This window comes from Aquarana catesbeiana, linkage group LG11 (genome assembly GCF_042186555.1).
Source record: "Aquarana catesbeiana isolate 2022-GZ linkage group LG11, ASM4218655v1, whole genome shotgun sequence".
In the NCBI taxonomy this organism is placed as follows: Eukaryota; Metazoa; Chordata; class Amphibia; order Anura; family Ranidae; genus Aquarana; species Aquarana catesbeiana.
In genome coordinates this window covers 135641607-135713695 of record NC_133334.1, presented here as the reverse complement: position 1 = coordinate 135713695, position 72089 = coordinate 135641607, and positions in this window count along the sequence as shown.

The following is a 72089-nucleotide window of genomic DNA, read 5'->3' as shown; positions in this document are numbered from 1 at the left end:
GTGCATGCACCATTTAGGAGCAGCCATTGGCATGGGGAAAAAAAGCTAAGCCGGCCTGAGCCTGTTGTTGTGCCATACTCACACAGGTACTTGTTGATCGCCCTCTGCTGCATGTGAAGCCACTGCAGCATTGTTAAAGTCAAGTTCCACCTTGTGGGCATGTCACAAATCAGGCGGTTCACGGGTAGGTGGAATTTCAGCCACCCGAGCACTGGCAGTGTATGACCGCCTGAAATGGCTACAGACTCTTCTGCTCTGCTTTAGCAGATCTTCCAACCCTGGGTAACTATTTAGGAAATGCTGCATCATCAAATTGAGGACATGTGCCAGTCGTGGCACATGTGTCAACTTTCTCTGTCTAAGGGCAGACAGGAGGTCTGTGCCATTATCGCACACCACCATTCCTGGCTCCAGCTGGCATGGGTTGAACCACCTCTGGGCCTGCCCCTGCAGAGTTTCAAGAATCTCTGCTCTAGTGGGCTTCCTGTCCCCTAGACACGCCAGCTGAAGCACTGCATGACACCTTTTAGCCTAACTCATTGAATAGCCCCTTGAATGCTTAGGGGGTACTTGTGGTTCATAGGACAATTCATCAGTGGAGGGCATGGGTTAGGAGGAGGGGGTAGAGCTGTCAAATCTCACATGATCACCACTAGCTGTATGGAGACGTGGGGGCACAACAAGCTGCAGCACTGAGCCCTGTCCTGCATCCTTTTGAGTTGCAATCAGAGATACCCAATGTGCTGTGAACTAAATATATTGTCCCTGACCATGCTTGCTTGACCACGTGTCAGCAGTAACGTGGACTTTGCGGCTGACTGCCTTGCCCAATGATGCCACAACATTACCTTCCATGTGATGGTACAGAGCTGGAATGGCCTTACGTGAAATGAAATAGCGACTGGGAACCTGCCATTGTGGTACAGCACATTCTGCAAATTCACGGAAGGTGGCGGAATCCACCAGACAGAAAGGCAGAAGTTGTAGAGCCAGCAGTTTTGACAAGCTTGCATATAGACTCTGGGCATGTGGGTGGCAGTGACTGCATTTTGTTTTTTGCTGCAGCAGGTGGGGCAAAGAAATTTGCCAGCTATAGTCTACAACTGGTGGTGTGTTACTGGCAGATGTGCTGCAAGGGCCTGGGACAACCTGCGCTATACCATCATCTCTGTCAGTGGAGACTGTTGAGAGGTCATGAGGTATAGCGGGGGCAGACTGAGGTGAGTAAGGAGGAGGAACAGAATTGCGCCCTTTTGTGTGGCTTTCAAGTGCTCTTGCCAACGGGCTGAGTGGTGGGAGGTTAAATGCCTTGTCCAGCATGTGGTACCCAAATGGCTGGTGTTTTTGCCACACTTGATGTGCTTGAGACAAAGTTTGCAAACGGCAACAGTGCGATCGGCTGCACATGTACTAAAAAAGGCCTAGACAGCTTAGCTGTGGGAAGTGGGCCAAGAGATAACAGCTCCACAATGTAATGGAATAGGGTGGCTGCTCTCTACTCTTCCATGATGGCTGCCTCGTTGGGGTTGTGTCTCACCCTCACTTTCCTCCTCTGCTCTATCCGGCACCCAAGTCACGTCAGTGACCTCATCATCATCCTCTCCTCCATCCTTATTACCACTGGAGACAACTTGGCAATATGCTGTGGCTGGGGGAACATGACTGCTAATTTGTGTACCAGTGTTCTGTAGTAATGGCTGTGCATCGTCAAGGAGAAGTGGCTGACTCCTCCATGTCTGATGCTGGGGCTATGGCAGGAATAGCTGTGGTAAAGGAGTCAGCTTTAGCCACTCTCGCAGCTGCAGTGGACGGCGCACTAGTCTCTGCTTGGGTGACGGAGGATGAGGAGGATGAGGAGGATGAGGATGGTTTAGAAAGCCAGTCCACCACCTCCTCTGCGGGCTATGGCTGGATAGCATGGACAAAATCACTAAACAGAGAAAATGATGCCCTGCCTGAGGACTGACCACCTCCACCTTTACCTGTGGACACATACGCTGCTGGTCCCCTCACAGTGCCATGGGAACGTCTGCCTCTCCTTGTTGTCCTCCCAGACATGATGGGGTGGGGGTACTTATTAACAAAATGTAATAAAGTTGTGGAAATGTGTATGTGGATGCACTTTAATCAATGGAAAGTGGTGTTTGGTGCACTTTAACTTGAGTACTAACTACACAGACACACTCGACTGATACACTATAATATGCTGCAGTAAAACTGGACTGATGCACTGAAATATACGGCGTTAAACGGCACGTAACACACTGAAATATACAGTGTTAAACTTGTAGTAACGCACTGAACTATACTGCATTAAATGGAAGGTGATGCACTGAAATATACGGCGTTAAACTTGCAGTAATGCACTAAAATATACTGCGTTAAATGTGTACTAATGCACTAAACTATACTGCGTAAAACGGCATGTTATGCACTGAAATATACAGCGTTAAACATGCAGTAACGCACTGAACTATACAGCGTTAAACGGTACATAATGCACTGAAATATATGGCATTAAATGTACATTAATGCATTCAAATATATATGCCGTTAAACTTGCAATAACACACTAAAATATATGGCATTAAACTTGCAGCAATGCACTGAAATATACTGCGTTAAATGGCACGTAACGCACTGAAATATATGGGGGTTAAACTTGCAGTAACACACTGAAATATTCTGTGTTAAATGTGCACTAACGAACAGAATTATATGGCATTAAATGGCACGTAACGCACTGAAAAATACAGCGTTAAACTTGTAGTAACGCACAAAAATATACTGCGTTAAATGTGCACTAATGCACTGAAATATATGGCATTAAACTTGCAGTAACACACTAAAATATACGGAGTTAAACTTGCAGTAATGCACTGATATATACTGCGTTAACCGCTTCTGGACCAGCCGCCGCAGTTTTACTGAGGCAGGTTGGCTCCCCTACGCAAAACCACGTAACTGTACGTGGGCTTGCGGGGTCCGGATAGCAGGCGCCCGCGCACGCCGGCTGCACAGCGGGGGTGCTGATGCTTGTGGCCGACGGTCGTGATGACCGTCGGCCACGAGCGACCTTGAGCTGGAGACAAAGAACAGGGACGAGTGTGTGTAAACACCCACTTTCCTGTTCTGTTCTGACAGGAGTGACAGATTGTGTGTTCCTATTAGCTGGGAACCACGATCCATCACTTCCTGTAGTTAGTCCCTCCCCTTTAGTTAGAATCACCTCCCAGGGAACACAGTTAACCCCTTCACTGCCAGTGACATTTTTACAGTAATCACTGCATTTTTAATTGCACTGATCGCTGTATTAATGCCAATGGTTCCAAAAACGTGTCAAAATTGTCCGATGTGTCCGCCATAAAATCGCAGATCGCCGTCATTACTAGTAAAAAAAATAATTAAAAAAAGCTATAAATCTATCCCCTATTTTGTAGACGCTATAACTTTTGCACAAACCAATCAATATATGCTTATTGCGATTTTTTTTTTACCAAAAATATGTAGAAGAATACATATCGGCCTGAACCGAGGAAAAAAAAATGTTTTTTTATATAATTTTTGGGGGATAAAGGACATCAATTTTGTTTGGGTACAACATTGCACGACCGCGCAATTGTCAGTTAAAGCAATGCAGTGCTGAATCGCAAAAAGTGCTCTGGTCAGGAAGGGGGTAAATTCTTCTGGGGCTAAAGTGGTTAAACGTGCACTAACACATAGAATTATACGGTGTTAAATGGCACATAACGCACTGAAAAATACAGCGTTAAACTTGCAGTAACGCACAAAAATATACTGCTTTAAACGTGCACTAACGCACAAAAATATACTGCATTAAATGGCACGTAACGCACTGAAATATACAGCGATAAACTTGCAGTAACGCACAAAAATATACTGCGTTGAACGTGCACTAACGCACAAAAATATACTGCGTTAAATGGCATGTAACACACTGAAATATACAGAGTTAAACTTGCAGTAATGCACTGAAATATACTGTGTTAAATGGTCACTACAATCACACAGACTGAACAATCACTAGATTCACACTAAAGTGACACTAAAGTAAAAATAAATGGTCACTCACTACACTCACACTGACTGAACTATCACTAGATTCACACTAATGTAAAGATGAATGGTGGTCACTACACTCACACTGACTGAACTATCACTAGATTCACACTAAACTGACTTTCTACACTGACAATAGAATCAGAATAGCACACTATAGCACACTAATAGGGATGAGCCCAATATTCTAGTTGAACGTAAGTTCGACTCGAACATCGGATGTTCACCTGTTCGCCGAATAGCGAACAATTTGGGGTGTTCGCGGCAAATTCGAAAGCCGGGGAACACCCTTTAAAAGTCTATGGGAGAAATCAAAAGTGCTAATTTTAAAGGCTTATATGCTTGGTATTGTCATAAAATGTGTTTGGGGACCCGGGTCCCGCCTTTAAATACGTCAGTTTTTTCGGGACCAGTGATTTTAATAATTATTAAAGTGAAACAATAAAAGTGAAATATTCCTTTAAATTTCGTACCTGGGGGGCGTCTATAGTATGCCTGTAAAGTGGCGCATGTTTCCTGTGTTTAGAACAGTCCCTGCACAAAATGACATTTCTAAAGGAAAAAAGTAATTTAAAAGTACTCTTGGCTGTAATGAATTGTCGGGTCCTGCAATACAGATAAAAGTCACTGAAAAAAATGGCATGGGATCCCCCCCAGTTCATTACCAGGCCCTTTGGGTCTGGTATGAATATTAAGGGGAACCCTGAACCAAAATAAAAAAAAAAAATTGCATGGGGTTCCCCCCAAATTCCATACCAGGCCCTTCAGGTCTGGTATGGATATTAAGGGGAACCCTGCGCCAAATTTAAAAAAAAATGGTGTAGGGGTCCCCCTCAAATTCCATACCAGACCCCTCAGGTCTGGTATGGATTTTAAGGGGGAAACCCGCGCCAAATTTTTTTTAAAAAATGGCGTGGGTGTCACCCCAAAAATCCATACCAGACCCTTATCCGAGCAACACAACCTGGCAGGCCACAGGAAAAGAGGGGGGATGAAAGAGTGCCCAATCCTGAACTGTACCAGTCCACATGCCCTCAACATGGGGAGGGTGCTTTGGGGTAGCCCCCCAATGCACCTTGTCCCCATGTTGATGGGGACAAGGGCCTCATCCCCACAACCCTTGCCCGGTGGTTGTGGGGGTCTGTGGGCAGGGGGCTTATCAGAATCTGGAAGCCCCCTTTAACAAGGGGACCCCCAGATCCCGGCCTCCCCCTCATTGTGAAATGGTAAAGGGGTACAAATGTACCCCTACCATTTCACAAAAAAAGTGTCAAAATGGTACAAAAGACAAGACACAACTTGGGACAAGTCCTTTATTAAACAATAAAAAAATAAAAATGTCCCACGAAGTCTTCTCTCGCTCCGTTGATGGACCGAAAAAGAAAAAAAAAACAAAGCCGCGACCGACCCGTCTCCATGGGAGACACCCGCCGTATGACACATCCTCGTAGGTGACAGTTCTTTTATAGCTGAGGGCGGGGCCACACGGTGACATTCCCAGGTGACCCCGCCCCCCTCTGATGCACGGGGACTTACCTATGGCTTTCCCAGGGTGTCAGAGAAGGGGGAGCGAGGCCACCCCGTTCAGTAAACAGGTAGCCCCGCCCGTTTACATGCAAAGTGCACTTGAAACTGCACTTGAAACTGCACTGAAAGTGCACTGAAAGTGCACTTGTAGTGCAAAGTGGATTTGCCTTTAGTAAATAACCCCCATTTCAGTGTAAACACCAACTTGAAATGAAATTAAATTAACCAAAATGATATTGAGCATTGAAAGAAGAAGCCACACATTGTTGAGTAGAAAACTTTTTACTCTGTGCACATTCACATGTTCGTTAGAAAAGGGTTTTTGAACAAACCAACATATTTTAGTAATAACATTTTTATTCTTGACAGTACAAATAGCCTTTTTTGTGTTAAAACAGGCATGTTTAAAACCAAAAAACAATACACAACTCAGGAACTTACAAAGTTCAACTTTGACAAAGTGAAGGCAATATCAGACATTAGTATGTCCAAACTGTGTTGATATTGCCTTCATCAGATGGGGTGATGTCACTCTTGTGAAAGCTAAATTTTGAAGATGCACACAAATTGAGAGTCAAAATGGGGATTTCCCTCCTGATCCCATGCCTAATGTCAACATCTGCTAGCTCCCATCATGGGGGATCAATGGACGTGTTTCGGGGGTGCTATCCCTTCCTCCCACCTTCCTCCTTGCACCCCCAAAATGCATACCTTGATAACCCTTGATGACAGATAGCACATGTTGACACACTGTGTGCATCTTCAAAATTTGGCTTTCTAAAAAATATTTAAAATGTGTGAAAATAATAAAAATACAAACAAACTACAAGAATTTTGGGGTGTTTTAGATTCTACCTTAAACATCAATGATGTTTTTGAGTCTTTTTTCCACATCATTGATGTCTTCCTTGATCTTCTGTAAATCACGATTGCACACCATGATCTCCCCAATGAGGACATGTGCACTTGCACTTGTGAAATGTGTTTCTTCTTCCACAACATCCACATCACCAAAAAAAAAAAAAAACACACCATGTATTATAAATATGCAGGCATCCATCTATTACCTGAAGTTGTGGTCTCAGACACTCACCTGTTGTGGTCACTATTTCGCCCACTTCATAAACCTCTCCTTACCCTACATCTTCTGGTTGTGGTGTGGGGATTTGCTTTTCTTTAGGAGGTGGGGGGTCCCTGGTGTCCTCAGATGTCCCAAGTCTTTTCTCCCCTATGTGAAAAAAGTATACTTCGCACACAGAAATTTGAGGCCAGAAATAGCAATATGAAACATTGCTTGGAAGTGTTGTACAATTTTCTTTTTTGGCAGAGTTACAAGCTGAAGACATTATTTTTAGACATGTGCAGGATGAAAAAATTTGTTTAGTTTAGTTTCGTTTCGATTCGTTATTTAACTTAATTCGTTTAGTTAAATTTGTTGCATTCATTACATTCGTTTTCGGAATTCGTTTAGTTTCGTATTCGAATTCGAAAAAATTCGACCGCATTCGAAAAAATTCGACCGCATTCGAAAAAAACTATCAAATTCGAAAAAATTCTAACACATTCGAAAAAAACTGTCAAATTCGAAAAAATTCTACCACATTCGAAAAAACTATCAAATTCGAAAAAATTCTACCACATTCGAAAAAAACTGTCAAATTCGAAAAAATTCTACCACATTCGAAAAAAACTGTCAAATTCGAAAAATTTCTACCACATTCGAAAAAAACTATCAAATTCAAAAAAAATGTTACTACATTTGAAAAAAATATTAAATTCGAAAAAATTCTACCACATTCGAAAAAAACTGTCAAATTCGAAAAATTTCTACCACATTCGAAAAAAACTATCAAATTCAAAAAAAATGTTACTACATTTGAAAAAAATATTAAATTCGAAAAAATTCTATCACATTCGAAAAAAACTGTCAAATTCGAAAAATTTCTACCACATTCGAAAAAAACTATAAAATTCGAAAAAAACAATAACTGAATTTGAAAAAGTAAACTATATATAACCATTTTGCGAAATTTGAAATTCATATAGAATGAAATCGAATTCCAATAGAAAAGATTAGGATAGAATAGAAAGTATAAAAGAATAGCATAGAAAAACAATAGATCAGAATAGAAAAAAATATAATATATTGTATTCTAAGCTTTTCTATTTGAATTCGAATTCATTCTGTACCAAATTCCAATTTTGGAAGATGGTTAAATATATATATTATATTTTTTTTCTATTCTGTTCCATTGTTTTTCTATGCTATTCTTTTCTATTCTATTCTAAACTTTTCTATTCGAATTTGAATTAATTCTATGCAAAATTCGAATTTCGGAAGATGGCTTCTAAAATTAGAATTTCGTATAGAATGAATTCGAATTTGAATAGAAAAGATTAGAATAGAAATAGAATAGACTAGAAAAACAATAGAACAGAAGAGAATAAAATATAATATATATATTTTTTTCTATTCTGTTTCATTGTTTTTCTATGCTATTCTTTTTTATTCTATTCTAAACATTTCTATTCGAATTTGAATTCATTCTATACGAAATTCGAATTTCGGAAGATGGCTTCTGAAATTCGAATTTCGTATAGAATGAATTTGAATTTGAATAGAAAAGAATAGACTAGAAAAACAATAGAACAGAACAGAATAAAATATAATATATATATTATATCTTATTCTATTCTGTTCTATTGTTTTTCTAGTCTATTCTTTCTACTCTATTTTAATCTTTTCTATTCAAATTAATTTTATACGAAATTCGAATTTTGGAAGATGGTTTTATATTTATATATATATATATATATATATATATATATATATATATATATATATATATATATATATATTTTTTCTATTCTGTTCTATTGTTTTTCTATTATTTTCTATTATATTCTGATCTTTTCTATTTGAATTCAAATTCATTCTATACAAAATTCGAATTTCAGAAAATAGTTATATAGAAATAGAATGAAATCAAATTCTAATAGAAAAGAATAGAATAGAAAAACAATAGAACAGAATAGAAAGAAATATTTTATATATATATAAAAATAAATAAAACCATCTTCCGAAATTGGAATTTGGTACAGAATGAATTCGAATAGAAAAGATTAGAACAGAATATTTTATATTTTTTTCTATTCTGTTCTATTGTTTTTCTATGCTATTCTTTTATATTTTTTTCTGTTCTATTCTAATCTTTTCTATTTGAATTCATTCTGTACCAAATTCCAATTTCGGTAGATGTGTGTGTATATATATATATATATATATATATATATATATATTTTTTTTTTTCTATTCTGTTCTATTGTTTTTCTGTTCTAGTCTTTTCTATTAGAATTCGATTTCATTCTATTTCATTCTGTTTCTGTATAACCATTTTCGGAAATTCAAATTTCGTATAGAATGATTTCGCATTCAAATAGAAAAGATTAGAATAAAATAGAAAAGAATAGAAAAGAATAGAAAAACAATAGACCAGCATAGAAAAAAAATAAAAATAAAAAAAATATATATAAATATATATACCGTATTTATCGGCATATAACACGCACTTTTTTCCCCTTAAAATCAGGGGAAAATCATGGGTGCGTGTTATACGCCGATCCCTTGCGATCCTGAGCTAACAGATCTTCAAAATCGCCGACCGCGATTTGAAAATGGCGCCGAAATACACAGAGCCGGTCCTCGGCTCTTCTCGGCCACTTTCGGCTTCACTCAAGTGCCGCCCGAACCTAGCCGAGTGTACTCGGCTAGGTTCGGATAGCTCCGCTCACAGTCACGCCCATCCCGGGCGGGACTACGAGTGGAGCCGAAAGTGAACAAGAGCCGCCGAGAAGAGCCGAGGACCGGCTCTGTGTATTTTGGCGCCGGCGGCACCATTTTCAAATCGCGGTCGGCGATTTTGAAGCTCAGGATCGCAGGGGATCACAGGATTTTCAAACTGCGAGCTGCAAGGCTGCACTGGGGCAAGGCTGCACTGGGGCAAGGCTGCACTGGGATAAGGCTGCAATGGACACTGGGAAGGCTGCACTGACAAGGCTGCACTGGGGCAAGGCTGCACTGGGATAAGGCTGCAATGGACACTGGGAAGGCTGCACTGACATGGCTGCACTGGGGCAAGGCTGCACTGAGAAGGCTGCAATGATGGGCATTTAAATGTAAGTTTTTTTCCCTTAAACTTCCCTCCTAAAAGTTTTTTTTCCTTAAAATTCCCTCCTAAACTTGGGGTGCGTGTTATACGCCAGTGCGTGTTATACGCCGATAAATACGGTAATTTTTTGTATTATTCTCTTCTATTGTTTTTTTATGCTTTTCTTTTCTATTATTTTATGTTCTATAATAGTCTTTTCAATTCAAATTCATTGTATACGAAATTCGAATTTCGGAACATGGCTTCTGAAGTTTGAATTTCTTATAGAATGAATTCGAATTAGAACAGAAAATAATAGAAAAGAATAGACTAGAAAAACAATAGAACAGAATAGAAGAAAATATAATATATATATATATTATATATTATATTTTCTTCTATTCTGTTCTATTGTTTTTCTAGTCTATTCTTTTCTATTATTTTCTATTCTATTCTAATCTTTTATATTCAAATTTGATTTCGGTCTATATGAAATTCGAATTTTGGAAGATGTTTTATATATATATATATATATATATATATATATATATATATAAAATTTTCTATTCTGTTTCATTGTTTTTCTATGCTATTCTTTTCTATTCTATTCTAAACTTTTCTATTCGAATTTGAATTCATTCTATACGAAATTCGAATTTCAGAAGATGGCTTCTGAAAGTGGAATTTCGTATAGAATGAATTCGAATTTGAATAGAAAAGATTAGAATAGAAAATAATAGACTAGACAAACAATAGAACAGAATAAAATATAATATATATAATTTTTTGTATTCTGCTCTATTGTTTTTCTAGTCTTTTCTCTTCTACTCTGTTCTAATCTTTTCTATTCAAATTCGAATTCCTTTTATAAGAAATTCAAATTTCGGAAGATGGTTTTATATATATATATATATATATATATATATATATATATATATATATATATATATATATATATATATATATATATATATATATATATATATATTATACATATACACACACACACATATATATATATATATATATATATTTATATATATATATATATATATATATATATATATATATATATATATATATATATATATATATTTATGGTTGGAGCCCTATGTCCGATATGGACATAGATAACATTTATAATTAAGATAAGACTTACCATCGGAAATAGACCTGGAAGTGTGGACTTACCATATGAAATGGACCTGAAAGTGTGCCTTGGTCTAATGGCCGGTATGCCAAAATAAGGGGGCATACCCTGGTTTAAGAAATGATTATTCTGTAAAGAGAAATGAATAGTTGAGAAATGCTGTGAAATGGGGATGGGAGGGTGGGTATCGCGCACAGGAAACCGACAAGCACCACAGGTGAGCGGGCTGCTTAAATACCCCCCGGGCTCCCCCCATAAATTCAGGCCACCATACTGGCCTTCCTACTTATGGTTGGAGCCCTATGTCCGATATGGACATAGATAACATTTATAATTAAGATAAGACTTACCATCGGAAATAGACCTGGAAGTGTGGACTTACCATATGAAATGGACCTGAAAGTGTGCCTTGGTCTAATGGCCGGTATGCCAAAATAAGGGGGCAAAAACATTCAGGTAGGGGTATAATATTTTATTGGTTTTCAGTTATTCATTGAGCCAATTTGGAGAATGCCTGTGCCATCTCTACTTGAGGATTGGGGATATACCGGGCGAAGCAGGCTGATTTCCACCTGCCTAGTCTTTTGATGACGTGGTCTGGAACCCCATGGCGGGATGCTGCGGAGGCTGCTCCGATGCGAAAGGAGTGTCCGGAGTACTGACTGGGGTTAAGGTGAAGATTGCGGAGAAGTATCCTTATGTGTTTTACAAACTGACAGGCGCTTAAGGGTTTAACTGGGAATGGTAGAAGAGGACTGGTGTCCGGTTGTTCAGGCAGGAGTGACAGGAGACGGTTGATTACGGTGACTGGACACCAGCTGTTATTGGTTTTGTACAGGTGAATGTCCACTCCAGAGCCTGTTTGCTGGGTTTTAGAGACCTCGAGGTGAAGGATGAAATGGTCTTGGTAGCGAAGCAAGTGCCGTCTGCATAGTACTTGGTCTGTGGGGTTGTTATAGTTGAATTCGCCAGGTCGCAAGAACCCGTAGTAAGCCAAATATATGGCTGCTTGTAGGACCGTGCTGGGGAGCAGACCGAATGGTGAAGTAGCCAGAATAGTCGACATATCCCTGAAGATGGGCCTCGTAATGGATAAGCGCTTGGAGCTGGTCACTGGTTGTTGTTTCTGAATGCCCCTTAGGATGGCTCGTATGGCGTGTGATGAGAACAGTGAAGGTTTTGTGGGGTCTTGAAGCGTCAAGAAATGTTGTATGCCGGCTAGGTATAGCCGAATGGTATTGTAAGATAAGGCCAGCTGAGTGTGGCAGTATGAAGTGAAGGCCAGTACCTGTTTGACTTCTGTTGGTCCTTTACGGCAGGATGTGAGAAATTTATTGAACGCCTTCCAAGCTGTCTGGTAGGCTTTGAGTGTATTATGAGAGAGTGAGTGATTGATGAGCTGCGTTGCTCCTTGTAAATGTTGAACTAGTCCAGGGTCAGTTGTGACCAGACAGGGATAGGGGCCGACACTGGTTCGGCTCCGGGAACCTGTTTGAAAAAGGAGGTGTAGTTAAAACGTGACAGTGCGTCAGCAGCTAAATTGTATCTGCCGGGAATAAATGCACAGTGTATGTTAAACTGATGTTGTAAAGACAGTTGTACCAATCTGCGCAGGAAGGACATGACTGCTAGGGACTTGGACCTGCCTTTGTTAATGATGTCTGCCGTGGCCTGATTATCGGTGGTGAAGACCGGTCTGCCCTGGTTTGCCCTGTCCAATGGTGACCCCAGAGTTGTGCAGCTGCCACTATGGGATAGAGTTCGAAGAGGGAAGATGTTCGAATAAAGCCGGGTATCAACAGTATCTGTTGAGGCCAGGGTCCTGAAAACCATTGGTGGCCAAAAATTGCAGCGAAACCTGTGGAGGCTGCAGCGTCTGTCACCACCTGGGGTGACTGGGCCGAAACCATGGGTATAAATAGGGATATGCCATTCCAGGTGGACAGGAATTCCTCCCACATAGATAGGTCCGCTATTGCTGCGGAGTCTAGATTTAGGATCTGGTCGGGGTCTTGTGTTTCTGACAGGAATCTCAGCAGGCGTGACACGAAGGTGCGGCCTTGTGGAATAATTCGCATGGCGAAATTAAGCATTCCCAGGAGAGATTGCAACTGCTTTTTGGTGCACCCCTTGGTGTGGGTGAATTTGTGAACGACCGCCCTAATGCGGGTTAGTTTGTCGAGGGGGAGACTGGCTTGCATAGCGCAGGTGTCTAAGTTGACCCCGAGAAAGGTGATGTTGTGTGCTGGGCCGTCGACTTTGTGCTCGGCGATGGGAACATTGAGATTTCCGAATATCGCTCTGAGTTTGTTGAGGTCTTCTGGGGGCTTGCTGGGAGGTTCTATTAGTAGGAAGTCGTCCAGGTAATGGATGACTTCTTGGCACTGAGCCTTGTGTAACAGTATCCAAGCAAGGGCCTGAGCGAATGTGTCGAAGAGCCAAGGACTACTCTTCAAACCGAACGTCAGTTTTGTGGCAAAATAATATGCCTCCTTCCACTTGATGCCATGCCAGCACCAAAGGGATGGGTGGATAGGCAGGAGCTTGAAGGCATCCGAGATGTCAGCTTTGGAAAGCCAGGCACCTGTACCTGCTTTGATGATTGCTTGTATCGCCATGTCCACGGAGGAATATTTTAGGGAGAATTCTTCGGAGGGGATCAGGGAATTGAGACTGGGGATGTGGGAAGAATGAGGCGCAGACAGGTCGTACACCAAACGTAATTTATTTGTGAATTTGCCCTTGACAAGCCCAATAGGGCTGACTCTCCAAGTGCTGAAAGGGGGCTGAGTGAAAGGGCCTATAACGTACTCTCGGTCTACTTCTGCTTGTAGGAGCCGATCTATGGCTTGTTCGTCAATGGCTGCTGAACGAAGATTCCCACATTCGTAAGTACTGTGGGGTAGTGAAATGAGGCCGGTGTGAAAGCCTACTGTGAAGCCCTGGATAAGGTAGGTGGCCAGGGAGGGGGTGGGATGTGAGGTGAGGTAGAGTCCTAGCCATAAGACGTTGATCCGGCTTAGTCATGCCCTCTTCTGTTGTTTGACTTCGCACAAGTTTCTTGGGTGCGCTCTTTGGCATAAGGTGCAGATGTGGAGTAGGCGGCACTGACTGAAGTTGCAGGACCCGTAATTGTAATTATTGCAGATGGCTGCCCCTCCCACGGTTCGGACTGGGCGTCCGAATTTGTCCACCTGAGGCGTTTGTTCAGGGGCCGACTGACCCTGAAGAGCACCGGAGGTAGAGGGAAATTCGAAGGGACGTCTGGTTGTCGCATTGGTGCACCAGGTGGCAGTGTGGGTGGAGGACTGGCAAATCGCGCACAGGGGTGAGCGTAAGCCGGCAAAATGGCGGCAGAACAGCTCTGTGTCCATGAGACTCCAATTTGTTGTTGTTTGGAACTGTGTGAGTCTGGCAGCAGCCTTTGCGGAAAAGGAACGGTGGTAGTCGTAAAAGGAAAATCCTCCATACTTGTAGCCCAAGTCTACTACCGTATGGAGGTACAAGTCCAGCTCTTCCCTTCTGCTGGGGGCGGCAGAGCATAGGACGTCTCTGAGCATGCCAAAGGCCAGGGTGAATTCTGGGACGCATAACTTGCGGTTCAGTCTGGGGTCTTTGGCTTTAAGGACCACCGATATGTCACCCCAGGAGTAGGCCTTATTTTCTGCCAGATCGTGCACAGAAATAAGGAGAGAGGCCAGGTTGACGTCCCTGCCGTCCAAAATGTCCTTCCTGATGCTGGTTGGAACCAAATGGGAGGGGTAGACAATGGGGCTCCAGCCTGAGGTACCTGCAGGAAGGGGTGTTAAGGTTTGGGTTGCGGTTGGGTCGGGGATAGCAGCGGCCGGTCGTGCCTCCAGGAGTGCCACCCTGGTTTGTACATCTGTGACCGAGGTAGACAGGGACGACACCATCGTGTGAAGTTGTGAGATGGCTGAAGATATTGACTGGAGGGATGCCTGTTGGGTACTGGGTCCTGCTGCTGGTGGGGGAAAGAGGAGTTTGAACAGCTCGCCTTTCCTCGCTGTGGCGGGGAAGGGCACACCTCTGCGTCTTAGCTCTGCCGTCAGTTTGGGGATAGTCCATCCCCTGAGGGACTGCACGCTGCCGCTCTCTGAGACCGGGGAAGGTGACAGAGGGGCCGTGAAGTCTTCGCTGCCGGCCTGAGACATGGTTGATCTGGTGAGAATGTCCTGTCTTTGAGGTCTTATTTTTGGTTGACTGTAACCTATTGGGGGTGACATGAATTTCAAGTTTTTTCTTTGATTCCCTGAGTCATACTTACCCGACTTATTTTTTCCCACCTTTTTTTTTTTTTTTTCTTTACCTGAGGGGATATCGTCCAACCTGGTGCAGGGTGGACCTACTGAACTTTGACTGACCTGGAGGAAAATGAAAGGTGATAATTCGTGAAGGGTTTGCTGACTAACTTGAAGCAATGACTTGTATGGTGCTTACAATTTTGTGACAATGAAATGATTTGAAATGTTTGCCTTGGTTATGAAATGAGTGAACTCCATGACAGAGGTCCGGCTCGGTCGTGTCGAGACTGATCCGATCGTGAACCGGGCTCTGGAGCATGTACTGAAATGAGGCAACTGAAAAACATTGGTGCACACCGGGACGAATCGGTGCATGTTTGATGCACCTGGATTCGAATCGGAGCGCAGTATGAAACGAAATGAGAGAAATGTTTACCTTGACCGAGGCTCGAATTGGTTGTGCCGCATTTTGCGACTGGCAATGCACCGAGCTCTGGTATAGGTATGGATACGGCCGAAACAACTGAGGCATTCCGTGACGAATCGGTGCATCTCGGATGCGACTGGTTTCGAAACGGTGATGCGCTGTGGGAGTGAAATGGTAGTAATTCCATGACAGAGATGCGGATCGGTCGCCCGATATCTGCGACTAGCTACGATCCAGACTCCGGAGCATGTTTCAGAAATGAGGCCGAGCCCTGGGGCACGCCGTAACGAATCGGTGCATGGAGGATGCGACTGGATTCGAAGCGGAGCGCGGTAAGTGCAGGTGTAACATATTGTTTGCCATGACAGAGGCGCGAATCGGTCGTGCTGCTGTAGCGACTGACTACGAATCGGACTCTGGAGCATGTACTGAAATGTGGCTAATACCTGGGGCACGCCGAGACGAATCGGTGCATTTCCATGCGACTGAATTTGTATCGGAGCGTGATACGTGGCAATGAAATGATAACCATGACAGAGGTATGAAGCGATTGATAATGACGTGACTCTGGAGTAGGGATGAGCCGAACACCCCCCGGTTCGGTTCGCACCAGAACCCGCGAACGGACCGAAAGTTCGCACGAACGTTAGAACCCCATTGACGTCTATGGGACTCGAACGTTCAAAATCAAAAGTGCTCATTTTAAAGGCTAATTTGCATGGTATTGTCCTAAAAAGGGTTTGGGGACCCGGGTCCTACCCCAGGGGACATGTATCAATGCAAAAAAAACTTTTAAAAACGGCCGTTTTTTCGGGAGCAGTGATTTTAATGATGCTTAAAGTAAAAAAAAAAAAGTGAAATATTCCTTTAAATATCGTACCTGGGGGGTGTCTATAGTATGCCTGTAAAGTGACGCGTGTTTCCCATGTTTAGAACAGTCCCTGCACCAAATGTCATTTTTAAAGGAAAAAATCTCATTTAAAACTGCTTGCGGGTTTAATGTCATGTCGGGTCATGGCAATATGGATGAAAATCAGTGAGACAAACGGCATGGGTACCCCCCAGTCCATTACCAGGCCCTTTGGGTCTTGTATGGATATTAAGGGGAACCCCGCACCCAAATTAAAATAAGGAAAGGTGTGGGGCCACCAGGCCCTATATACTCTGAACAGCAGTATACAGGCGGTGCAAACAAGACAGGGACTGTAGGTTTGTTGTTAAGTAGAATCTGTTTGTAATTTTGAACATTTTTAACGTGTTTAGCTCCAGCCAAAAAATCTTTTCTAAGCTTTTTGGAAAACATAGGGAAGGGTTATCACCCCTGTGACATTTGTTTTGCTGTCTTTCCTCCTCTTCAGAAGATTTCACCTCACTTTTTTATCCCAATGAAAAATGTTTTTTGAAAATTTGGGTTTTTTTGTGGAACAAGGATTGGAAAGCATCAGTGGAAAGGAGAAATTGTTTTCCCATATTAACTCTTACAGGAGAGAATTTCCCTTCCTAGGGGTAGATTTCATCTCACTTCCTGTTGTCTCCTTCCGTTTGCAAGTAGGAGTCGTTTGTAAGTTAGATGTTTGAAAGTAGGGTCCTGCCCTATATACTCAGCAGAAATTTGGGCCTTAGGTGTTGCTGTGGCCACAACACTGTAAGCCCTCACAGGGCCCTGCTGTGAAATATTAGATCAAGAATTGTAATTACATGCCCCTGTTGAACAGGAGCTGAAAAATTAGGCCTTAGGCACTGGTGCTGGTGCCACAACACTGCAACCCCTCACAGACACTCTAGTTGGAACGCAGGAACGAGCCCTGCTGCAAATTATTGCTTCAAAAATTGTAATTACACGCCCCTGTTAGACAGGGGCAGAAAAATTGGGCCTTAGGCACTGGTGCTGGTGCCACAACACTGCAACCCCTCACAGACACTCTAGTTGGAACGCAGGAACGAGCCCTGCTGCAAAGTATTGCATCAAAAATTGTAATTACACGCCCCTGTTAGACAGGGGCAGAAAAATTGGGCCTTAGGCACTGGTGCTGGTGCCACAACACTGCAACCCCTCACAGACACTCTAGTTGGAACGCAGGAACGAGCCCTGCTGCAAAGTATTGCATCAAAAATTGTAATTACACGCCCCTGTTAGACAGGGGCAGAAAAATTGGGCCCTAGGCACTGGTGCTGGTGCCACAACACTGCAACCCCTCACAGACACTCTAGTTGGAATGCAGGAACGAGCCCTGCTGCAAAGTATTACATCAAAAATTGTAATTACACGCCCCTGTTAAACAGGGGCTGAAAAATTGTGCCTTAGGCACTGGTGGTGGCGCCCAGAACCAAAAATGTTCTTACAAGCTATCAGCGTGATGATTGAGGAGGAAGAGGATAATTACTCAGGGATAGTCACTCAGCATCAGCATAGGCAGTCTTTGAAGGGATCTGAGATTTCAAAAAAAATTATTCGGTTACATCAGCATCAGGTGCTTGGTAGCTGGTGGTGATCCAAGACTCATTCATTTTTATGAAGGTCAGCCGATCGACCGAGTCGGTGGACAGACGCACCCTGTGATCGGTTACCACGCCTCCAGCAGCACTGAATGTGCGTTCCGAAAGAACGCTGGATGCAGGACAGGCCAGTAGCTCAATTGCATACTGTGCAAGCTCTGGCCAGTGATCCATCCTCAAGACCCAGTAACCCAGAGGATTTTCGGTGGGAAAGGTGTCCAAGTCTGATCTTGCCCCTAGGTATTCCTGCACCATGTAAAACAGACGCTGGCGATGGTTGCTGGAACCGATCATACCTTGGGGCTGCGGACCAAAAAATTGTCTGAACGCATCGGTCAGACGGCCACCTTCTCCACCGCTCCTTCTTTGACTGACCGAAGCCTCAGCAACACGTTGTCCAGAAACAGGAGTTTGTAACCTCCCAGTCTCTGGGAACGCGTTGCACAGACCTTTCTGCAAGGCCTCCCGAAGATGTTTCATCCTCTGCTCCCTCTGCGATGGCAAGATAAGGTCCGCAACCTTACCCTTGTAACGTGGATCAAGGAGGGTTGCCAGCCAGTATTGGTCCTTCTCCTTGATACCACGAATACGAGGATCCTTACGCAGGCTTTGCAGGATCAGGGAGGCCATGCAGCGTAGGTTTGCTGAGGCATTCGGTCCGGAGTCCTCTGGGTCACTAAGAACGACATGGTCCGCAGCCACCTCCTCCCAGCCACGTACAAGTCCATGTGTTTCTTGGGACTGATCCCTTAAAGACTGCTGCTGATGCTGAGTGCCAGGCTCCACCTCCATACTGACACAATCTTCCTCCTCCTCCTCTTCCTCCTCGTCCTCTTCCTGTGTGATCGGCGGGCACGCAGGAACACTGTCTGGATAAAGGGGGCCTTGAGAGCTAAGGAAGTCCTCCTCTTCCTGCCTCTGTTCTGCCTCAAGTGCCCTGTCCATTATTCCACGCAGCGTGTGCTCCAACAGGTGGACAAGGGGGACAGTGTCACTGATGCATGCACTGTCACTGCTCACCATCCTCGTGGCCTCCTCGAATGGTGACAGGACAGTGCATGCATCCCTGATCATGGCCCACTGGCGTGGGGAAAAAAAACCAAGCTCCCCTGACCCTGTCCTGGTGCCATAGTCGCACAGGTACTCATTGATGGCCCTCTGCTGCGTGTGCAGCCGCTGCAGCATGGCCAACGTTGAGTTCCACCTGGTGGGCATGTCACAGATTAGGCGGTTCTTGGGCAGGTTAAACTCCTTTTGGAGGTCCGTCAGCCGAGCACTGGCATTATATGACCGGCGGAAATGCACACAGACTTTCCTGGCCTGCCTCAGGACATCCTGTAAGCCCGGGTACCTGCCCAAGAACCGCTGCACCACCAAGTTAAGGACGTGAGCCAAACAGGGCACATGGGTCATTTGTCCCTGTCGGAGGGCAGAGAGGAGGTTGGTGCCATTGTCGCAAACCACCATTCCTGCCTTAAGTTGGCGTGGCGTCAACCACCTCTGAACCTGCCCCTGCAGAGCTGACAGAACCTCTGCCCCAGTGTGGCTCCTGTCCCCCAAGCACACCAGCTCAAGCACCGCATGGCATCTTTTGGCCTGCGTACTTGCGTAGCCCCTTGAACGCCTACGGAGCACCTCTGGTTCCGAGGAAGAGGCCATGGAGGAAGAAGAAGAGGAGGGGGTGGAGGAGAGAGGTGTGTCACAATCAGCATTTTGGAGGCGTGGTGGCGGAACAACCTCCAACACTACTGCACCTTGTCCTGCATCCTTCCCAGCTGCCAGCAGAGTCACCCAATGCGCCGTGAAACTTAGGTAACGTCCCTGTCCATGCCTGCTGGACCATGAGTCAGCGGTAATATGCACCTTACCGCTGACCGCCCTGTCCAGCGAGGCATGGACATTGCCTTCCACATGCCGGTAGAGAGCCGGAATCGCCTTCCGTGAGAAAAAGTGGCGTTTGGGTACCTGCCACTGAGGAACCGCACATTCCACAAACTCACGGAAGGGGGCAGAGTCTACCAACTGAAAAGGCAGCAGTTGAAGTGCTAGCAATTTTGCCAAGCTAGCATTCAACCGCTGGGCATGTGGATGGCTGGGAGCAAACTTCTTTCGGCGGTGCAGCAGCTGGGGCAGGGAAATTTGCCTGGTACAATCTGACGTCGGTGTACCAAAAGCAGATTGCCCACAAGTACTTGGCTGTGACACACCTAATTCTACACCTTCATTCCTCTCACTGCAGGTCTCAGAGAGGACTGAAGGTCTAGTGGGGTTGGAAATCTCAGCTGATGAGGAGCAAGGAGAGATCCTCTTTGTTCTTTGGTGTGGGTCTTTTAGATACGCTTGCCAACGAACTGCATGGCAGGTCAACATATGTCTGGTCAAGCATGTGGTACCCAAGCGGGAGATATTTTGGCCACGCGAGATACGCTTGAGACATATGTTGCAAATAGCAGCGGTGCGATCTGATGCACTCGTCTCAAAAAAGGCCCACACCAAAGAACTTTTTGAATAACGCGCAGAGACTGCAGCGCCCTGCACATGTGGAGCTTTGGGGTGTGATGCAGTCAATGTGCTGCCCTTAGGCTGGCCCCTGGAGGGCATCCTGCCTCGTTGGTGATGTGCTGCCGCCTCCTCCTCCTCCTCCTCCTCCTCCTCCTCCTCTCTCCTATCAGGCACCCACGTTGAGTCAGTGACCTCATCATCCCCTCCCTCCTCATCACTGGAGCAAACCTGGCAGTATGCTGCAGCAGGGGGAGCATGACTGCCAGATTGCTGTCCTTCTTGGGCACCCCCTCTGTCCGCGCTCATGTTACTGCCTTCATCGAGCTCAGTATCGTCATCAGAGCCTTCCAAACGCTGGGCATCCTCCTGGAGCATGTACCCAACACTGTGGTCAAACAGTTCGAGGGAATCCTCATGAGGACATGGTGGAGCTAGGGAAGGAGTCACTGATGACATTGAGCTGAGGGAAGAGGCCGCTGCTTTGCCAGACAAAGCACCCTGGGCATGGGTGAGAGAGGATGAGGAGGATGAGGACGGCTTGGTCATCCACTCGACCAAGTCTTCCGCATGTTGCGGCTCAACATGGCCAGCTGCCGAAAAAAAGGCCAAGCGTGTCCCATGGCCACGTGCTGATGAGGATGCACCGTCTCCACGACCAGCACTAGACACAGAGCCTGCTTGCCCTCTCTTATTGGCTTGTGACTGTCTGCCTCTCCTTCTTGGCCTTCCAGACATACTAATGGCCTGTAGCTGCACTAAGCTGGGATAGAACACCTGTAATTTTCTTCAAGTAGCTTTATATACTGTAACCAGACAAGCCTGCCTGTCAGTAGGAAGATAACAGGAACGGATCTAGCTGAACACTGTGAGCAGGACGCACTGTACTAAATGTAAATAGTCTAGCTGCCTGACCGTGGTACTAATAGGATCAAATAGAACACCTGTAATTTTCTTCAGGTAGCTTTATATACTGTAACCAGACAAGCCTGCCTGTCAGTAGGAAGATAACAGGAACGGATCTAGCTGTACACTGTGAGCAGGACGCACTGTACTAAATGTAAATAGTCTAGCTGCCTGACCGTGGTACTAATAGGATCAAATAGAACACCTGTAATTTTCTTCAGGTAGCTTTATATACTGTAACCAGACAAGCCTGCCTGTCAGTAGGAAGATAACAGGAACGGATCTAGCTGAACACTGTGAGCAGGACGCACTGTACTAAATGTAAATAGTCTAGCTGCCTGACCGTGGTACTAATAGGATCAAATAGAACACCTGTAATTTTCTTCAGGTAGCTTTATATACTGTAACCAGACAAGCCTGCCGGTCAGTAGGAATTTAACAGGAACGGATCTAGCTGAACACTGTGAGCAGGACGCACTGCACTAAATGTAAATAGCAGGAATGGATCTAGCTGAACACTGTGAGCAGGACGCACTGCACTAAATGTAAATAGCAGGAACGGATCTAGCTGAACACTGTGAGCAGGACGCACTGCACTAAATGTAAATAGCAGGAACGGATCTAGCTGAACACTGTGAGCAGGACGCACTGCACTAAATGTAAATAGCAGGAACGGATCTAGCTGAACACTGTGAGCAGGACGCACTGCACTAAATGTAAATTGCAGGAACGGATCTAGCTGAACACTGTGAGCAGGACGCACTGCACTAAATGTAAATAGTCTAGAAGATAACAGGAACGGATCTAGCTGAACACTGTGAGCAGGACGCACTGCACTAAATGTAAATAGCAGGAACGGATCTAGCTGAACACTGTGAGCAGGACGCACTGCACTAAATGTAAATAGCAGGAACGGATCTAGCTGAACACTGTGAGCAGGACGCACTGCACTAAATGTAAATTGCAGGAACGGATCTAGCTGAACACTGTGAGCAGGACGCACTGTACTAAATGTAAATAGTCTAGCTGCCTGACTGTGGTACTAATAGGATCAAATAGAACACCTGTAATTTTCTTCAGGTAGCTTTATATACTGTAACCAGACAAGCCTGCCTGTCAGTAGGAAGATAACAGGAACGGATCTAGCTGAACACTGTGAGCAGGACGCACTGTACTAAATGTAAATAGTCTAGCTGCCTGACCGTGGTACTAATAGGATCAAATAGAACACCTGTAATTTTCTTCAGGTAGCTTTATATACTGTAACCAGACAAGCCTGCCGGTCAGTAGGAATTTAACAGGAACGGATCTAGCTGAACACTGTGAGCAGGACGCACTGCACTAAATGTAAATAGCAGGAACGGATCTAGCTGAACACTGTGAGCAGGACGCACTGCACTAAATGTAAATAGCAGGAACGGATCTAGCTGAACACTGTGAGCAGGACGCACTGCACTAAATGTAAATAGCAGGAACGGATCTAGCTGAACACTGTGAGCAGGACGCACTGCACTAAATGTAAATAGCAGGAACGGATCTAGCTGAACACTGTGAGCAGGACGCACTGCACTAAATGTAAATTGCAGGAACGGATCTAGCTGAACACTGTGAGCAGGACGCACTGCACTAAATGTAAATAGTCTAGAAGATAACAGGAACGGATCTAGCTGAACACTGTGAGCAGGACGCACTGCACTAAATGTAAATAGCAGGAACGGATCTAGCTGAACACTGTGAGCAGGACGCACTGCACTAAATGTAAATAGCAGGAACGGATCTAGCTGAACACTGTGAGCAGGACGCACTGCACTAAATGTAAATTGCAGGAACGGATCTAGCTGAACACTGTGAGCAGGACGCACTGCACTAAATGTAAATAGTCTAGAAGATAACAGGAACGGATCTAGCTGAACACTGTGAGCAGGACGCACTGCACTAAATGTAAATAGCAGGAACGGATCTAGCTGAACACTGTGAGCAGGACGCACTGCATTAAATGTAAATAGTCTAGATAGAAGATAACAGGAACGGATCTAGCTAAACTGAATACAGTGTATATATATATATGCAACACCTGGGATGCATATATATACACAATACACTGTAAGTGCAGCTAACTGACTGACTGTTCTGCCTAATCTATCTAACTCAAATCAAATGACACTGTCTCTCTCTCTCTCTCTATCTCTCAGCACACCGGAACACACACTACACAGGGCCGCCGTGCAGGCGGCCTTATATAGTGTGGGGTGTGTACTAAATCCCCTGAGCCATAATTGGCCAAAGCCACCCTGGCTTTGGCCAATTACAGCTCTCTCTACTGACGGCGCTGTGATTGGCCAAGCATGCGGGTCATAGTGCATGCTTGGCCAATCATCAGCCAGCAATGCACTGCGATGCCGCAGTGAATTATGGGCCGTGACGCGCCACACGAATTTAGCGCGAACGGCCCATAACGTTCGCAATTCGGCGAACGATCGAACAGCCGATGTTCGAGTCGAACATGGGTTCGACTCGAACACGAAGCTCATCCCTACTCTGGAGCATGTACTGAAATGAGGCCGTAACTACTGGGGCACACCGGAGCGAATCGGTGCATCTTTTAGGTGCGACTGGATTCGGATCGGAGCGCGGTACGTGACTGAAATGAGAAATGATTTGAAATGGTTTGAAATGTTAGAAATGTCTTTAGAAATGTTTCAGAAATGAGAAATGATTGGTATCGAACTGACGTGGTTCGAAAAGATTTATGCATTTACGAATCGCTATGGCTGTCTACTGACACATGTTTAACAACTTAGACCTGTCTGAAATGAAGCGACGCTTGCGTCGCTGTGGTTTCCTCAGATAACGCGAAATGGTAACATGACGACAGTGCGAGTGATACACATGCGGTTACGTTCGTGAAATTTGCGAGTGATTCGTAATTCTAATATCACGGTTTAGTGACATGACATAAAAGTACGTAAAAACAAAATCCGAGGGGACCCTACCTGCGACAGCCCAGCCAGACGCGTGGTGCGAACGAATCGGTAAACGCGGACTTCAAAAACTCTCGGGCACGGAGATCACGAAATGCGGGAACTTGTGAGCCAAGTATTTGCGAACGCTGAAATCGGAATAGTCGGCCTAGTGACGTATATCGCGCACAGGAAACCGACAAGCACCACAGGTGAGCGGGCTGCTTAAATACCCCCCGGGCTCCTCCCATAAATTCAGGCCACCATACTGGCCTTCCTATATATATATATATATATATATATATATATATATATATATATATATATATATATATATATATATATATATATAAAACCATCTTCCGAAATTTGAATTTCTTATAATATGAATTCGAATTTGAATAGAAAAGATTAGAATAGAGTAGAAGAGAAAAGACTAGAAAAACAATAGAACAGAATAGAATAAATTATATATATTATATTTTATTCTGTTCTGTTCTATTGTTTGTCTAGTCTATTATTTTCTATTCTAATCTTTTCTATTCAAATTCGAATTCATTCTATACGAAATTCCACTTTCAGAAGCCATCTTCCGAAATTCGAATTTCGTATAGAATGAATTCAAATTCGAATAGAAAAGTTTAGAATAGAATAGAAAAGAATAGCATAGAAAAACAATGAAACAGAATAGAAAATTATATATATATATATATATATATATATATATATATATATATATATATATATATATATATATATATAAAACATCTTCCAAAATTCGAATTTCATATAGACCGAAATCAAATTTGAATGTAAAAGATTAGAATAGAATAGAAAAGAATAGAAAAGAATAGACTAGAAAAACATTATTTTCTGTTCTAATCTTTTCTATTCAAATTCGAATTCATTCTATACGAAATTCAAACTTCAGAAGCCATGTTCCGAAATTTGAATTTCGTATAGAATGAATTTGAATTTGAATTGAAAATACTATTATAGAATATAAAATAATAGAAAAGAAAAGCATAAAAAACATATATATATATATATATATATATATATATATATATATATATATATATGTATATATATATATATATATATATATATATATATATTCTATTGCTTTATTATTTTATATTCTACCTTATTGTTTTTTTTAGAAAAACGTTTTCTATTTTTTTTTAATTTGATTATGTTTTCGAATTCGATTCGAATATGTTTTCGAATTCGATTCGAATTCGTTTGTTTTTTTTCGGATTCGTTTAAATTCTTTACTTTTGTCATAATGAATAATGAAAAATTCGTCCGAATTTCGATTCGGAACGAAACGAAATGCACATGCCTAATTATTTTGTTCCCTTTATAAAGCTGGAATAATTACCTTTTTTGTACAATTTTCACACATGGAGACACCCTAGTATCCACTGGAGCACCTGTATGGGACGCCCTAAAAAGTTTGTTCTGGTGTCCCACCCTAGTGCTCCTGTATCCAGATGTGTAAACAGCTGCTGAGTGTCCTCTCCTTACGCTGAATCAAGTTTGCATTTCATTCTAGTACAAACCCATCTAGACAACAATGTCATAAACTTCTTTTAATACAAATATGCCTGAACAAATGTAGTTAACCTGGATCTGCCAAAAACATCGTAATAGTGGGCGAACGAACGATGTTTACTACAAACGATTACTGTGCCCACGAACCTGAAACTTCCCATTTTAAACTGTACAACAGTAAAGAAAAGCACATGGAGCAGCATGCAAGTAATAATAATAATAGGAACACATGACAAATACTTACTTTTTTGAAGAACTCTCTTGATCTTTCTGTACTGATCCTGCTCCCTCAATTTCAGGTCTGACCAGCGTTTCCTCAATTGATCCTTGGATCATCGTACCCCAAAATTCCTCTGCAGACTTCTCACAACTTTAGCCATGATCTTGGCCTTTCTGACATTTGGGTTTGGGTAAGGTCCATGCTTCCTATCATAGTCGGACCTCTTCAAGATGTCCACCATCTCCACCATCTCTATAAAGGACATATTTGAGGCCTTAAAAACGGGAATTTACCCCCAAGAGTAAAGGGGCTTTCAAGGCAGCAAACAACAATACAGATGTTGTGTGGTTTAAAAAGTAGCTTTATTATACATGGGACATCAGAGTAAAAACATGAACTGTGTACATGAAGTTATAAAAGTACAGAAGCATACAAAAAGCTATACATAAATTGTGTACTACAAAAGCGCTTGGATAAAACTGACGCGTTTCGACCCCATCGGGTCTTCTTCAGAGGAAATGCATGCGCTGTAGGAGAATTTTGTATACATGAAACAATAATATCAATATGGTTGTATATAATTATAACAGATGAGCATAGTTATATATAATAAGGATTTTTGAGCATAATTACCCAAGGGTATGTGTATAGCTGTGTCTTTTAAGCCTCCACCACCAGGCTCCAACACCAGGGCCCCCGGTCAGCCAACACCCCCAGGGAGGAAGCTTGAGCAACCACTGTGCGACTTACGATGACTTACATCTAGGATAAACCCCCACACACGGTAAGGGGCATGTGGATCAGCAGCACCTGCGATCTAAACACCAAGCAGCAACATCAGTGGAAGCATGTAGAGGAAATAGTGTCATCAATTTCTATAAATTTTATAAAACAGTGGTAAAAGTATTATGATGTTATAAAATTTATCTACAGGCTGATGGGCCTAAATTGTGCCAAAGTTAGAAATCTTTGTAAATTCTAATCAAGATTTATAAAGCAGGTATATGAGCATTATACACTAGAAGGAAGATGAAAAAGTAAAGACCAGTTAGTGGAAGGGGAAAAAGGAAAAGAAAGGAAAGAAGAGGGAGAGGGGAAAGGGGAGGGGGGGCAGGGAGGGAAATGGAGAAAGGGCAGGGGGGGGGGGAGAGAAAAGGGGAAAGGGGGCAAAGGAAAGGAAAGGGGAGGGGTGACCACAGGGGAAAGGGAAGAAGGGAGAGAGGAGGGGGAGGGGGGAAAATGGGGGGAAGGGGGAAGAAAGGGGGAAGAAACAGGGGGGAAGAAACAGGGGGGAAGGGAAGAAGGGAAGAAACAAAGCAATGAAAGAAAGGAAGGAAATTATGCCTAGAAAGAGAACAAATGGGGGGAAGGAAAGAAGGAAATGGTCTTGGTTAGCAAGAGGATACATATGTGTGGGGGTGATACTGAGAGGGAAAAACATGTTAGTGCTTGCAATAGCTGAAAAAAGTGAAAGTGAGTGAAAGAGAAGCTGCTGGAAAGGAGAAGGATAGGAATATAGTGCAGGTTGCTGTGAAATGTGTATAGTTGGGAAGGGGATAGCAATGTATGGGAGTGTAGCCGTGATGAGGGAAGTATCGTGGGAATATCAAAAATACAAATTTTAAGGTTTACCTAGGGGTGCCGAACGTGTGACCGTGCACACTGTGCAAAAAGCAATCTGGAAAGTTGCACCAAAGAAGGTATAGTAGCTGTGTATGAGATTGTAAAACATGTTACAATCACGCTAGCAATGCAGAAATTAGTCTGTTGTGAAAGGTAAAAAAATACCTGAGTTTCAGGAGCCTCTTGTGAAAGTAGTGTTTCCTGCTGGAACTTTGGATATCCAATGCAGATCCCTTGTGGGGGACCTGCACTCTTTAAGAGGTAGCGACTTCTAATACTGATTGGTTGCTGATGATGAATCACAGGTGTATGCCAGCCACCTCCACCCTACTCACCTGTGCGGAGGTAGTGCTGACTGTCAGCACTCCATGTCTAAGTCACTCTGCATTCCGAAGGACAGTGTCCTGGCGCCGCTGCCCCTACCGACGCAATGACGTGGCGCCGTAGCGTCACGTGCATGCGCGCGCAGGCACGGGAACGGAGCCCGGAGGGGTTCGGAATGACGCTGGCAGGGGAAGTGCACGTCCCTGAGGGTCCAGCCCTCTAGTGGTCGTATAAGTAAGCGCAGGTACCTACGCTTGTCTCACCCTGCCAGGAAGAGGCACAGCATTGCAACCGCCACCCCCCAAGGAGGGGAGGCGGCCGGATCACCCCAGCAGAAGTCCTTGAGGACAAAACGCGTCGGGTCTCTGTGTTTTTTACCCCCATCACCTACTGCGCTAATTTTTTACAATTTTTTACTATTTTTTACTATATTCTTCATTTTGTGTACCTGTGTGAGCCGAGCTTTTACTGCCCATATCTGTACACTCGTTTGGTTTACATTTCCTTTGTTACCAATAAATGCTACTACATTTTTTATAAGGATTTACACCATGTGGAAGTTTTTTCTTTTTCTTTTACCTTCGCCCATCTATATGGGTGGTCGCTGAGGAAACTATCCCTCCGAACTGATGATTGGGGCCAAACCCTGAAGATATCTGCTTCCAGAAATACGCCATCCGGTGACTTCCGAGGAGATTCTGCTTTGGATCCACATACGGTCTACCATACCTCACCGCTTGACGGTACACGCTTGTCTGACTCACCGCCAAGGGCCTGTGAGTCCACCTCGTCCGGTAAGGGCATTTGATACTCACATTCTTCTGGTGAAAGTTTCCATATCAAGATAGGAATTTATTTTTATGCAAGAACTCTCCTAATGGTCTCCATCGAGTGTGTATGTGGATTGTGTTTACCCAAGCTATCGGGGAACCACCAGGGACCACCCTAATGTATAATGATGGATATTTAATCACTCCATTGCACAATGATGGTCATCTAATTTTCACATTGTTTGGATTCAATTTTTATGGACTCATTTCCATTCACCTCTTTTTTTTGCATGTAGGCCTTGTTTAAAGGAGCAGGCCATTTTTTAGTTCAGTATTGTTGTTATTTTCTAACTATTTATTGTGATTCAATTTTTGAATCGCTGTTTTGGGTTGGGTCACTCTGCCCCAAAAACTGATATATTTATTTATACACGTTTTTTTCACTATTTATATGTGTTTATACACGTTTTCACTCAAGGTATATTTATTTTCTCATATTTTGTGGTTTTATAGCGTTACATGAAGTGACTTGATCGTCCTTCCACACATTGCATAGTATCATCACTAGATACGCACCTTAGGGTTATGTACTTTCACCCTTAACAACCACTGTCACTTATTCCTTTAGCGCCACACTTTTTCTCATTTTTCAAATATTTACAACAGTCAGGTTGTTGTGTTGGCTGCTTTACGCTATCCTTCTAGGAGTTTGGCGCAATTTTTTAATTTTTCCATTTCAGGGGAAGTGCACGTCCCTGAGGGTCCAGCCCTCTAGTGGTCGTATAAGTAAGCGCAGGTACCTACGCTTGTCTCCCCCTGCCAGGAAGAGGCACAGCATTGCAACCGCCACCCCCCAAGGAGGGGAGGCGGCCGGATCACCAGACCAGATACGGACCCGAGCGGAGGAGGCATGCAAAACACACATACATTGTAACAAATTAAATTACAAAGCATTTGGGATATTGAATACCTGCCCATGGCCGATGAGATCATTCTATATGTTACAACAGTTATAACCACATGTCTTGATTGATCCCATAAGGCATGGGATGAAAGTATTTATTCTAGACACTGAGAGTTTGTTGGCATATAATCAAAGAATCCCTACATTTGTTTACACGTCATCTCCTTCTATTGCGGAATTGCTTGTGCTAGTCTTACACCTCCTGTAGAGGATGCATGCAATAAAAAACGTATTTCAATTAAAACATTATGTAAACAGAACAAAAAAACACATTAAGTACAAATTGCGTGGAGGAAAAAAGAATGGAGAGACAATTTAGGTGCAATATACTAAATGCAATACAGTAAGCGCAGAGTGCCAACATTTCCAGCAACAAGTAGGCCAGCAACATATAGGCCAAACCTTCCCCTGTTTTAGTGTGTCTTGCCTGAAGAAAAGCCTGAAAGAAAGGGGGCAAAATAAATTGATTCATTGAGTCCGGGGGGCGATGTGGCCTGTAAATGAAAGATCCATTTTTGCTCATTTTGGAGCAGGACCTTTTTCCAGTCGCCTCCCCTTTCTGGTATTTGTACTTTGTAAAGTACAGTAAAGGTTACGTTGGGCACCTTGTAGTTATGTTCATAGACAACATGTCTGCCAATTGGGAGATATCTATCTCCAATTTCCATACTGTACATGTGTTTTGATACTCGCCGCCATAGTTCCCGCTTGGTTTTGCCGATGTAATAGGCACCGCAGTCGCACTCCATAAAATAAACCAACCCACGGGTTTGGCAATTCGTGAAGTGCGACGGCTTAAATACTTCACCATTGGGAAGGCGGAAGGATTTGGCTTTCCTTATAAGTGGACAAAAAGTGCAATGACCGCAGGGGAAAGATCCAGTGATGGAACATTGTTTGGATCTTTTGTGTTGATTTTTAAATTCACTTTGGACCAGCGTGTCTTTGAGAGAAGTGGCTCTTCTAAAGGTTATTCAGGGTTGTTTTGGAAGGAGCGTTTTTAATTTAGGATCATCGGTCAAGATGCTCCAATGTTTCTGTAATATATTTTTGATGGTAACATGTTGACGTGAAAAACGCATGATTATGCGAGTTACGTTAGAAGAGTCTAGAGTTTTGGGTTTCTGCAGCAGGGTGGCTCGAGATTGTGCCATGGCTTTGTTGTAAGCTTTTTTCAGGCACGATCGACTATATCCGCGTGACAGGAGGCGGTCCTGAAGGAGCCCAGCCTCTTCCTTGAAGAGTGTATCCGATGAGCAATTGCGGCGGAGGAGCAAATATTGCCCATAAGGTATTGAACTCTTCAAGGGTATAGGGTGGAAGCTTGTGGCATCCAGCACTGTATTTCCAGCTGTAGTCTTACGGAACAGGGTGGTGGTGAGTTTATTTTTCGGGGTTTTTATTACCCGAATGTCCAAAAAGGTGACACTTTCACGGTTATGGTACATAGTGAACTTAAGGCCATAGTTGTTCACATTCATTATGTTAAAGAAATCCACGAGTTTGGCTTCTGGTCCCTCCCAGATGACGAAGATGTCGTCGATGTACCGTAGCCGTTGAGAGATATGGCTAGTGTACTCAATGAGTCCCCCGTTGCCTAGGAGGGACTTCTCCCACTCCCCCAGGTACAGGTTTGCATATGAGGGGGCACAACACGTCCCCATTGCAACACCCTGCACCTGGAGGTAGTGGGAGTTGTCAAAGCTGAAAAAGTTGTGATACAGTATGTATCGTAGGCCAGTGAGGATGAAGTAATTCGTTTATGAATCATAATGTGAGCGACGTTGGAGGATGTTATGCACAGCAGTCAGCCCCAATTCATGGGGGATACTGCTGTACAAGGCCTCCACGTCGATGGTAACCAAGATGGAATGGTCAGAAATTTCCAGATTATCAAGAATCTGCAAAAAATGTATCGTGTCCTTCACAAAAGAGGGCAGAGAGTGAACAAGGGGCTGGAGATGGGCATCAATAACTCGGCTAAGATTCTCAGATATTGCCCCATTGCCTGAGACAATGGGGCGGCCGGGTGGCTTAGTTAGGTTTTTGTGGATTTTTGGTAGGCTATAGAAGGTAGCCACTTTAGGATGTTCAGTGTAAATATAGTCATATGTATCTTTTGTGATAGAGCCTCTAGAAAAGGCTTGATCTATCATTTGGTAAAAGATTGTATGGTATTGGTTGATATTCAGGATGGAAATTTTTTTTTAAAGCCTCATATTCATCAGGGGATAGATTTTGGGGGTTGCGTTTAGTGCGTGATATTTTGCATATATCCTGGATTGTTTGTTGAAGAAAAAATTTGACATTTGGGTTCGTGTTTGCAGGAGGACATTTTGTGGACGCCTTTTTGAACTTAATAACGGGATTGGGGGACGAATCCACGTCCCGTAAAAGGGCATCTAGATCAATTTGCTCAATAAGATCAACTGTATTGTTCTCTTGGTAAAGGAATGTCAAATCCTGTAAGGCCTTAAATTCACGTTTACTATATGTTGACCAATCAGTCGTGTCATCTTGAGGGTCCTCTTGCAGGTATTTCAACAACAATCTGCGCGCAAAGAGCTGTAGATCTGTGATAACTTCGAAGACATCAAAATTTTGTTCCAGGCAGAAGGTTAATCCTCGAGACAGGATTTGTACCTCCACTGGAGATAATATTTGAGGCCTTAAATCTCCTCCGGGATCGGGACGTTCGTGGCTCCGGCCTTTCGTCGTTGCTGCTCTCCTCTGCATGAACTTGCTCTTTCTCCACCATGTGCTCTCCCATTGCGCCGAAAGACAAGGAATAGACTAGAAAGAACATCAAGGGTGGGCGGAGTTTCACGCATGCGCAGTGTATATAAAGCGTAACACACATGCGTCATACGTACGATCTGTGAGCGGAGGAAGGAGTAGAGGTAGCGCTGAACATTCTAACGAAGGTACAAGTTTAACTTGGTGCATCAGTGGCCTGTACTGCCTCTAGATTGAGGCCTATATTGGGACAAGATTAGGAGAGTTCAGCCTGACATTAGGGTTTGTCTTGTGTTGCGTCTTGCAGAGAAAATGGATGGCTTCAATGATCACAACTTCCTCCTCCACAACATCCGCATTATAATCATAAACAAAAGAGGCAGGCAGCGCTGGAGAAACTGCTTGAGTTGGTGAAGCCGCAGATCCCCACGGCAACCATCCCCTATTTGAAGGCAAAAATTGGTGGGCTGAGGAGCACTTATAATAGGGGCGCAATAAAGTGCAGTATTCCATGAGATCAGGAGCATCAGCAGATGCCATTTATGTCCCCAGTGTTGGAGATTACACATAAACCATTATTTGAGGTGTGGCCGAGTCTCATATTCTCATCTGGCCACAAGGGGCCATCTGTTGCCTTATGAGTTTATGTGAAATCTCCATTAATTGTGGTACAATATTGTAATTAGGAATATATATAATTTAGCTTGTATCTATGCAGGCCGGAAGATAGTATCTTCACACATATCTGTGAGAAGACCAGACAAGACGGGACCCAGCCTTTTGTGTACAAACAATGGGATTCAAACCTCATTGTTGTACACAAACTCACTTCAAAGGATCCCAAGCTGGGATATGCAATGAAGTGAGGCCAACCCGTAATCAATACTTATCTTCCCGGGAAAATTCAAGTCAATCTATGGCTCACAAGGATTTGCATTAAAGGGGGCTGACTTAGGCAAAGTATAGGGAAACTAACCAATCAGAAGTCACGCTATGCCGACCAATGAGGCATCAGCCTGTATTGATATACACAGACTAGCTGGGGGGAAACGCTTCTCTTTTGGAGAGACCAGCCATCAGGATGGAACCTTGGTAAGAAAGGGTAATTATGGGAAAGGTATGCCCTTTTATTTGTAACTAAATATGTTTGTAGATTAATGTTTTAAGGAATATACTCTGTATTCCTTCATGTAATTCTTTTATTTTAACCTAATATTTTCTTCCTTGGTGTAGATTATAGATAGATGCTTGTGTATTAGATAGAGTTTCAAATACTTACCAATAAATGTTGGTATTGTGTTAAAGTTTTCACTCTTGGTCAAAGAACTCTCATTTAACCCACATCAGATCTTTGAGATATTAAATCTTAAATATAATAAATAGGTAACAATTGGCTGTGGTACTATGAGAGACTTTGTTTTCTGTCAGAACCCTCAACCCTACTTTCCACTTTTCCTTCCATGCCTCCTTCCACCCCAGCTGAGGCTTCTGACATCCAACCTGGGCCTTCCAGCCAGGAATTAGTGGAGGAGCCCAGTTTAAGCCATCTATAGCATTGTTCTACAGATTTCTTGTCGTAACATTAATAATGTTAACTAGATGTTATTATTGATCAGTAATTGCTGATTTAATAAGGTGTTTTACATATCAATAGACAGTAGTGGCCAAAAATGTTTGGGACAAGAATGAAAAATGCTGGGGTCAGAAGGATAGTCTTTTCTATCTGTTAACGTTCAATTTGCAACAGTCATGAGCTGAAAATTATGTGTGATTGATGAATAAAAAAATAAAACTGTGTCCCTTTTTCATACACAGGAAAGCCTCAGCCAGGAGGAGGGCATGGAATGTGGCAGCCAGGAGGAGGCTGTGGAATGTGGCAGGCAGGAGGTGGCTGTGGAATGTGGTTGCCAGGAGGTGGAGGGGGTGAGTGGCAGCCAGGAGGTGGCCCGGTCCAGTAGGCTGACCAAATCCCAGGTCCCTCTGCCTTCCAACCAAAAGGCCCAGGAAGGGTAGTAGCATGGAGGAGGCAGCGCTTGAGTTGATTCGGGAGGCTAATGCTGCCCTCAGAACCACCCCCACTCTTCAAGAGGCCTTTGCCTCCATGGCTGCATGCAAAATGCAGGAAATGGAGGAGGGCCAACACCTCATCTGTGAGGAAATTATGTATCTGTCCCTAAATAAGGGGTTGAGGGGCCAACTAACAAACAAAATACACCTGTGTGAGTTTGACCATCCTCCTCCACCTCCTGCCACAACTCTAAAATCACAGCCTGGAAGAAAGCCTGGAAGGAAGAGTGGAAGGAAGACAAGAGTGTGATGGCCTGTGTTCAGTCTGGTTTGACAAAAGACACAGGCTGTTGTATGACCACAGCCTGGGGACATATATGTCATTTGCTGCTTTTTCTATTCTCTTGTAGTCCGGGACCGGATTGTGCTCACTATGATATGGACTCCTCATGCTACTAATTTTGGCTGTAAAATAGTTGACTTGTGTCCTGGGGTACAAAGGCTTCGCCAATTTCACAATTTTCTCCAGCGTTGCCTTCCTCTTTATTTTATTATGACCCATAATAAATGGCTATTTTGGATTCACAAATACTTGCCTATGTGTTTTAAAAAAGGACAGTTTGTTTGTGAGTAGGCAGGTACATTTCCTAAATACAATGTCAAATTAACAAGGGACACAAACACCAACCAACCTCCTTGAGGTTAAAAAAATACAAGATAATAATGGTGTTGTGGTAACTTTACACAAAACGAAAAACAATATTATTATGGAGATCTGACGAAAAAAAAAACATATTCAGGAGATCACGAGAAATAATAAAGAAATCATTTTTTAAGAACTCTGTGTGAATTTGAGCAGCAAAACAACTTCATTATTCTAGCATTATAAAGAAGAAGAGAATGGGCTGCATTAAAAGATTTTAAAATTTGCAGCGTTATGAATGTGCTACCTCCATTATGAACACCAGTTTTTCCAGACCGAGCGCTTCCGTCTCTTAATTGATTGAGAGCATGCGTGGAACTTTGTACTTCTGAATTGTGTACACACGATCGGAATTTACGAGAACGGATTTTGTTGTCGGAAAAAAATTTGAGATCCAGATCTCAAATTTTGTTTGGCGTAAATTCCGACGAAAAATCTCTGATGGAGCTTACACACGGTGGGATTTTCCGAGAACAAGCTCCGTTGTCGTAAATTCTGATCATGTGTACACAATTCCAACGCACAGAGTTTCACGCATGCTCGGAATCAAGCAGAAGAGCCACACTGAGTATTGAACTTCATTTTTCTCGGCTCGTCGTACGTGTTGTACGTCACCGCCTTCTTGACATTCGGAATTTCTGACAAGATTTCTGTGACCGTGTGTATGCAAGACAAGTTTGAGCCAACATCCATCGGAAAAAAAACATGGATTTTGTTGTCGGAATGTGCGATCGTGTGTACACGGCATAACTATCTAGTAGCACTGAACAGAGCCCTGTTCTATCTCTCTCCACGCCGATATCACACAAAAAATGGCCGTTATTGAAAGAATACTTTTATAGTGTGGGGTGGGACTAGGAGCAATGAGCCATAATTGGATAGAGTCATCATGACAGCGTCCAATCAAGGCTCTGACAGTGCTCTCATTGCTTCAGCCAATCAGGCATTCCAATGCACTGTGCGGCGGTGCAGCGCATTATGGTTATTCGGTGGGCCGAACAAATGGTTGAACGCTCCGATAATTCGGGTGTTCATCGAACGTGCGAACAGCCAACGTTCGGCCTGAACTAATGCTCAAGCCTAACCGTTCGCCTATCCCTAGTGTGATGTGTCCAGGTGTGTGCGGGCTCCAGGAGAAAGTCTGGGCACATGGAAAATGAGTTGTGTGCGGCTGAGTAATAGACAGAAAGGTAATGTGACCCTGTGTATATTGTAATATGTGCAGACAGATCCTCCCCATCATCAGACTCTCCTCATGCAGACGGATCCTCCCCATCCCTGGACTCCTCGTGCAGACATATCCTGCCTCATGCCTGGACTCCTCATACAGATGTCACCAGCAGTACCCTGAGCAGCTTGCCAGAGTGAAAAAACAAGACACCTGGCTGCCCCTGCCAGTCAACCCAGCAGCTCGCGGTTTATTGGTCTCTGGACCAACAGGGGGCAGTGTCACAGGAGGGTGGCAGCAGGACAGATGGGGAAGCGTGACAGGAGGGGGGCAGAGTCACAAGAGAGGGGCTGAGGGACAGGAGGGGGACAGCGTCACAGGAGTAGAGCAGTGGGACAGGAGGGGGGAAGTGTTACAATGGGGGCATGTGGGACAGAGGGAGGACAGCAAAACAGGAGGGAGGCAGCATCACAGGAGGGGGACAGTGTTACAGGAGGGGGACAATGAGACAAGAGGGGGGCAGTGAGACAAGAGGGGGGCAGTGTTACAGGAGGGGGGCAGTGTTACAGGAGGGGGGCATAGAGACAGGAGGGGGCAGTGTTACAGGAGGGGAGCAGCGAGACAGGAGGCGGGCAGAGAGACAGGAGGGGGGCAGCATCACAGGAGGTGGGCAGAGGGACAGGAGGGGGCAGTGTTACAGGAGGGGGCAGTGTTACAGGAGGGGGGGCAGTGGGACAGGAGAGGGGAAGTGTCACTAGAGGGGGGCAGTGGGACAGGAGGAGGGCAGCATCACAGGTGTGGGGCAGGAACGGGCAGCATAACAGGAGGGGGCAGTGTTACAGGAGGGGGGCAGTGTTACAGAAGGGGTGCAGTATTACAGGAGGGTGGGCAGCATCACAGGAGGTGGACAGAGGGACAGGAGGGGGACAGTGGGACAGGTGGGGCAGCATTACAGGAGGGGGAAGTGTTACAGGAGGGGGCAGTGTGACCGGAGGGGGGAGTCTGATAAGAGGGGGGCAGTGTTACAGAAGTGGGCAGTGGGACAGGAGGAGGCAGTGTGAAAGGAGGGGGCAGTGTTACAGGAGGGAGGTAGCGGGACATTAGGGGGCAGCGGGAGGAGGGGGGCAGTGCTACAGGAGGAAGCAGTGTGACAGGAGGGTGGCAGTGTGACAGTCGGTTGTGCAGTCCCAGTTAGGCATGGTGAGCTTAGGAGGCGAAGAGGTGCTCATAAGTCGGGGGTGCAAGGTCACTATGGGGATGGTGATGGTCAGGAAGGGGAAGGTTTCAGTCAGGTGTCCAGCTCCTTCTGATAATCTTTTTTACCCTGTGCCCCCTGCTTACATCCAATGCCCGGCTTCCTATTCATCCTCCCCACTGCCTCCAGCTTCTTCCACTCTGAATGGATCCATCCACCTGCTGGCTGGACTCCCTACTTCTGGGACCGGCTGCCCTCCTGCTCACTGTGCCGTAGGTCAGATGTGACGGTTAGCGCTCCTCCATCTTGGCACCCTAAGGCATTCATGGGCAGTATGTGTCAGAGAACACAGTGCCCCCCCCTCGGGGCCCGTGTGCAGTGAACACCCTGCACCCAATGATGATATGCCACTGAGTTAAATAGAGCTGGGGAAGGCTAGAATCTCTGTCAGTTTTGTATTCCTTTGTTATAAACCCATACCGCACAAGACCCATATACTTCCTTCTTTGGTTGAAAGTTTATGGTCCTCGGTGACACCGTTAACAACCATTTATTAGGTTTGATATTGAAGACGCCAGCACTCAATCAATACACCTCACAAATTTAATGAGGTCAAATTGCAGAAGCTATATACAGAATGAATACAATACAATAACAAATTCCACTTATGTTTCGGGGCCACGGAGGATGCCTTTCTCAAGGGCGTCTGTCTCTGTCACCATCAGAAAGGGGTCCTTTATGGCACTGAAGTTCAGTGGTATGTGTTGCTGGTGTCTATATCAAAAGATTTGTATTCCTGTCTGTGTTTCTGTTTTTCCTTACTTCCTATGTGGTGAAACCATTGTTAGAAGGATAGTATTGAGGGTAAATCTTTTAACAGAGCCCCAGACAGCAGAAAGCTGACAGGAATTTCCAGTCTCTTCCCACTCTAATCCAATACATGGAAAAAACAAATGTTTGGCATGACATACATTTACATTTCCAAAGGATCATAAATGTGGCCTACCGTAGACAAACTGTAGCCCCTTGAAGATTCATTTAGGTTCACGCTGGAGCGATGCAGAAACTCGCATCGCACCTCCATTGCACAGTGGTTCCGTTCAGTGGGCTCTTAATAGGTCTTCTCTTCCTCCCCCACTTAAGGATTTCCTTTTGCAAGTTTTGGATTTCTGTCTGGCCAGAAATTATTTCTGGTATGACAGAAAGTTTTTCCTACAAATACTTGGAGTAGCCATGGGCGCTCGTTTTGCGCCCAGTGTCGCAAATATTTTTATGGCACTATGGGAGGAGGATTATGTCTTTGGTAGCAGACCGGCTCAGCTGGTCTGCTACCAAAGATATATAGATAATCTTATTATGATATGGGAGGGGGATATGACTAGCCTCCAACTTTTCATGTCCAGGCTTAATGGTAATAATAAGGGGATCCATTTATCTTGGAATGCTGATGCTGGATGCATAGCCTTCCTAGATTTGGAAATGTTTAAACAGGGAGACTGTTTTAAAACTAGAAACTATTTTAAGCCGACTGACAGGAACGGTTTTATACCGTTAGATAACAGTCACCATCATTCTTGGCTATTTAATGTCCACAGAGGACAGTTCATCCGTTTGGGGAGGAACTGCACCCTGGATTCGGATTATTTCTCACAAGCAAATGTATTGGCTGACCACTTTTTGCAAAAGGGTTATGACAAGGAGCATATAACAGGTGATATGGACAGGGTTGGAAATTAAGATTGTGCTTCTTTAGTTGCTAATTTAGATAAAAATAAGAAGTCAAAGGGCAACTTTGAATATAAAATCATCCTTGATTACAACATCCAAAACAAAAAATTTGAGAGGATTGTTATGAGGCACTGGGAAATTTTAAAAAAAGGATAGTGTTTTGGGCACAGCGTTGCCCTCACGTCCGAGATTTTTCTATAGAAGACCACCAACGTTAAGGGACATTTTAGCACCAAGTGTAGTAGATCCCCCTGAGATAAAACAAGAAAATAGGATCTTTAATTTCCTGTCAGGCTTTTATGCCTGCAGGAAATGTCCAGCATGCAAAAAATGTAGACATAATCTCAAAAGGAGAAAGGATTTTACAGCATCCGCTACGAATAAGAACTATCAGATTAAAAATGTAATCACGTGCAATACAGCAGGTGTTGTTTACATGTTGCAGTGCGATCGCGGACTCCAATATATAGGCAGAACCTCCAGGCCTATGGGAGTCTGCATAGCCGAACATGTAAACAATATCAAAAGGGGATTAATCACACACAACATTTCTAAACATTTTAGAATCTTTCATGGCAGGAATCCTAGATGTTTACAATTTTGGGGTGTAGAACGAGTGAACCCACATTGGAGGGGGGGAATTTTATTAGGCAGCTGAGCCAGTGTGAATCCATTTGGATTCATGAGACTTTCATTATTTATTTTTCATTTTATTGTCTTACAGTATATTTAGATTTATTTGTATTTGTTATGCATGTTATTTGAATTTTTTTTCAGAGATAGCAGCGGGATACAAGTTCAGTTTTTATTCATTTAATGACTTTGGTTTATGTATTTACCCACATTGAGATACATAATGCTTTCATTTTATGTTTTATAGCACTTGCTGGTTAGTAGGTGGTAACAGGAGGTGTCACTGCATGATTAGGGGGGCATGGAGGTCTATTTGACTTCCGGTCCCGCCGCTGTGTTTACGGACATTCCCCACATTTAGGTGCTGATAGGAGGTGTTTCCGCATGGTCTGGTTGCCATGGAAGTACCTCTGACTTCCGGTTTTGCCGTAACCTGTGCTGACGCTCTCCGTCCTTTTAAAAGCCGCTGGGTGACTGTCAGGCTCCACCCCTCGCTGATGAAGTCCAGCTAGGACGTAACGCTGCATACGGGGGGAGGAGCTTACATACGGACATCACCCACTGCCACACTCTGTTTGGAGATCGGGGTGCTGCCCGTTTATATGGTTTGCGCCCATGAGCGCTTTAATTTTCTACTGTGTACAGTGACTTTTTAAATAAACCTATGGAGTGCACTTAGATAGTGTCCTCATCTTTCATACATGTATTGGAATGGTCTCCACCCTTCTCATATCCATCTCTGCTGCCCTGGACGCTCATATCTCTGATATCTCCCTGCTGGACGGCTAAATCATCAGGCTTCACTGAGGACTCTAGAGATGATACCAGGAATTACCACCATCCCTGTGGGGATACATGCAAGTTTTACCTTCTGTTCCGCAGAGGTCCACAGAATCTGATAAGCGCATTTTTGTTTATTTGGGTGAAGATGAATATGACCGATTACATCACTGGAGCCAACACACCGTTCTTTTGTCACAAGGACATCTGACAGGAATACACCCTGCATGTGCATTGGACTTTTTAATGCGTTTTAGTCTTATCATTATTGATTGCGCTGCACTTACCCCCACTTTTTTACTGTTCACACTGAGATCTGCAAACCGCTGGGGGTGTCAATGTAAAGTTAATGGCACCCCCAGATCGGTTCGCAGATCGCAGTGTGAACTGTGAAATGGTGCAGGAATTGGATCACATAGGTGTGAACACCCATGCAATCCGATTCCATTTCGGACCGAAAAAAGGGTCCTGCACCATTTTGGTGCGAATGTGATACAATTTTTTGTATGTCTGAAATCACATCGCACAGACATTGCATGTGATCTGCACAGCAATGCAGTGCGAATCACATGAGATGTCTGGTATTGTACTAGTGTGGACCTAGACTAAGTCCTCTCGATTTGGCTGTTGTTACATCGGAGTTTGACATACCTGCTTTAGAGAGCATAATTTAGAGAGCTTTCCTTTGATTTTCTGCTGGGTATTCAGGACAGGAAGTAAGGGGAAATCTCCCTAATAGGACAGAAAAAAAACCTGCTAGATTTTAACTCTTCTTTACTGTAATTAAAACTAAAAAAAATGTTTATTTGATAAGCATAAGGGCGATTTGCATTGAGCAATTGAAATGATAATTCCGGCTAAATTGCTGAAAACTGATCTGCTGTTATGGTTTACTTTACTGCACTTATTAAATGATGCCAATAACATGTAGAACACAAATAATTATATAACTCAGAAAAATAATTATCATGCTGCCAATAATAGGAACCCAGTTGTTACATTTTGTATGTGTTTTTTTATGATGCTACTGGGTCTCAAAATGTCAATGTCCACCAAATCTCAGGTAGGGTAAAATGACAGAAGAACCTGCTATTAAAAAATAACAAATGTAAATACACAGTTGTGTGGCAGGTACAGGACTGCAGCTGTCTTCTTAGACTACTCAGCCTGCACTTCATCAATCATTTTTTAAATTGGTGTACTAAACTCACTCTGCTCCATGAATATGAATTAGCCAATATCTAGGCTTATTGAAAAATAAGGCTCCTTTCAAATTTTCTTCCACAAGACCTTATCATAAGAGTTGCATTCAAAAATTCTATAATTCCTAATGAGGTTAAATGCGTTAAATGAATTGAAAGTGAATTGCCATATCAACAAAAGAATCAAAATCACAATGATTTTGAATCATAGGTTATATGGCATTTATTTTAATTGGATGGATGGTGGTTTTGTACAAATTGTATCTCTTTATTACAGTGTGGACTAAATTAAAATTGAAAACATTTTTTTTTTTAGGTGTAGCTCCCCCAGGAGCCGCTGATTTTAACTGGTACTTTTGCAAACTGTACAGAGTCAACCAGTCACCCAAGCAACAGTCCATTCTGTCTGGCTACAGTAAACAGTCTTATGCCACGTACAAACGATCCAAATTTCCGACAAAAATTTTTTCGATGTGAGCTTGTTGTTAGAAATTCCGACCGTGTGTAGGCTCCATTAGACATTTGTTGTCAGAACAACAAAAATTTGAGAGCTGGTTCTCAAATTTTCCGACAACAAAATCCGTTGTCGGAAATTCCGATCATGTGTACACAATTCCGATGCACAAAATTCCACGCATGCTCGGAATCAAGCAGAAGAGCCGCACTGGCTATTGAACTTCATTTTTCTCGGCTCGTCGTACATGTTGTACGTCACCACGTTCTTGACGTTTGGAATTTCCGACAACATTTGTGCGACCATGTATATGCAAGACAAGTTTCAGCCAACATCCGTCAGAAATAAATCCACGATTTTGTTGTCGGAAAATCCTATTGTGTGTACATAGCATAAGGGTTGTCTTTTTTAAGACGTATTGCTTAAAGAACTTGAAACAGGAGAGGGATTGGGGCATGGGATACTGGCACAACAGCTAGAGGACAATCTACTCCCAAAGTAAATGTGATTTCTGAACAGTCTATTCCCTTACAGCTGAAAACCATGCGGGAAGGTTAGGCAAACATGCTTGCATCTGGTTACCTTGTTCCAATGTATGCTTGCTGGTACCCAGTGCTATCTTCGGGACAATTGAAAAAAATATGATAAAATTGGCTCCAATTATTCAAATACATCAAAAATACTAGTTCAGCTGCCCCTTTAAGTGTAATAAACAAACAAAAACATAAAAAAGGTACGGCACTACTCCATAGCAAGTAAAAAAAAAGTGTTAGTATTAATATAATGATACAATCCAAAAACTCATGTATGCACCATTAAAAAACAAATAAACAATAAGTCCATCAATAGTCCTCCAATCACTGTGCCTTCTCCTTCCATTTACGTGCTCCACCACAGTGTGGGAAAAATGCACACTCACCGATCAGAAATGAGCACTTAAGGCCTCAATCGCTTTTCACAATACTCAAATGAACTTCTTTAGGTCACTCTTCAGATGGCCCCAGAGCAAAGAAATAATGAACCCACAACATTTAGACATGGCAACTAAAAAGCTCTAAAAAAAAAAAAAAATCCCAAAAATCCCAAAGCCACTCATATGGAGACAGCGTGTATTCCAAATACCCGGAAGTGACGCAGAGTGCCGTCAGTAATGGCGACAGCGCAGCCTTAATGCATTTTGCAATATGTGCATCATCAGGAAGCCCTGGGAGGAAATCTTTGGAATGGGACACAGATGGTGAAAAACAAAATTTCTGACAGTGGTTATAACTAGGGATGAGTCGAACACCCCCAGTTTGGTTCGCGGCAGAACATGCGAACAGACCAAAAATTTGTGCAAACACACGAATCCCATTAAAGTCTATGGGACTCGAACGTGAAAAATCAAAAGTGCTAATTTTAAAGGCTAATATGCAAGTTATTGTCATAAAAAGTGTTTGGGAACCTGGGTCCTGCCCCAGGGGACATGAATCAATGCAAAAAAAAGTTTTAAAAACGGACGTTTTTTCGGGAGCAGTGATTTTAATAATGCTTAAAGTGAAACAATAAAAGTGAACTATTCCTTTAAATATTGTGCATGGGGGTGTCTATAGTATGCCTGTAAAGTGGTGCATTTTTCCCGTGTTTAGAACAGTCTCTTCACAAAATGACATTTCTAAAGGAATAAAAGTCTTTTAAAACTTCTTGCGGCTGTAATGTAATGTACCCCCCCCACCAGCCCATTACCAGCCCCTTTAGGTCTGGTATGGATATTAAGGTGAACCCCGCACCCAAATTTAAAAAAAAAAGGCGTGGGGCCCCCAAGCCCTATATGCTCTGAACAGCAGCAGTATACAGGCGGTCCCCGGGTTACAAACAAGAGAGGGACTGTAGGTTTGTTCTTAAGTTGAATCTGTTTGTAATTTGGAACAGGTACATTTTGTAAGTGTAGCTTCAGCCAAAAAATCGATTTTTAAGCTTTTTGGATAACATAGGGAAGGGTTATCATCACCCCTGTAACATTTGTTTTGCTGTCTGTGCCCCCGTTCAGAAGATTTCACCTCACTTTCTGTCCCAATGACAATTTGATTTTGAAAATTTTGGGTTATTAGGGAAAAAAGGATTGGTGATAAAACATCAGTGGGGAGACACCTTTTCCCCATATTAACTCTTAAAGGAGAGACTTTCCCTTCCTAGGGGTAGATTTCCTCTCACTTCCTGTTGTCTCCCTCCGTTTCTAAGTAAGAGTCGTTTGTAAGTCAGATGTTTGAAAATAGGGGACCGCCTGTATATACTATACGGCCTGCCCTATACACTCTGCGGAAAATTGGGCCTTAGGTGTTGGTGGTAACAGAACACTGTAAGCTATCACAATTACTCTTGGTGGGCGCTGGAACGGGCCCTGCTGTGAAATATTATATCAAGAATTGTAATTACATGTTAAACAGGGGCAGAAAAATTGGGCCTTAGGTGGTGGTGGTGGTGGTGGCACAACACTGTAAAGCCTCACAGATACTTTTGTTAAGCGCAGGAACAGGCCCTGCTGTGAAATATTAGAACAAAAATTGTAATTACGCACCCCTGTTAAACAGGGGCAGAAAAATTGGTCTGTAGGCAGTGGTGGTGGTGCCACAACACTGCAACCCCTCACAGATACTCTTGTTGAGCGCAGGAACAAGCCCTGCTGTTAAATATTTGATCAAAAATTGTAATTACATGCCCCTGTTAAACAGGGGCTGAAAAATTGGGCCATAGGCGGTGGTGGCACAACACTGTAAAGCCTCACAGATACTTTTGTTGAGCGCAGGAACAGGCCCTGCTGTGAAATATTTGATCAAAAATTGTAATTACGCACCCCTGTTAAACAGGGGCAGACAAATTGGTCCTTAGGCAGTGGTGGTGGTGCCACAACACTGCAACCCCTCACATATACTCTTGTTGAACGCAGGTACGAGCCCTGCTGCAAAATATTTGATCAAAAATTGTAATTACGCGCCCCTGTTAACCTCCCTGTTGGTATTCCCGAGTGTGGCTCGGGGTTAAATTTCAGCACCATTAACGGTAACCCCGAGCCACACTCAGGATTACATCTCAGGATCCTGGTACAGGTTACTTACCTTGTCCCCAGGATCCTACGATGTCCCCCCGCGCTGTCTGCGGGCTCCGTCCTCTGCCTGAAGCCTCTCTGGGCCAGGCTCCGTTCCCTGCGAGTATCGCGACGCATGGGGGCGGAGCCTGGCGGCAAATTAAAAAAATGTGTAAATCATAACACATACAGTACTGTAATCTTACAGATTACAGTACTGTATGAAATCATTTCACTTCCCTTTTGTCCCCAGTGCTTTGGCCCATGCCCTGCATGCAGTTTTATATTACATATACTGTTCTTTCTGCCTGGAAACTTGAGATTGTCCATAGAAACTACTCTGAGCCTGGGTGACATAGGATGAGGACGGCTTTGTTATCCATTCCACCAACTCTTCTGCATGTTGTGGCTTAATAACCCTACCAGCTGCAGGAAAAAAGGACAAGTGTGCCCCATGGCCACGTGCTGACGATGCACCATGTCCACGACCAGCACTATCGACTGTAGACACAGAGCCTGCTTTCCCTCTTTTAGTGGCCTGTAAGTGTCTGACTCTTCTTGGTGGCCTTCCGGACATGCTATAAATTTTGTTAAGCAAAAAAACACTACACTGTATTGTGTACTGTGTACACCACCATGAAAGTAGTAGCAACTGCATTAGGGGTGCACAGTACCGTATACACCAACAGAAGTTTAATAACAACTATGGGTGCACTGTATGTATTGTGTACACCACCAGGAAAGTAGTAGCAACTGCACTAGGGGTGCACGGTACTGTGTACACCAACCGAAGTGTAATAACAACTATGGGTGCACCGTACGTATTGTGTACACCACCAGGAAAGTAGTAGCAACTGCACTAGGGGTGCAAGGTACTGTATACACCAACAGAAGTTTAATAACAACTATGGGTGCAATGTATGTATTGTGTACACCACCAGGAAAGTAGTAGCAACTGCACTAGGGGGGGCACGGTATTGTGTACACCAACAGAAGCTTAATAACAACTATGGGTGTACTGTATTGACCACCAGAAAAGTATGAGCAACTGCACTATGGGTGCACAGCACTGTATACTGTGTACACCGCCTGAAGTATATTAGAAACAGTACACCAGGAACGGCCTGCAGTCAGATATAACTAAACTGGATACAGTGGAGATTATATATATATATATATATATATATATATATATATATATATATATATATATATATATATACACATATATACATACATACACACACACACGACTATCTATCTATCTATCTATCTATATATATATATATATATATTAAATACACTGCAGCTAACTGAATCACCTGCCTGCCTGAAGTATATTAGAAACAGTACACCAGGAAAACGGACTGCAGTCAGATCTAGCTAAACTGGATACAGTGGATTAATATATATATGAGACTGACTGTATATATATATATTAAAAACACTGCAGCTAACTGAATAATCTGCCTGCCTGCTCAGTCTAAATGACACTCTCTCTCCGTCCACGCCAACAACACACTACACGAGTCCGATGTGCAGGCGGCCTTATATAGTGTGGGGCGTGGACTTAGTCCCCCTGAGCCATGATTGGGAAAAGGCACCCTGCCTTTGGCCAATTATGGCTCTCTTAGCTGAGGGCGCTGTGATTAGCCAAAGCATGCAGGTCATGGTGCATGCTCTGGCCAATCATCATACAGCAATGCACTGCACTCCTGCAGTGCATTATGGGCCATTATGCGCCGCACGAATTTGGCGCGAATGACCTATAATGTTCGGTTTTAGACGAACGGGCGAACAGCCAATGTTCGAGTCAAACTCAAGTTCGACCCGAACAGAAAGCTCATCCCTAGTTATAACCCTCCCTTGTTCTATCAAAAATGTAAAAAAAAGTTTTGCTACTTTAAGGCAAAATAGCTGATATGTCTGAATTTAGATTAGGAATCTAAAATGGTCTGCACATATAATTTGTCTTAAATAAACCCAGGGTTCTTAAACTAGAACTAAAGGCAAAACTTCTTTTTTCATTGTGGATAGAGTAAGAGATGGTTATAACCACTGTCAAGTTTTTTTTTGTTTTTGTTTCGCCATCTGTGTCCTATTGGGGAGATACACCTTCACCTTCTGCCCCATAGCCAAAACAGGAAGTAAGAGGAATAAGCTCTAAAATAGGGGAATCCCTAGTTATCACCAGGGTCCTCAGAATTGGTGTTCCCATTGGAAGATTTCTCCTCTATTACCAGTCTGGGGAAAACCCAAACTTTGGTATTTTCTTCCACTTTCAGTGATAATGGTAAACATGAACAATAGGAGAGGGTTACTCTCCCTAATGGGGACACAGACAGCAATACAACTGACAGTTGTTCTAATTCCCCTACACTCTATTCAAAACTAAAAAAAAAAAGTTTTGTCTTCAGTCATACCTCAATATGCAAATACTGACTTTGTGTTTAGAAGTCAGTGCACTGGCATGTCCCTCTGCGATATGTGTATCTGTATTGGATAATGTAGCTCAGAGAATGAAATTTAGGGATGTGGAATGCAATGACAGGTTAGTTTTTAAGGTTTGAAGACTACATCTAGCCTAGCCTCATGTTTACTTGATTGAGGTCTGTACACAAGAAGACCTATCCCTCCGTTTATCATTTCACATCATTTGTGAAATCTAAAAGCTTTGAAAATATATATATATATATATATATATATATATATATATATATATATATAAATGTGAAAAAGGTCAGTTAAATTGGAAAATCTTCTTAAAGCAGAGTTCCACCCAAAAGTAAAACTTCCGCTTTAGGGTCTCCTCTGCGGCTCCTGTTTGTGAAATTAAGCTTTCTGTCAAATACGGGTACCTGCTCCCACTTCTATTCCGGTCACCTAGGCGATCAGAAGCAGAAGCTCTCCCTCCTGAAGTCTTCTGGGACATATGACAGGTCCTGAAAGACTTTGGGACCAGTCAAAGACCACAGCACCGCTCGCGCATGCGCAGTGGGCACCTTGCTGTGAAGCTGCAAGCTGTCACAGCCGGGTGCCCACAGTAGAGATGCCAGTGCCGCCGAGGGAGGACACGGTGAGAACATGGCTGTGGTGAGTACACCGCTGGACCGTGGGTCGGGTGAGTGGCTGTTTATTACACTTTTTGTAGCTGCTGACTTTTAATTGTAGCACTGGTAGATTTTCAATCTACTGCTTATAGGTAAATTTAGTGGGTTATCTGTTTATACATAGTCAGATTTGCCACTGTTCCAGCTTGGCTGAGTTGCATGTATATTTACACTGTGCCTGTGGGTGTCGTTGTCACCATGGATCGGTGTTGGAAAGGCAACATGTTGAAGCGTATGAGTGCTCCTCTGTCCCGGAGATAACTCGGTGGAGGTGGTCTTCCGAGTTGCATTCTGGGTGAGGGTATTTATGGGACAGACGCCATGTTTTAGGGTTCGTTTTCGTTCCACCTGTTGGCCCTCCTGGCCGACAGGTATGTGCTAAGAGTACTACCTCCTGGTCCTCTGATCGGGAGGCCCACGTCTCTGCAGCATGTGGGTGGGCCCAGAAGCCTGTCTGAGGCTCACCACAGCGGCAGAGGAATGGTCCTTGGCTGTCTGTCTTACGGGAAGAAGCTGGACAACTGAGAAGATCCCAGGGGAGGACCCATCATGGAAGGATCATGCAGAGTGCTGGTCTGGAGAGGGGCCTGGTGACTCAGTTGGAGGACGCATCCTAAAGTAATCCTACCGCATAGTACTGCCGGGTTGGCTTAAAGGTTCTAGTGCTGTGTTTGCTGTTCATCATAAACCATTACATCCTGTGGCAGAGGATCATACGGGTTTTGTTCCAATCAAGTCTGTGGCAGAGACTTTTGTTCGTGCTGTGTACTGGCTGCTAGGTTAGTGAGAGAAACCTATCCAGATTCAACTCTACAGAGAGAGTATATTCATCTACAAGTTTTCAATTCCTAATACTACACTAAGAAAAGGTATTTGAACTTCCCTGCAACTCTCCTTCTACCTCTTTCCTGCTACTTCCTTCAATTTACGTTTATTAAAGCATTGGAAAAGATACTCAAGTGTCCGGTGCTTACATTGTCTGGTGTTAAACTCAACGGGACCCTAGACCCGGTTCCGGTGAAATAGAGGTAACGAAGGTGACGGTAACAGCCCGCTATAAACCAGCAGCTCCACCGTGAGTTATTGCTACATGTGGGGGCTGGTCCGGGATTTGTTAGCCGTCAACCTCCCGCAGCCCTGAGAAGTATTTCACTGGGAGTTTGCGTTGGAATAAATTTCTGGACTTTGTCAATTTTTTTGGAGAGAAGAAGTAGTTAAGTTGCAGGACTTTATTTTGACTGCGTAGGCTGTGGGTGAGAAGTAAAAGCCTGGGAGCTACGTGATCAGAAGAACAAGTGGGAGGAGCCTAATTTACTTGTTGTCGTGTGGGACGCGTATGTGTGTTTGGCGCCAGAGGAGAAGAGAGGCCTCGTGATCGTGCTGAGAAGATCAGAGTGCGGCCATGTCTTCTTCTCCGTTGATACCGTCAACTATGGGACCTAAGATGTTCCTTACGAGTACCGCTGCGGATGCTATGCTGACCGGAACCTTGCTGACAGATACCGGCATTCTTCTGAAACCGCAGGGGAGGTTTGTTCTCTACACAGTTGGAGATATTGAAGAGCTGGCATGCTTTGCCACAAGTGTGAAGGACTGGCCATACATCTCCGTCCATTTGTTCGTTGTTTGCAGTGCGGAGAATATTTGTTCATAGTGGAGCAACCTACTATGTCGCCCAGTGCTTATCATGTGGACTGGGCTACAGGTATTGCCACAGTGGAAGCTGCTACCATTGCTGTTGGAGAACGACAGGCCATGATTTCGCCTGTTGCCACCGAGAGCATTCCCGAGGGAGCTACCGCTGTCACTACTTCATCAGCGGACATCACTTTCATTTCCACGTCTACTGCACCTATCCCCGTTGCACCTGTCCAGAGGAAGGTGGGATATGTAAAGGCTTCCCGCGGCTGTGGTCGAGGTCTACCCCAGAGACTACTTGAACCGGAGCCTGAGAAACACATGGATCCGGAGAAATCCACGTCAGGAACGGGTGAGAGATCAAAGGGGGACATATCTGGGACTCTGTAAATATTTGCCAGCAGAAGAGTTGAGTAATTCGGAGATAGATTCCATGTCGGATCTCTCCGGTGATGATGATTTGTTTGAGACAATGTCACAGGAACTATTATGGGCTCAGGGCGAAGATGTTGCTTCTGCCTTAACTTTCTCAGAGTGGACAGCCATAGATTCTGGGAAGACATCACCTTGTGTGGAGCCGCACAGTAGTACCAAGGAGACATTGTTCAAAGTTGCTAATTTGCTTCCGACACCCGTTGGGTCTATGGTGAGCAAATCACTGAACTCTTGTGTGCCTCCTGGTTTGGGGAAAAATAGATCTTTGCCTAAACTTGCACGTTTACAGAAAGTGCTTAACAAACGTGTTGCCACAGAATATGGTCTGGAGTTTCCCTATGTTACTCAGGAAATTATGCAGGAAATTGAGGCCAACCGGGAACTGTGGTACTGTGAAGCTGTTTGGGACTATTTGTCTGTGCCAAAGCCTTTCCAGAAAACTAGATGTTCTGTTGCCATGGATGAACACTTCAGTGGATGTTTCCTACACTGGAACTATGGTCGGCACATCTATGCTGACAAAGTGGTCATTTGCAGACCCAGAAAAGATGATATTGTGTACTTTATCACTACAGTGGATAAACTGGGAAAGAAACTGACATTGCCAGATCCTCGGTTTTATTGGTGATTATGAACAAAGAAGTTTGGGCAATGGCGTCACTAAGGGGGGGCCAGAGGGGGCCCTGACCCCCCAACATTGTGCTGTGCCCCACCATATGCCCCCCCAATTGAAACACCTTTTGTTTCTTAAATGTATTGGGTGTCCCGCATCTTGCTTGGGTCACCGCGAGTGGACATAAGCTCTCCTGAAAGGCAGAGCATCCTGTCAGCTCCTGCGGGGGATTTCTCCCCCTCCCTCTGCTTGCTGACACTCTGCAATATGCGAGAGCTGCTCGCACAACCACGGCCAGCGATCTGCTCCCTCCCCCTGCAACCTCATTGGCAGGAAGGAGAGAGACTTCAGGAAGGACGGACTTCACCAGTACAGGGGCGGGCAAGCCTCCCATTTCTGTATCTCAGTGACAGTTAAAAAGCAGACTGACTGCTCCCATCCGTAGGACAGGAGAAATCAGCCTATAAATTCTAAGACTGGTCACTGCAGCTCTGTAAGAGTGTCTATAACACTCTTACACACAGCCCAGCAAACATATCCACCCCCCCCTCACTGACGGGAGATCAGAGAGGAATAAAGCTCTCCTCCTATCACCTCTGCTCCTCCTGTGTCTTCCCGCCCCGCCCACACTATCCCTGGTGTGCAGCTGTATCTGGAGAGAGGGGATGTGTGGGCGGGAAAATGAAAATCAGCAGCTGCAGAAGGCAGATTCCTCTGTGTGTGTGAATAATGCCTGTCTGATCCTGGACTGGTGAGTGCACACTCCAGTACACTGTAATAAATTAACTGTCCTTATCTCGATCTTCCTTCCTTCTCTCCCCCATCTGTCTCCCTCCCCCCTTGTGTTCTTTTAAGACCTTCACAAACTTAGATAGTACAGATTTCTTTCCTGCAGCCACAGATTGCAGGAAAGAAATTTGCATAATTCCCCCCATCAGCACAGTCAGTGGTGACAGAGGAATCCCTTCCACTGAACAATTGTATTCTCCCACAAACAGTGATTATCACTAGCAACCACAACCGGAGATAACTCGGTGGAGGTGGTCCTCCGAGTTGCATTCTGGGAGAGGGTATTTATGGGACAGACGCCATGTTTTAGGGTTCGTTTTCGTTCCACCTGCTCGCCCTCCTGGCCGACAAGTATGTGCTAAGAGTACTACCTCGTGGTCCTCCGATCGGGAGGCCCACGTCTCTGCAGCATGTGGGTGGGCCCAGAAGCATGTCTGGGGCCTACCACAGCGGCAGAGGAATGGTCCTGGGCTGTCTGTCCTATAGGAAGAAGCTGGACAACTGAGAAGATCCCAGGGGAGGACCCATCATGGAAGGATCATGCAGAGTGCTGGTCTGGAGAGGGGCCTGGTGACTCAGTTGGAGGACGCATCCTAAAGTAATCCTACCGCATAGTACTGCCGGGTCGGCTTAAAGGTTCTAGTGCTGTGTTTGCTGTTCATTGTAAACCATTACATCCTGTGGCAGGGGATCATACGGGTTTTGTTCCAATCAAGTCTGTGGCAGAGACTTTTGTACGTGCTGCGTACTGGCTGCTAGGTTAGTGAGAGAAACCTATCCAGGCGGGCAAAGATTCAACTCTACAGAGAGAGTATATTCATCTACAAGTTTTCAATTCCTAATACTACACTAAGAAAAGGTATTTGAACTTCCCCGCAACTCTCCTTCTACCTCTTTGCTGCTACTTCCTTCAATTCACGTTTATTAAAGCATTGGAAAAGATACTCAAGTGTCCGGTGCCTACATTGTCTGGTGTTAAACTTAACGGGACCCTAGACCTGGTTCCAGTGAAATAGAGGTAACGAAGGTGACGGTAACAGCCCACTATAAACCAGCAGCTCCACCGTGAGTTATTGCTATATAATAAACAAACAAATGACTGGAACTTCGCTTTAAAGTGTGTTAATATGTTTAAAAAAACTTTGCTGTAATGATATACTGTATGCGCACGGGGAACATGATGGTACATGATAGAATTAGTAGTTTATTGGATGTACTTTTTCCTTGATTCAGTGAAAGGTTTCAACCCACCGCCTACTGATACACATCTTCCTTGTGCTCCCTCACTACCCTCCTCCTGAATAACATACACCTACTTGTGTACCACATAGACGTTTTATAAAGTTTACCATGACAAGAAAACTTTTTGAGCTCTCTATTACTGCTTGAAGAGAAACTAAGCAACAAGAGATTGGCGGGGAAGTTTGAAAACTAGTGCCTAGTCATAAATGGTCATTTGCCAACTAAGTTGACATGCTGGCAACAAGAAGCAAAAAACTGAAAGTGGTGCAGACTAAATTTATCTGAAAAGCAAAGACTACAAAAAATGCCTGGTAGCAGCCTTGGAGGCACTGATACCTATTATCATTCCTGCCAGTCCTGTGAAGAATGAAATTCCTGGAATAAATAGCTGCTAACTCTTGTAGAAGGGCAAAGAAAGAAAGCAAAGCCACTGCTAAACTACTCGTTAACCAGACTCTTTTAAATAACATAAGAATTTTATAACAAAGAGTAATACAAAAATGGGTCATGGAACATTAATGTCTTGTGCATAATAACATGTTTTGGTACTGTTTGGTAATGTTTTGGTAGTTTTGCACATTGAAAGCAATTATTGAAAACTTATCAAGCTTATCAAAGAAACCAAGTGATTGATAAACAAGTTCTGTAGTAAAAATGTTTAAGTTTTAGACAACATATAAACCACATCTTTCTTTAATAACTGGCTAGCCACATTTTTTTTTAAACTTGGTCTTATTTTCCATTATTTTACTCAATCTATTTTCTGGAGCAACTTGACTAGAACTGACCAGAGGCCTCACCTTAGGGACCAGCAGGAGATGTCCACCGCATTAGTGAACCTCAGGATATAGACTGATCTGTAATAGGATGTCACATCCAATTTCTAAGGCAAGGTCATAATGACAATTGTACAAGATGAATAACAAGGTCAGCGAACAAAAATAGGGCATGCAATTGTTATAACCTTTTCTATTTCATTTCCGTAATTTAAAACATTCAGCATCTTTCCTTAGAAATAAAACACTGTGTTACTGTATATTTTATATCAGTGGTGCTAAACCTTTTTAAGGCCCAGGACCCCAAAAACCAGCCAGAACATTTTATGGGATTTCATGTATGTTGCAGTCATGTATTTAAAGGGAAGTGGCCATGCAAATTTTGATTTATGTTCAAAAGATCTGTTTTCAGAGCCTCCATTTCATATGTTTAGAAATAACAAATAAAAATAATACAAAATATTAGAGTCTCTGTAATTGGAAATTAGGTTGTAGTGGGACATATTGTTGTAAAATCTTGGCTCATAATTGCATAAAACATAAATCTGCTCATAAAGTTCCCCTTTTTATATGAATTACTGAAATGTATGTAGTCATGGTGACGAGCACTCCTGACAAACAATCCACCAATCACCCTGCTGCAAGGGCTTATCACTGTTGTGAGTGTCCATTTAGTACAACTGAGTGCAGGGAGCGGGCAGACAGCGCCGATTCTGAACGGTTGCTATAGGCAGCAGCACTTGGCAACAAGCTTGGTTTTGGTTGCTATGGGCAACAGCATGTAACAAAGTCAGTTTAAACACAATCCTTTTCCTCAGTATATCCCAAACTTGGCAAAACAAGCAAAGTCTCCCCCAGCTTTTAGCGGTTGCTAGGGGTGACGGCCAGCAGGTTAACCGGGAACGCAGATCTCGATGGGACCTCCAAATGTAGCCATGGTGACGAGCATTCCTGACAAACAATCCACCAATCACCCTGCTGCCAGACCCCCATATATCATTTGAGACAATGAGCGGTCATTTGCGTAGTTTTGTTGCGTTTATTGCGGGATACAACTTGGTTGGGGTAAAGGAAGATAAGAGATGCCCATAGCACTTAATGAATTGTCATCACATTTGTAGAACCTCTTGTACAAATCCTCTACTGCAAAACTGTTAGATTCCTATTACTTCACTTCCAGTATTACAAAAAGGGATCACTCTGAATAATTCCAGTTTGCTGGTTGTACTTGAATGGTGTTACTTCAGCAAATCAATAAGCCAGAGGCATGCAATTACTTCTCCCCGGTGGTTCAGTGAATTTGGTAGCCACACAGTCTTTTGGAAGGTATTACCAGAGTGCTTTACCAGGCCAGAGATACTCGGTACCTCTCCCTGACAGTCTAGCACACGGTAATAGGCGGACTACTGTTCCCAGCCAGTCCATAATTGCAAACGCTGCGTTCCCCCAGCCACTGCATTCTGCACTACTCTCAACATTTCTCCTTTTGCTTCTTCTACACTGACCTTCTCCAAAGTTCAAACGCTGTGTTCCCCGGTTACAGAACTCTGCTCTTTTCAGTCCTACTGTTACTTCTCCTTCACCGATCTTCTCCTGTGTACAAGTCCTGTGTTCCCCGGTCACAGTAGCTTGACACCAACTCCATGATGAAGATCTTTATCCAGGAATACATCCTAGCAGCTCCTCTATCCCTCCTCCGTGATCGGCGCGCCCCCCACGTGGGGATGCCTTGTGGCAGCTACCTATAACTCCAGTCTCCTTTTCCCCTGCACCATCAGACCCTCCCTGGCAGCATGTGACCTTAGCTTATATGGGAGGCCTGCCCCCTGCCAATACCGCATGGTAATTGGTCAGAGCTCCTCACATGAGCTGCCTGCCACTCAAACCTCAGGTCCAACCTCTGTTCCAGAACAATCTTTCTGAAAGCAGGGGAGGCGCTTCTGAGTCAGAGCACAGGTGGTCACACCCACCACTACACTAAACACTCCCATTCTTAAATCAAAACACACAGGCCTGACTTACAGCACAGGCCTGTCTAAATTTGCCTACACTGATCTCTCAACCCAGAGAAATCCTATTCTAGCACCTACCTTCTAATAAAGGGTGCTACATATATATGAAACTGCTGCCTCTCAAACTGGCCGCCATAATTTCTCACAATAATTAAAAGGTGCACTTCAAATACCTCTCTTTTTTTCCTTCTTCAAAGTTCACTATGTCCTAAATGTCCCCTTTTAATTTGACCCTATATGGACACCTAGATGTGGTTTTTAATTTTAAATAATAATTTTCATTATTTTCACAACAAAATGGGCTCTCCTGCAGTGCTCTCTGTTGTAATGGCACCAAAATTGCACTATTTATATCAACAGTGCTAGTCTCTAGAACCCCTTCTTGTCATTCTCTGTCCGATCAGGACAAAGGCACTGGGTGCGTCGACTCCAGTACCATGTCCATGCCCTGCATTACAGTACCTTCCCAAACCTGTTTGATAGTAACATGTGACAGAGGGACAGACTCTTTCACCCACCACACATCACTACTTTGTTATGGGCATATGTGTTAGGTAAACAGGGCCACCCATGTCCAGGATGCATTAATGACATATGCCCACTTCTTGTCATGATGACCTCACAATTGTATCCTGTAACCCCACTTGGAGTCAGCAGTCTTAGATACATAATAGGAATTCCATGTGAAGAAAGGAACGAATGACAGAATGAGTAGAGGACCTGAAGGGCCAAGATGACCATAGTATATATGTATACATTTTTTTCCCCTAGAATCAGTCCTTGTCTATTAAATTTGTATATTTATTTAACCGCTTCCGGACCGCCCACTGCACATTTACTGCAGCAGGATGGCCCGGCTGCACGAAACAACGTACCTGTATGTTGTTTCCTCCTCGAGGTCTGGGGCTTGCGCGCACCGCCGCCGGCCTGCTCCCTCTGTGATTGGACACAGCAGGAGCCAATCAGTGGGTCAGGTGGCCGCGATGGCTGCCAGGACCCGCTGATCGTTCACTGGAGGGGCAGAATGACAGTCTGCCTATGTAAACAAGGCAGACCGCCATTCTGTCAGAGAGGAAGAGAGAGATTTTGTGTTCCTGCTAATCAGGAACACAGATCTCTCTCTTCCTCCAGTTAAACTATCCACCACACAGTTAGAAAGCACTCCCTAGGAGTACACTTAACCCTTTGATCACCCCTGGGGTTAACCCCTTCCCTGCCTGTGTCATTTATACAGCGACAGTCCTTTTTTTTTTAGCACTGATCACTGTATTGGTGTCACTGGTCCCCAAAAAGTGTCATTTGGTGTCTAATTTGTTCGCCACAATGTCGCAGTCCAGCTAAAAAAAAAAAAAAAATCACTGATCGCTGCCATTACTAGTAAAAATAAAAATAAAAATGCCATAAAAATATCCAATAGTTTGTAGACACGATAACTTTTGTGCAAACCAATCAATATATGCTTATCGGCATTTTTTTTACCAAAAAAATGTAGCAGAATACACATTGGCCTAAACTGATGAAGAAATTAGATTTTTTTAATTTTTAGATTGGATGTTTTTTATAGCAGAAAGTAAAAAAATAGGATTATTTAAAAACAGCCTACCTGTAAAATCCTTTTCTTGGGAATACATCACGGGACACAGAGCCTTTGATAATTACTTAGTGGGTTAGATAGTCACCATCAGGTGATTGGACACTGGAAACCCTAATTACAAGGCGAGTTCTGTATGACCCCTCCCATATGGAGAGCACCTCAGTTTTGTAGCAAAGCAATAAGTGTCCCAACGTATAATCCTGAAGAGGGGTGGGAGCTTTGTGTCCAGTGATGTATTCCCAAGAAAAGGATTTTACAGGAAAGCTGTTTTTAAAAAATCCTATTTTCTTGTTCATACATCACGGGACACAGAGCCTTCGATAATTACTTAGTGGGATGTCCCAGAGCAATGCCCAAATTTGAGGGGAGGGAGACACAGATCAGAAACATGGACCGCCAACGGACAAGAGGACCTATACTGCTGCCTGTAGCACACTGTGCCCGAAAGCGGCATCCTCATGCCCTCTTACATCCACCTGATAGAATCTAGTGAATGTATGGACTGAAGACCAAGTTGCAGCCTTGCAGATCTGAGCCATGGAGGCCTGGTGATGCACTGCCCATGAAGCACTAACTGCTGTAGTTGAGTACGCTTTAACCTGAAAAGGAGGAATTCTTCTTTACACCATAAGCCTGAACAATAACCTGTCGAATCCATCTAGAGATAGTGGATTTTGATGCTGCCTGGCCCTTTTTGGGGCCTTCTGACAGAATAAATAGACAATCAGTCTTTCGTATTTGACCTGTTGCCTGCAGATAGATTCTGACTGCTCTTACAACATTTAAAGCGTGTAACAACTTCTCCGCGGACTGCGGATCTGGAAAAAAGGACGGTAGGACCACATATTGATTCAGATGGAATCCTGAAAACTACTTTAGGCAGAAAAGACGGGTGAGGACGCCACCCTGTCTTTATGAATAATCAAACATGGCTCTTTACAAGAAAGAGCTGCTAACTCCAATACCGTTCTAGCCGAGGGCATGGCTACCAGAAAACTTATTTCTTTGTCAAAAGAACTAAAGAAGCATGGTGCAACGATTCAAAAGGTTGTTCCTGTAAAACAGACAAAACCAAATTCAAATCCTGTGGACACACAGGAGGCTTAACCCGCGGATTCAAGCGTAGTGCCCCCTGAACAAAGGCCCGGACCAGGGAATGAGAGGCAAGCGGTCTTTGAAAGAATATCGACAAGGCCGAGATCTGGCCCTCGATAGTGTTCAAGGCCAGCTTCATCTCTACGCCTAATTGAAGAAAGGCAAGAATCCTGCTAATGGCATACTTTCTAGGATGCCACCCCCTGCATTCACACCAGGAGACATATGCCTTCCAGATTCTGTAGTAGATGAGCCTGGAGGCCGGCTTCCTAGCATTAACTAGACTGGCCCCTAGAGGCCACGACCCTTCAGAATGTGGGTCTCCACCACCAAACCGTCAAATTCAGACTTCGTAAGGCAGGATGGAATATTGGACCCTGTGAGAGTAGATCTGGGTGCAGCAGAAGAACCCAAGGTCTTCCTTCTGCCATTTTTACGATTTACGCATACCAAGGTCGTCTGGGCCAAGCCAGGGCCACCAGAATTACCGGCTTTCCTTCCCTTTTGACCCTCCGAAAGATTTGCGGGAGAAGCTGAACTGGAGGGAACACATAGATCAGAAAGTACTGATCCCATGGAATTGTTAAGGCATCTGACCCTTGTGCTAGTGGATCCTTTGTTCTTGACACAAAGCTGTCCAGTTTTTTGTTGAACCTGGAAGCCAACAGTTTTATATCCGGGGTACGCCATCTTCGACATATGGCCTGAAAAATGTTGGGGTGTAGAGACCATTCTCCTGGACACAGCTGCTGGCGGCTTAGGAAATCCGCCTGCCAATTTTCTACCCCCGGAATGAAGACCGCAGAGAGGCAAGGAACAGGCTTCTCTGCCCAAGAAAAAATGTGATTCACCTCTTTTTGGGGATCCAGACTCCTGGTGTCCTCTTGGTGATGGATATAGGCCACTGCCGTAGCATTGTCGGACTGTATCCGGACAGAACAACCCTGCAACCTGTAAGTCCAGACCCTGAGGGCTAGGCAAATTGCCCAAATCTCCAAAATGTTGATGGGCAAGAGCCTTTCGGTTCTGGACCATCTTCCCTGGTTGGAAGCTCCCTCCAGAACTGCTCCCCAGCCTATTAGGCTGGCATCTGTGGTTTCCGACTTTCCTAGTAACTGGAACAAAGGATTTTCCTTTCAGTAGATTCTTGGTCAGTAACCACCAATTGAGGCTGTGGCGTACCCATGGAGATAGGCACATTGGAAGATCCAAGGCTTAAACTCTTCTGTTCCAGGCAGAGAGGATGCTGTTCTGTAAAGGCCTTGAGTGAAACTGGACGTAAGGAACAGCCTCGAAAGAGGCCACCATTTTCCCTAATAGTCTCATACATAGTCGAATGGAGCGATTTTTCCTTGCTATGACTACCCAGACCAAACCCTTTATGGCTTTGGCTTTTGACCCAGGTAAAAATACTCTGCTTTGGACTATGTCTATGACCATGCCCAAATACTCCAGCCTTTTTAGGAGCTGTAAGGAAGATTTCTCTAGATTGAGGACCCAGCCTAGGTACTCTAAATACTCTACTGTACTGAGCAGATTGCGGTCTTATGCCGCGTATACATGATCGGAATTTCCGACAACAAATATTCGATGGGAGCTTGTTGTCAAAAACTCTGACCGTGTGTAGGCTCCATCTGACATTTTTTGTCGGAATTTCTGACAACAAAAATTTGAGAGCTGGTTACCAAATTTTCTGACAACAAAATTCCGAGCATGTGTACACAATTCCGATGCACCAAATTCCATGCATCCTCTGAATCAAGTACGAGACGGAAGCGCTCGGTCTGGTAAAACTAGCGTTCGCAATGACGATAGCACATTAGTCACGCAGCAAATTTAATAATCTTTTAATGCAGCGCATTCTCTTCTTCTTTATAATGTTATATAATTAAGTTGTTTTGCTGCTCATATTCACACAGAATTCTCACATTATTTCTCGTGATCTCCTGAATAGTATTTTTTATTTTTTTCGTCAGATCTCCATAATAATGTTTCAATTTTATTTTTATAGTGATCTTTTTTTAATTATTTTTTTATCAAGATCTCCTTTATTTTTTTTCTAGTGATCTCCATAATATTTTTTGTCGTTTTGTGTGTCAAGTTACCACACCATTATCTTGTATTTTTTAAACTCAAGGAGATTGGTTGGTGTTGGTGTCCCTTGTTAATTTGACATTGTATTTTTGAAATGTACCTGCCTGCTCACAAACAAACTGTCCTTTTTTAATTAAAACACATAGCCAATGATTTTTGTAAAAAAGTAAACATTTATTAAGGGGTCATAACAAAATAAAGAGGAAGGGAATGCTGGATAAACTTGTGAAATTAGTGAAGCCTTTGTACCCCCGGGCACACAACAACTATTTGACATGCAAGATTGTTAGCCTGAGGAGTCCATTTAATAGGGAGCACAATCCGGTCCAGGACTCCGAGAGATCAGGAACAGCAGCAGGTGACATATATGTCCCCAGGCCTTGGTATTACAAAAGCCTGCGTCTTTTGCCAGGCCAGACCGAACCCAGGCCCTCACTCTTACACACTTCCTTCCATGCTTGCTTCCAGGCTGTGGCTCTGGTGTTGGAGTTGTGGCAGGAGGTGGAGGAGGTGGAGGAGGATGGTCCAACTCACACAGGTGGGTTTTGCTTGTGAGTTCACTCCTCAACCCCTTATTTGGGGCCATATATATCACTTCCTCACAAAAGAGGCGTTGGCCCACCTCAATTTCCTGCATTTTGTTGGCAGCCATGCAGGCATAGGCCTCAAGACTGGGGGGGTTCTGAGGGCCGCAGAAGCCTGCTGAATTAACCCAAATGCTGACTCCTCCATGCTCCTCCCCTTCCTGGGTCTTTTTTGAAGGCGGAGGGAAGGGACCTGGGATTCGGTCAGGCTACTGGGCCCGGCCACCTCCTGGCTGCCACTTACCCCTGCCACCTCCTGGCTGCCATTTTCCCCTGGCACCTCCTGGCTGCCACTTTCCCCTGCCACCTTCTGGCTGCCACTTTCACCTACCACCTCCTGGCTGCCACTTTCCACAGCCTCCTCCTGGCTGCCACTTTCTACAGCCTCCTCCTGGCTGAGGCTTTCCTGTGTATGAAAAAGGGACATAGTTTTAGTTTATTGTTCATCAATCACACACAATTTTGAGAAATCTGTTCAACAATGCTATACCTGACTCAAGCTGGGCTCCTCCACATTTCCTTCCTGGGTGGAAGGCCCAGGTTGGACGTCAGAAGCCTTAGCTGGGGTGGAAGGAAGAGTGGAAGGAAGGGTTGAGAGTCATGGCCTGATTTCAGTCTGGTCTGACAAAGACGGCAGACTGTCGTAGTGCCACAGCCTGGGTACGTAAATGTTGCTGCAGCTCCTGATCTCTGGGAACCCTGAAACTTCTTGCGCTCCCTATTATAAATGCTCCTCAGGCCACCTATTTTGCACTTCAAATAGTTGATGTCTGCTGTGGGGATCTGCGGCTTCACAAATTCCAGCAATTTATGCAGTGCTGCCTTCCTCTTTAGTCGATTTGTATAAAAGGGGTGTTTTGTCTGCCACAGACAGGACAGCTCTCTGTTAGAGTCAATGAATTGGGGGAGGAAATCATGATCGTTGATTAGATCCATTTTATCTGCAAGACAAAACACAAGACAAACCCTAATGTCAGGCTAAACTCTCCTAATCTTATCCCAATATAGGCCTCAATCTATAAGCAGTATAGGCCACCGATGCCCCAAGTTAAAATTGTATCTTTGTTAGAACAATTGGCGCTTCCGCTACTCCTTCCTCCGCTCACAGATCGTATGTACGATGCACGCGTGTTACCTTTATATACACTGTGCATGCGTTAAACTCCACCCGCCCCTGACCTTCTTTTTAGTATTTTCCCCACCCCTTCTCTTTCGGCGCAGTGGGAGAGCACATGGCGGAGAAAGAACAAGTGCATGAAGACAGCAGCAATGACGAATGCCCAGAGCCACAAACGCCCCGATCCCGGAGGAGATTTAAGGCCTCAAATATGTCCTTTGTAGAGATGGTGGAGATGGTGGACATCTTGAAGAGGGTCGACTATGATGAGAAGCATGGACCTTACCCAAACCTAAATGTGAGAAAGGCCAAGATCATGACTAAAATTGTGAGAAGTCTGCACAGGAATTTTGGTGTACGACGATCCAAGGAGCAATTGAGGAAATGATGGTCAGACCTGAAATTGAGGGAGCAGGATCAGTACAGAAGAATCAAGAGAGTTCTTCAAAAAAGTAAGTATTTGTCCTGTGTTCCTATTATTCTTATTACTTGCATGAAGCTCCATGTGCTTTTCTTTACTGTTGTACTGTTTAAAATGGCAACGTTCAGGTTCGTGGGCAAAGTAAACATTCCTAGTAAACATCGTTCGCTCACCCACTAATACGATGTTTTTGGCAGATGCAGGTTAACTACATTTGTTCAGGCATATTTGTCTTAAAAGAAGTTTAGTACATTGTTGTCTAGATGGGTTTGTAACTAGAATGAAATGCAATCTTGATTCAGTGTAAGGAGAGGACACTCAGCAGCTGTTTACACATCAGGACGCAGGAGCACTAGTGTGGGACACCAGAACAAACTTTTTAGGGTGTCCCACACAGGTGCTCCAGTGGATACTAGGGGTGTCTCCATGTGTGAAACTTGACCAAAAAAAGGTAAAAGTATTCCAGCTTGAAGAAAGAGAAAAAATCATGTCTTCAGCTTGGAACTCTGCCAAAACAGACAATTGCGCAACACTTCCAAGCAATGTTTCATATTACTATTTCTGCCCTCAAATATCTGTGTGCTACGTATACCTTTTTTAATTCACATAGGGGAGAAAAGATTCGGGACATCAGAGGACACCAGGGATCCCCAACCTCCTAAAGAAGGGGAAATCCCCACACCAAAACCAGAGGATGTGGAGGAAGGAGAGGTTTATGAATTGGGCGACCACAACAGGTGAGTGTCTGAGACCACAGCTTCAGGTAATAGATGGATGCCTGCATATTTATAATACATGGTGTGTTTTTTTATTTTAGGTGATGTGGATGTTGTGGAAGAAGAAACACATTTCACAAGTGCAAGTGCACACGTCCTCATCGGGGAGATCATGGTGTGCAATCGTGATTTACAGAAGATCAAGAAAGACATCAATGATGTTGAAAAAAGACTCAAAAACATCATTGATGTTTTAGGCAGAATCTAAAAATAAATTCTTCCATTTGTTGATATTTTTAAAATTTTTGAATCTTTTTTTAAGTATATTGAAAGCCAAATTTTGAAGATGCACACAGTGTGTCAACATGTGCTATCTGCCATCACGGGATATCAATGTACGCGTTTTTCTTGCAACTCAAGTAGCTGAGAGGAAGGGGTTGCACCCCCGAAACACGTCTATTGATCCCCCATAATGGGAGCTAGCACATGTTGACATTAGGCATGGGATCAGAAGGGAAATCCCCATTTTGTCTCTCAATTTGTGTGCATCTTCAAAATTTGGCTTTCACAGGGGGGACATCACCCCATCTGATGAAGACAATATCAACACAGTTTGGACATACTAATGTCTGATATTGCCTTCAATTTATCAAAGATGAACTTTGTAAGTACCTGAGTTGTGTATTGTTTTATGGTTTTAAACATACCTGTTTAACACAAAAAAGGCTATTTGTACTGTCAAAACCAAAAATGTTATTACAAAAATATGTTGGTTTGTTCAAAAACCCTTTTCTAACGCACATGTGAATGTGACTTACAGAAGATCAAGGAATACATCAATGATGTGGAAAAAAACTCAAAAACATCATCGATGTTTTAGGCAGAATCTAAAACATACCAAAATTTAGCAAATTGTTTGTATTTTTCGAACTTTTCTTTAGAAATTTGAAAGCCAAATTTTGAAGATGCACATAGTGTGTCAACATGTGCTATCTGCCATCACGGGATATCAACGTACGCGTTTTGTGGGTGCAACCCCTTCCTCGCAACCAAAGTAGATAAGATGATGGGAGCTAGCACATGTTGACCTTAGGCATGGGATCAGGAGGAAAATCCCCATTATGACTCTCAATTTGTGTGCATCTTCAAAATTTGGCTTTCACAGGGGTGACATCACCCCATCTGATGTAGGCAAGATCAACACAGTTTGGACATACTAATCTCTGATATTACCTTCAATTTATCAAAGTTGAACTTTGTAAGTTCCTGTGTTGTGTATTGTTTTATGTTTTTAAAAACATGCCTGTTTACCACAAAAAGGATATTTCTACTGTCCAAAAAAAATCCAAAATCCAAAAATATGTTGGTTTGTTCAAAAACCCTTTTCTAAACGCACATGTGAATGTGCACAGAGTAAACATTTTTATACTCAACAATGTGTGGCTTCTTCTTTCAATGCTCAATAGCAGTTTTTTGCTTAAGTTGGTTGTTACAGTGACAATGGGGGTTATTTACTAAAGGCAAATCCACTTTTACAAGTGCACTTTTAGTGCAGTTTCAGTGAACATTCAAGTGCACTTTTGCAGTGCACTTGTAGTGCAATATGGATTTTCCTTTAGTAAATAACACCCACAGTGCTTTATAATTTACAACAATCAGGCCATTTTTGTCACTTCAAAAAATAAAATCATGGTGCTGAAAATGATGAATATTTTTATCCTTAATGCATTATATACCTTGACAACAAAAACAAGGTGTGTTTGTAGCAGACCCACAATATAATAGTTAGCTGAAGAGGAGATGGTCACCTCATGTATCAAATAAATTACGTTTACACTATTGAAGAAAATGGCCAAAAAGAAAAGCCCATTGGATAACCTAGGAGACAGCTAAAAGAAACACAAGCAGTAAATCAACGAAAATATTTTTCTGTTTAAAATACAAATTTATTTAAAAAATGTTTTTTATAAATTTTCTGGCATATCAATGGCCCCCTTACCCGCAAAGTACTCCATATATTTTAGACGGACCTCACGGGCCCTTTTGGGGGGGCAAGCCAGGACGGCCAGCTTCAAGTGCCGTCAGGGTTTGGACTTGAAATACGGCCTCAGGCCCAACTGAGGCCAAATAGTTCATAGAATTTCTCCTTAAAAAGTTGTGGAGAATGCAGCATGCAAGGATTATATGGTTAAGTTTATATTCCGCCATGTTGATTGGCATAAGGAATAGGCGGAACCAGCTGGCCATTATCCCGAAAGCATTCTCCACCACTCTTCTGGCTCTGGCCAGCCAGTAGTTAAAAACCCTCTGGTCCAGGGTGAGGGTCCTCTTGGGGAACAGCTGCATCACCCAGCCCAAGCGCTTCAGCAGCGACAAAGACGAATGGCAGACCAGCCACGTTGTCTTCTGGAGGTGGTAATCCCAAGCCACCACTCTGGAGCCATCCGTAGAACTTGGTCTGAGCAATGACTCCACCATCCAACATCCGGCCATTCTTCACCACGTCCACATAGAGAAACTCATATGTCGCCGACACACCTGCCAACATCACTATACTATTAAACCCCTTATAGTTGTAATAGTATAACCCCGAGTTGGGGGGTGGGACTATGTGGATGTGTTTCCCATCTATTGCCCTTCCGCAGTTAGGAAAGTCCCACCGCTGGGCAAATTGGGAAGCCACAGTCTACCATTCCTGTGGCGTTGAAGGAAACTGTGGAGTGAAACAAGAAAAATAAAAAATTAGTACTTTTGCACATAACATTGCAAGCAGATTAGACACAAACATTCTTGGCCAACATCAGTATAACATTGATTTTAAGGAGTATTTAAAGAAAAAAAAAACTAAGGTCCACTTATCAGATTCCCTTTCCCCCTCTGATGGCCCATTGTACAAATTTTAGTGGGGGGGGGAGATGTTTTGGACAGGTAACCTTCTCTACTTCATTGAGAGCTGAATGCATAAATAATGTGTGTTTCTTTGTCCAGCCCCTCCTTACTTACACTATTGGCAGCCCACTGGACAGGTAAGAAGTGTCATAATACAAAAACAAATACACACTGTACAAATTGAAGCACATTTTTACATTCTGCAATTACCTATCAAAATAATAGGAGAACAAAACTTTAAACAGTACCATTTGAAAGTATTCAGGCAGGCCCTTTCACTACATGCCTTGGTGAATTCATCCATAGATATGAACAGAAAAGAGGTGGGTATAGTGTGTATGGGTTTGGCAAAGTCAGCAGATAGAAGATTGACTTAGCGGATGGGGGGAGGGAGGGTTCCAAATGATTTTGGGACCCCAAAAAAAAAATCACTGGCACTCTGCCTGAATTTAAGGACACAAAACATTTGTACACATTTTAGGGGGTGTTTAGGGTAAAGCAGTACAATGGAGCTGACAAAATACATTGTTAAGTGACTAGGCTAGGTGTGTATGGGCCCAGGATAGCATGCTGGGGAGGTTAGTGAAGGAAAATATGCATGAAGGACAAAAAAGAACTTGAAAAACTTCCAGCATGCATGAGGATAAAGAGGACATTCACAGCATATTACAATCATGGTACTTAGGGAATGGTGAAAGAAATACAATACATTAGCAAACATTAAATACATAGAATGTGATGTTAAATGAGAAATCTTACCTTAATATAGTCCTTCTGCAGGACCTGTATGATGGCAGAACAGGTCTCTGGAATAATGATCCCCAGAGCCTGGGGGGAGATGCCAGTCGAGAACTTGATGTCCTGCAAACTTCTCCCTGTCGCCAAGTACCGCAACGTGGTGACTAGCCTCTGCTCAGGAGTGATGGCTTGCCGCATGCAGGTGTCCTGCTTCATAATATAAGGGGACAGCAAAGCCAACAAAAGGTGAAAAATTGGGTCCGTCATCCGGAGATAATTCCTGAAATCATCAGGATTATTCTCATGGATCTCTCGCAACAAAGGTATGTGAGAGAATTGGTCGTGCTGGAGCAACCAATTCTTCATCCATGAACTCCTCCCCACCCTGTTCATGGGGTTGCTTAGGTCAAAGTAAGAACCCCAACACTAAGCCCCTGCACAGCACGAACTCTACGATGAGTACATACTTGCAACATGGCTTCAAAACGGTCGGCTGGTCAGAACGAACGAACAGAACGCACTGAAAAATCAGAAAGGCCTGAGAAGAGCGAGCTGAAAATCAGAAACAATCGGACAAGAACGCACTGAAAATCAAATTCGTAATATAAAAATACTCACTGAAAACCAGATACGAACCCAGAAGCACAAACTGAAGAGCAGTAATGATCTGAAAAGCATGAGGCTGAAAAGCGCGAATCGTCTCTCACCAAACTTCTACTAACACGGGATTAGCAGAATGAGCCCAAAGGGTGGCGCACTGGCTATTAAACTTCCTCCTTATAGTGCCATCGTATGTGTTGTACGCCAGCGCGTTCTTGACGATTGGAATTTCCGTCAACATTTGTGCGACCGTGTGTATGCAAGACAAGTTTGAGCCAACATCCGTTGGAAATAAATCACAGGATTTCGTTGTCGGAATGTCCGATCGTGTGTACGTGGCATAAGCGTGCTACGGACTGTTCTACGAGTAGCAAATCGTCCAGATAAGCTGTCACTGTTATGCCCCGAGCCTTTAGTTGTACCAGGGGTGGGACAAGAATTTTTGTGAACACTTGAGGAGCGGTAGCAAGACCAAAAGGTAGGGCCACGAATTGGAAGTGGCGCTGATCCACCGCAAACCTTAGAAATCTTTGGTGAGCGGGAAATATTGGCACATGTAAATATGCATCTTATATATTGATGCCAGGAATTCTCCCCCCTGAAGGGTGGAAACTACTGAGCGGATTGACTCCAATGCGGAAAGAACGAATGTCTAGGAACTGATTCAGGTCTTTTAGATCTAGAATAGGTCTGACATCTCTGTTCGGTTTTGGAACTGTAAAGAAGTTTGAGTAGAACCCTGAGCCCTGCTCCTCTGGGCTCACTACTATATATATTCCTTGGGATAATAGACATTTTAAGGCCAGAAACAAGGGCCTCCCCTTTTCTGGATCTTTGGAGACCCTTGACCTTAGGAAACGAGATGGCAGAAGCTCCCGGAACTCCAGCTTGTAGCCCAGAGACACCGTGGAGACTACCCATTTGTCCTGAATCTCTTCCCGCCAGGTGCCTGCAAACTGCAGCAGCCTTCCCCCCACTCGGGTGAGCGGGGGCGCCTATTCATAGGGAGGCTTTTGGATTCTGTTTAACAGATCTTGGACCCCAAGGCTTCTTTTGGCCTTGGGCTTGGCCTTGGACCTTTCCCCTAGTATTGGACTGGGGAGGCTGTCGCCACTGCCTGGGGGTCGAGGCTCCAGGGGCTGGGGAAAGAGAATGTCTAAATGAGGGACGTTTATTCTTCTTTTTAACCGGTAACAACGTGGTCTTACCCCCGGTAATCTTCTGGATATATTTGTCCAGATCATCCCCAAACAGGCGTTCCCCATAAAACGGGAACCCAGTCAAATATTTTTTGCATGAAACCTCAGCTGCCCAAATCTTAGGCCAAAGGGCCCTGCACATGTGTACCAGCAGGAGAGTAAGGCGAGATGCTTGCTGAACAGAATCCATAATGGCATCAACCACAAAACACAAGGCTTTAGGAAGGTCTGCATAAACCTCGACCTCCTCAGTGGAGAGGAGGTTAAGCACCTGCTTCATTTGTTCCTTGAGGAACTGGCACATGCCAATTGCTGCGACCGCAGGCTGGACCACAGCACCAGCCATAGAGAAGGAGGCTCTAAATAAAGTTTCTAGCTTCTTATCAGTTGGATCTTTGAACCCCTGAGCATTGTCCACATGAAAGGTCAGGCTTTTATTCACACAAGAAATAGCCGCATCTATTGCTGGCACCCCCCCATTTCTTGGTTAACTTTTCCTCCACCAGAAAAACCATAGAAAACCTCTTAGGAGGAGAAAATAGTTTATCTGGGTGACCCCAGTCATCATACAACAATTTCTCCAGCAAGGGATGAATTGGAAAGGTATACGCAGCCTGTGGGGATTTCCGGGATCCCAAGGAGGAAACAAAGGATTAGGGATGGGCAAACAGTTCGGCCCAAGCATAAGTTCAGGCTGAACTTTCGTTGTTCGGACGTTCGGTGAACAGCCGAACAAACGGGTCGTTCGACCGTTTGTTCGGCCCCCCGAACTGACCACAATGCATTGTGGCGTTGAACAGGGCATTGAAAGCCCTGATTGGCTGAAGCAGTGAAAGCTTCAGCCAATAAGGGCACAGAGCACTGTCAGAAACATGATTGGACACTGTCATCATGACTTTATCCAATCATGGCTCATTCCCGCCCCACAGTATAAAAGTATTCTTTCAATGGAAGCCATTTTCAGTGTGATTTTGGTGTGAAGAGAGATAGAACAGGGCTCTGTTCAGTGCTATTAATTAGTGCGCTATACTGTGCTATTTTGGTTCAATTGTCAGTGTAGAATATTAGTTTAGTGTCAGTCTAGGGATAGTGTGAGTGTAGTGAGGAGAACAATCATTCAGCTTTTCATAGTGTACAACTAGAGTAGGGACAGCTCAGAAAATGTTTCAGTGTAGTGTAGTGAGACCGTGTTAGTAATCTTGACATTAGTATATAGCTAGAGTAGGGACAGTTCAGATAGCTTCAGTGTAGTGACGGTTGAACACCGTCTATTTGATTGCGTTACTGCCAGTGTAACACCATATCGTATTGCGTGCCTTACTGCCAGTTTAATGCCATATAGTTTTGCGCGTGTTACTGCCAGTTTAACGCCATATTGTTTTGTGTGCGTTACTGCCATTTTAATGCCATATCGTTTTGCGTTTGTTACTGCCAGTTTAATGCCATATAGTTTTGCATGCGTTACTGCCAGTTTAAAGCCATATAGTTCTGTGTGCGTTGCTACAAGTTTAACGCCATATAGTTTTGTGTGTTACTGCTAGCTTAACGCCATATCGTTTTGTGTGTGTTACTGCCAGTTTAACGCCATATCGTTCTGCGTGCGTTACTGCCAATTTAACGCCATATAGTTTTGCGTGCGTTACTGCCAGTTTAATGCCATGTCGTATTGCGTGCGTTACTGCCAGTTTAACGCCATATAGTTTTGCGTGCGTTACTACAAGTTTAACGCCATATAGTTTTGTGCGTTACTGCCAGTTTAACGCCATTTACTTCTGTGTGCATTACTGCCAGTTTAACGCCATATAGTTCTGTGTATCACTGTACGTTTGGTGCATTATATTGCAGTATATTATATTGTATCCGTGGAGTGTGTCTGTATAGTGTGAGTACTTAAATTAAAGGGTACCAAACCTCTTTACATTGATTAAAGTGCATCTACGTACAGATTTCAACTTCTCCTTTACATTTGCTTATAAGCACCGCCCCCTCCCTCCCAATAATGTCTGGGAGAACAACAAGGAGAGGCAGATGTTCCCTTGGCACTGCAAGGAGGTCAGCAACAAATATGTCCACAGGCAAAGGTGGACATGGTGGTCAGTCCTCAGGCAGGGCATCATTTTCTCTGTTTAGTGAGTTTGCCCGTGCTATCCAGCCACAGCATGCAGAGGAGGTAGATGACTGACTTACTAAACCTTCCTCATCCTCCTCATCCTCTGTCACACAAGCAGAGACAAGTATGTAGTCCCCTGCAGTTGCCAGAGTGGATAAACCTGCCTCCTTGTCCACATATATTCCTGCCATAGCCCTAACATCTGCCATTGAGGCGTCAGCTGAGTTATTTGACCACAGCATCAGCCACTTGCTCCTTGATGATGCCCAGCCATTACTGGATTCAGATGCTGGTTCTGAGGTTGAGGATGACAGGAACATGAGCCTAGAGAGAGGGCGGAACACTGGTAGACAAATTGGCATTCATGTTCCCCAAGCCGCAGCGTATTGCCAAGTTGTCTCCAGTGGTAATGATGAAGATGGAGGAGATGGAGATCATGATGATGATGATGATGATGATGAGGTCACTGATGCGACTTGGGTGCCAGATAGAGCAGAGGAGGAAACTGAAGGTGAGGTGGCACAACCCCAAGGAGGTCAGCATCAAGAAAGAGTAGAGAGCAGCCACTCTATTCTATCACATTCTGCAGCTGTTATCTCCCGGCCCACTCCCCACAGCTCAGCTGTCTGGGCCTTTTTCAGCACATCTGCAGCAGATCTCACTGTTGCTATCTGCAAACTGTGTCACAGGCACATCAAACGTGGCAAAAACACCAACCATTTGGGTACCACATG